At 63.8% G+C, this 67,913-nt stretch overlaps 4 protein-coding genes across 5 annotated transcripts in view; 3 read left to right on the plus strand and 1 right to left on the minus strand.

Annotated features, from left to right (window-relative positions):
* The first annotated feature begins 823 nt into the window (after positions 1 to 823).
* KIF1C (kinesin family member 1C) lies at positions 824 to 36,112 on the plus strand. The gene is made up of 22 exons (XM_074941447.1): positions 824 to 952; positions 18,135 to 18,292; positions 25,269 to 25,345; positions 25,669 to 25,848; positions 25,935 to 26,000; positions 26,392 to 26,570; positions 26,772 to 26,883; positions 27,121 to 27,198; positions 27,596 to 27,661; positions 28,121 to 28,196; positions 28,411 to 28,489; positions 28,663 to 28,811; positions 29,133 to 29,296; positions 29,690 to 29,769; positions 30,103 to 30,178; positions 30,484 to 30,563; positions 30,669 to 30,763; positions 31,453 to 31,536; positions 31,737 to 31,917; positions 32,142 to 32,214; positions 32,853 to 33,455; positions 34,279 to 36,112. The coding sequence occupies exons 2-22, from the start codon at positions 18,187 to 18,189 to the stop codon at positions 35,011 to 35,013; spliced, it is 3,339 nt and encodes a 1,112-aa protein (XP_074797548.1). The 5' UTR covers positions 824 to 952; positions 18,135 to 18,186; the 3' UTR covers positions 35,014 to 36,112.
* A 2,619-nt stretch (positions 36,113 to 38,731) lies between these two features.
* Positions 38,732 to 46,209, plus strand: PCOLCE (procollagen C-endopeptidase enhancer). Its single transcript, XM_074941154.1, is given in 12 exon segments — positions 38,732 to 38,925; positions 40,873 to 40,981; positions 41,144 to 41,402; positions 41,942 to 42,022; positions 44,043 to 44,167; positions 44,340 to 44,476; positions 44,600 to 44,859; positions 45,537 to 45,608; positions 45,713 to 45,813; positions 45,816 to 45,882; positions 46,021 to 46,066; positions 46,068 to 46,209. Coding segments are annotated over 12 exon segments (1,470 nt in total). The 5' UTR covers positions 38,732 to 38,818; the 3' UTR covers positions 46,174 to 46,209.
* A 2,657-nt stretch (positions 46,210 to 48,866) lies between these two features.
* FBXO24 (F-box protein 24) lies at positions 48,867 to 55,141 on the minus strand. Its single transcript, XM_074941080.1, is given in 13 exon segments — positions 48,867 to 49,153; positions 49,156 to 49,258; positions 50,013 to 50,141; positions 50,143 to 50,184; positions 50,922 to 51,053; positions 51,298 to 51,419; positions 52,005 to 52,163; positions 52,437 to 52,454; positions 52,457 to 52,658; positions 52,871 to 53,109; positions 53,452 to 53,638; positions 54,063 to 54,158; positions 55,055 to 55,141. Coding segments are annotated over 13 exon segments (1,803 nt in total).
* A 6,756-nt stretch (positions 55,142 to 61,897) lies between these two features.
* The window catches only part of LRCH4 (leucine rich repeats and calponin homology domain containing 4), a 27,657-nt gene continuing 21,641 nt past the window's right edge, over positions 61,898 to 67,913 (plus strand). For both annotated transcript variants that reach the window (XM_074941118.1, XM_074941117.1), the window contains exon 1: positions 61,898 to 62,078. In XM_074941118.1, the coding sequence (XP_074797219.1) occupies positions 61,898 to 62,078 (181 nt within the window). The remainder of the gene's footprint in view (positions 62,079 to 67,913) is intronic.

Here is a 67,913-nt window from a genome sequence, read left to right on the forward strand (position 1 = left end):
CAGCCCAGCTCTCCCCAGGGGGGGTCCCCCCCACAGCTCTCCCGCTACATCACTCAGCAATTGCTCAGCAAGGGTCCCTCCCTCCCCCGCCCCAGTCCCCAGGCATTGAACCCAGCCCCCCAACCTTGCACCACACCCCAGGTTCCCCCCCCAGGCATTGCAAAGCCCCCCATGCATTGTAAAGCCCCCCAGATATTGCAAAGACCCCCAGGTTCACCCCCAGGCATTGCAAAGCCCCCACGCATTGTAAAGCCCCCCAGGCATTGCAAAGCCACCCCCAGGCATTGCAAAGACCCCCAAGTTCCCCCCAGGCATTGCAAAGCCCCCCAGGCATTGCAAAGCCCCCCAAGTTCCCCCCCAGGCATTGCAAAGCCACCCCCAGGCATTGCAAAGCCCCCCAAGTTCACCCCCAGGCATTGCAAAGCCCCCACGCATTGTAAAGCCCCCCAAATTCCCCCCAGGCATTGCAAAGCCACCCCCAGGCATTGCAAAGACCCCCAAGTTCCCCCCCAGCATTGCACCCCAAAACCCCCTCCCCCGGGAGCTACCTAGGGCCCCCCTGCCTTGCCCCTTTAAGGCCCCTCCCCAGCTCCCAGGGAGGGGCCAGGCGCCTTTCCCGTCTCGCGACATTCCCGCCCCCCCCCGGCTTTCCTTTGCCGCCCAGCCCGGCGGGCGCCGCCGGCCGCTGCTGCTTTTCCCCCCCTCCTCCGTCCGCGCCCCGGTGCAAATCTGGGGGAGCCCCCCCCCCCTCCTATCTTTGCAACACCCCCCTCCCGCCCTTCCCAGGATTGCACGGGGCCCGGCCGGGATGCAACAGCCCTAGAAGCAAAAAAAAAAAAAAAAAAAAAAAAGGGGGGGGGGTCAGGTTTGCAACTCAATTTCCTGCCCCCCCCTTACACCCCAGTTTCAGCCAGGCCCTAGGGATGGTGCGGAGGGGCCACTGGAAGGACAGGTAAGTGGTTGGGGGAGGGGCAATGCCTGGAGGGGATCCCCCCCTTTGCTGGGTAATGCATGGGGGGAGTGGGGTCCCCCTTTGTTGAGCAGTGCATGGGGGGGGGGGAAGGAGACCCCTTGCTGAGGAATGCATGGGATGAGGGGGAAATGAATAGGGGAGAGGGGACCCCCCCTTGCTGAGGAATGCATGGGATGGGGGGCAATGAATAGGGGAGGGGGACCCCCTTTGTTGAGCAGTGCATGCGGGGGGAGGAGGAGACCCCTTGCTGAGGAATGCATGGGATGGGGGGGCAATGCATAGGGGAGAAGGAACCCTCCTTGCTGAGGAATGCATGGGATGGGGGGGCAATGAATAGGGGAGAGGGGACCCCCCTTACTGAGCAATGCATGGGATGGGTGTGCAATGCATAGGGGAGAGGGCCCCCCCCCCCCCGTTGAGCAATACTCTGTGAGGGGTGTCTAGGGAAAGGAGGGCACAGGAGGGCAGGTAACGGGGGTCAGAGAGGTTTGGGGGACTGGATGGATTTGGGGGGGACTGGGAGGTATTTGAATGGGAAGGGGGCAGATGGAGGCATGCTAGGGGGGAGGGCTGTGTGTTTGAAAGGCCGAGGGGAGAGAATTGGGCTGGATCATGGGTTGGTCACATGGTGTTCCGGAGTCACATCGGGAGCGAGAAAGTTGGCGGTGGGTGTGGGAAGAAGTTCAGCTTGTTAAGGGCAGTAACTTTGGGGAGTCCTCCGCCCGGATCTGCGAGGGGTGGGTGGATGCTGGGCTGTACAGGTGCCATAGATCCGGAAAGGATCCAGGTTACAAAGGTGCCTCTCCTGTGATTCTGAGTATCCCAGATTCTGGGAACCGTGTGGATGCTTTTTGGGGGGCGGGGGGGCGTGATGTTGGGCCTGTTGCCTCCCGGTGGATTTACGGAGAGGAGGTTTTTGGGAACACACAGCTGTGTGGTCACGGATTATTTTTAGAAGTGTGAAGTGAGGTGGGTTTTTTTTTCCTCTTTGCCCTCTGGATTCACAAAGACGGAAGTGCGTCCTCTGAAGACATTGCCCCGGTTGCTTATACCTACGTGGTGGGGAGATAAATTGAGTTCACACGACTTTCTGATGGTATAAAACAGTCGTTTTCAATCTTTTTTTTTTCTTCATTTGCCCCCCCCCCCCCCGTGAAATTTCAAATGGGGATGTGGCCCCCTTTGGGCATTTGTCGTATTGTCTACGGGCCCCCATGGGTCCTCGGACCCCATGTGTAGAGAAAGGTAGAACAGATCCAAACGGAAGCTAGGCGAATTCAGGTTAGAAACCGGGCACGTAATTTTAATAGGGAGGGTAATTAACCATGGGGACACGGTGGGCCGCTTGGAGTCTTTTCATCAAGATGAGATAGTCCCCCTTTCTCCAAAAAGATCTGCCTTCACTCAAGCAGAAGTGGCTAGGATGACGCGGGAAGGACTAATTGCCCCCTCCTGGCCTTAAAACTCGGTGAAACGTCACGCCAGCTGCTGGTTAAAAAATGGGGGCGACTTACGACTTCTCATCAGCTTAAATTTACAAAAGCGCTTTAGCAATTTAAAAAAAAAAACAGGGTTTTTGGTTTTGGTTGGTTGAGGTGTTTTTTTTTTTTTGAATGCCTGACTTGAGACCCCGCGGTCCAGGGACGTGATTTTTTTCAGAAAATACTTTGTGCCCGGCCTCTGAAAATTGGATTGCTTGGCAAGCGTCTGAGAAAACCGATGCACCCAGAATCCATCGTCACAGCTGGCATTTTAGGCCATCGTCGCAGGCAGCGCGGAAGAATGAGGATGCCACGGGTGGGGAATCTTATACCCGCCGGGCTTGGATTTTACAGGTCGAAGGGGCTTATTTCCGCTCTGTTGATGTCCCCTTTAAAAACCCAGAGCGTGCTACTTTGTGCGTGTTGTTCCAACCTTTGTGTCTCAGGGCAGGGTTTGCTTGAGGTGCCTAAAACGTGGTGGGTGTTATCACAGATAATTACTTATTGATGACAGTTTGATTAGCTTCTGCTGCACTTTGCATACTCGCCTTCTGGATTAACGTCATCAGCCTTCGACTGCCAACGCACGTGGCTGTGGTCCCGTTTAAGAACATGCCTCCCCCTTCTTCCAGACGCTTCTGATCACACGCCGGGCTGCGTAGCTGCCGGACACTGATCTCTTATTTACATGCCCAGCGTCGGCGTGCGTGGTGGGGATGGGTGTTGAAATGAGCACGCGCCGTAAACATGCTTTTGGCCTTCGCTGAGTTTGGGGATGCTGTTTTTATTTGTGCTGTGCACCTAGGTATGGGGTGAGGCGTGCCAGTTACGCCCGTTTTACAGATGCAGGAACTGAGGCTTGTAGAGGTTGTGTCGCTCAAGGAATCTGTGACAGCCAGGAATTTAAGCATTGACTCTTAACCCTAAGAATGGATCCTGGTCTTCTGGAAATTGTGCCTTAGTTCTGAATGCCAGCTAGTGCAGAGGTGAGAGGAGGAGAAAAAATGCATTACTTAATCGCTTTCTGTCTAGGAATTCTCTGGGTCACTTTCCAGTTTCTCAGGAAGCTCTCCGGGGTGGGCTTTGTCATTTTTGTTCCGCCCTCAGAGATGTGATATTCTCTTTGTCAGGGTGGAAAGGAAAGGATCTTTGCTTACCAGAACACGCTCTCAGGTTTGATGCTTGGTTTGTTTCTAAGTCAGTCGGTGAGTTAATATAACTTTAAAACCAGTTCTCTCTGTTTCTCTTTTCAAAGTGGTTTCATGTTGACTTTGATTTGTGGCTTTAAGCAAGGGGTTGGGCGCGGGTGGTTATCCGCGTTCTGCCGTTTCCCTGTATCTTATCACCTCTCCTTTTCGTCAGGCATTCTTGTCTGGTTTACTCTGAGCATGTCTGATCCTCCTCTCGTGACTGGCGTTGAGGCTGTAACAGCTGTTCAGATAACTCCTGCTTTGCCAGAAAACTTCTAGGATGGTACGAACAGTCTGTGGTCGTTAGAGGAAGATTTCAGATTTGCCGTGGGAAGCCTAATGATCCTCAAACTTGTGAAGTGACCACCCTTCTTTCCAGCGTGTCTGTATTTTATCAAATCAGATTAGTACAGAATAGGATTTAGAATGCAACTCCTTGATAGTTTTATTTTTATTTCACAAATCCGTAATGAGACACAGCACTTAGCATGGTTGTCTTCGGAGCGGTTTGCGACATGTCCTGTTAATGTTTCAGGTGGAAATTTTCCAAGACCCTCTGCATTCATTGATCCAAAGGTACAGGTGTGCTCATCTCATCTGACCTCCTTCTATAACACAAGGGCAGAGAACCACGCTGAATTAATTCCTGGCAGGTGTGTAGGAAAAACATCCCATTTTGATTGAAAAAGTGTCCGTGTGGGAGATTAGTCTCGCTGTTTTAAAAAAAAATTGTATCTTTTTTTTTTTCCTCAGTTCGAATCTCTCTAGCTTCGGTTTCCAGCCACTGGTCTTGTTAGGGCTTCTCCAATCTAGCAGGGAAAGGTGTAAGCCGCACACCTGTGGTTGTGCCTACCTGACTGTATCGCTCTGGCCTAGCTATCCTGGTACAAAATCTGTGTGAACAGACAGTCCAGAAAAAGGAAGTCTCGTTAACACCGAGCTACGTGTAGGGAAACCGAGGCACCACAGTGCTGACGTGATTTGCCCACGGTCAGATGGGGAGTCGGGGGGTGGGCGGAGCTGGAAATTCGAACCCAGATCTCTTGAATCCCAGTGCTTTGCGCCCTCCATGACCATCATTTGCCGTTACGAGCCTGGCGGGATGCTCGCTCACTGTGGGCGTGATCGGCAACTGGTTCGCGGGAGCAGGGCTCAGATGGCTTGCGCTTGTAAGCGTAAGAGCATTTTGCTAAGCAGGCGGCCCGAGGGATTTGTTTAGGGGTAAAAGAAGCATCAAGAAGACGTAAACAGGGATTGGATTTTGCAGAAGTCAGACAATACGCTTTCCCTGGGCTCCCTTGCAGAAGTTAAGTGCTAACTTGTGACTCTCCCAAAGAGGAGAGAGGATTTTTTTCTGGCTGCCTTTCAAAACGTGTGGGTGCCCCCACCCCCCTGCACATGCCTGCCCGCCCTGTGTACCAACCCAAAACTCCTTCTGGGGAGTGCAGTCTTCCGATCAGCTGTTGTCTTTTTGGAGACCCCTCCTTGCCTGGCGAGACAGGGCTTTTCATAACGGTTCTCAGCCCGTCTGCTTTCGGTGGCATGGATTCTGCTCCATGCCAGCGCCCAGACCTCTCTGCTTGGGTTTTGCAAAACTCTGATTTCCCCTGCTTTGCCGGGAAAGCTGGTGGATTTCTTCCCTCCTCCAAATATCTCCAAAACAGCTAGATGCTTCGTTTTCAGACGGCCCTTTCTGCCAAGACTCTGAGCAGCCATTTATAATTAACAGTGTTGACGCTTAGAGTCGTAATTAAGTTTTGGAGTTGTTCTTGAAGCTCTTGTCTCAGCCCGTTTGGCTGCGGAGAAAGGATTAAAGGCAGGAGGAGATCCCAAAACTTCCTAAACCTCTGATGGGTGACGGTCCCTGTGTGTACTCAGTTTTTGTTGTCTCTGCTGGAGTAAAAGTCGCTTTAAGCCGTGTTGTTACAGTGAGGCGGTGGGCCGGCCCATGGTCCGTGTTCTGAATCCCGTTCCCTGTCTCTAGCGTGTTACCGTTGTGCTGGGTCGCCCCAGTCCTGGACCCGCATCCCATATAGTACAAACGCAGCATAAAAAGACAGGCCCTGCACCATGGAGCTCCCAATCAAAGGGGTGTACGAGGAAGCAGCATGATGGGCCAGGGTCTCCGCGCACATGGTCAAGTTTTTTGTTGGCTTCTGGAGGAGGTGGATTTGCGGATACGTTTGTCTTTCGGGGTTGCTCCCCAGAATCATAGGACTGGAAGGGACCTCGAGAGGTCATCTAGACCCATCCCCTGCCCTCAGGGCAGGACTAGGGGGATTTAGATTAGCAGGATAACAGAGGTGCTTTTTGGTGTGTCTGCTTTCTCCGAGAAGAAGGCTGCCTCTAACCCAGACAGGCTTACATGATGTGTGTGGGGGGGTTCCTGTTCTTGTTGCAAAGCATCTGTCTTCTTGGTTTGAAGGTTGGCTCCTACTTTCCGGATGGGATTTAGTCACTTTTTTGTGACTTTTTTGGTGGGGTGGGGGGTTATTTCTCCGCCCTCCCTCGGAGCAGCGATTGCAAAACATGGTGTTTAATTGGAGTAAGACGCAGACAGGCCGGGAGCAAAGCTGAAAACCATCAAATGTTTGAAACGCACGCCCCTCGCGGCCGTGGAGACAGGCGAGGGGTGGGAATGTGTGCAGTGAGCTGAAAAGCTCCGTCTGGGGTAGATGCGGTGTCTGGAAGACACGGAGCTTTTGAAAGTAAATTCCAAGCAGAATTCGGGCTTTTGTATTTCTTCTACGAGAGGCGAGAGCTTAGACACCTGGGCCGGCCTTCCGCTGATTTCAGGTGTTGCAAGAGAGAGATTTTTTTTTAAGGCTGGAAGGGGCAGTTGTGACTGTCAGAAGGTGAGATTTTCAAAAGCTGAAGGGGACAGTTTTCACAAGAGCCCGAGTCTGACCTCTTGTGGAACACGGGCAAGGGAATTGAACCTAAGGATTCCTGCATCGAGCCCGTAACCTCTGGTCGGGCTACAGGGCGCGTTTTAGAAAACGATCTAGAAAGACCCTTTTCGAGCATACGTGTGGGAGAATCTGCCCCATCCCTTGGCAAGCCATCTCTGTGGTTAATTTGCCTCCCTGTTTAAAACAAGGTGCCATTTTTATTTACTGTGATTAAGTTCTGGCATGTAAAAACAGAGAAATAGTTTCACAGCCTTAAATTAAAAAAAATAAACACACTAAAGATTACAAAGTGCTCAGGTATGGGCCTACGGAGAGAAACGTGGGGCCCTGGTACATCGTTTGCTGGGGTCCTGCTCTCCCCCCTATCGCGCCAGTTACAGATGTTTTGGGGGACCAGGAACTTGGGGCCCTGGTGCGATTGTCCCCCTTCTTGTCCGCTCTGCTCAAACACTATGGAAACAGGAACCAGATACCTACTTTAGGTCGATCTTTGAGGGCTCGGTTTAGTGCAGAAATTCCTGGGTGACGTGCGCTGGGTGAAGTGGCTTGAAACATCTGTGGGACGTCTCCTCTTCAAACCGTGCTCGACGCCCTAAAAATCAGGCCTCTTTTACGGTGTTTCACCTTAGCTGTCCAAAATCCGCCGGTCGTTTCCCGGCAGGAGGTCTTTCCCGTCGGTTATCTAGACAGCAAAAGTCGAAAACACCCCAGCGCTGGTGGGTGGACGCTTCACACGAAAGCCATCGCTCTGCGTCTGACCTCTGAGGCCTCGTCCGCAAAGCAAACCTTTCCCTTCCCTTACCCTGACGAGCTCACAAATAAGCAAGTCAGAGGAAGGGTGGGGAGCGGTAACCCAGGGCACAGCGACCTCCCAGCGTTGCGGGACAGATTGATGGCTGACCTGGGGACAGAACCCAGGCATCCTGCCTTAGCCGCTATCCCCAGGCCGCTTCTTGAAACGCTGGATTTGGGACAGAGGAAATTCGGGTTTCAAGTCCCAGCTCTGACGCAGTCTTCCTGTGTGACCGTGTGGCGTGTCCTTGATTTGTGCCTCAGTTTCCCTCCCCCCCAACCCACTAGCTAGCCATTCTTCCTTTCTCTGGCCAGTCTGTTTAAAATGGAAAGCTCTGTGGGGCAGGGAGTGTCCGGGAGAGAGGATGTAAGCGTGTGTCTGGGTACGTACAGCTCCCGGCACAACGTGGCCCCAAACTCCGTTAGGGACCCAATCAACTGACAAGGTGGTGGGGCTGACCAACTCATCTGTTTTCGTTCCGCTCCCTGCTTCTGCCAGGGGCCTCGGCCCCGTGCTCTCCGCCCGGAGGAAACCAACTCCCCTGTTTTCAGCGGGGGAAGTCAGCATGCAGGGAAGCCGGCTTTTCCTGCAGGGCCACGCCTGGTTTCGCTCTTGTGTCATCCCTGCGTGCGCAAGGGAAAACCCGCTGTGCTCCAGGCTTTTCCATACGCATTGTGAGGCTGGAAAGGGAGGACTGGCTGCACTGAGGGGGTGTCTAGATTCATAGGGGTGGTGTTTTTTTTTTATTTAAGGCCAGAAGCAGTCATTGTAATCATCTTCCCCGATGCTTTTCGTGGGGCTCCCGGGGGCCCTGGTGGTTTTGGCAAACACAAGGCTTTGCCACTAATCCTGGGCTTGGTGCACGAATTGAAGGGGCATGCGATTCACACCAGAGGTCTCTTGGCTTCCCATCTACAAATAACTTCAGCACAAAGTGTGTGTGTGGGGGGGGGGGGGGGGGGACTGAGTCTGTCCTTGCTGGGCGCTCCCGACAGTTGCATCAGAAAGTAACTGTTTGCTCTAGGTGGAAAGGACTTTGTCTGCCTGTGCGCTCGCTGGGCAATGAACCCACAACGCCCAGACGTTTGTCGTTGCAGCCTGTTCCCAGCAGGCGATCGTAAAAGCAATGCCCACTGGCAGATCGGGCTCCCCCCTGGTAAATTAAAACATTTGCAATGGAGAAACATTTTCGGGGGAGTTTAAACAAACATTCAGGAGGAACAGCTTTTTATTTAGGATTGAAGGTGCATCCCCCTACACAGTAGGCCCGACCCAGGGTTTTCACGTGGGAGTCTGTTTATCGCAGGGCCATATGCCGCCACCCGTTTGGAGTGTCCTGGGAGTGTCTTCCTTGTAAACTGGCGAGCAGCGTCCTATGGTGGATGTCTGGGATTCTTGAGATTTTTAAGGTTGGAAGGGACCATGTAATCTGACCTCCTGTAAACTATCGGAACATAAGACCTGCCATGCTGTGTCAGACTGTGGTCTGTCTTGCCCAGGACCCTCTGTCTGACAGTGGCCCGTACCAGAGCTGCTGTGATCCTCCCTTGTCCTCCGCTCCTGGCTTCTGGGAGTCAGAGGTCTGGGGTGGCATTGCTGACCAGTTAGGTTCACGAAATATAGGTAGCCAATCGAGTTCCCTTTTGAACCCAGTTATTCTTTTGGCCCTCACAACATCCCCTGGCGAGGAGTTCCACAGGTTACTTGTGTGTTATGTGACAAAGCACTTCCCCTTGTATGTATTAAACCTGCCACCTCCTAATTCGCTCCAGGTGACCTCTTGTTTTTGCGTCATGTGAAAGAATAAAATAACATTTCTCTCTTTGCTTTTTCCACATCTTTTTTATGATTTTATAGACCTCTCTCATGTCCACCTTAACTGGGGCTGTTCATCTTGGTAAGGAGACCATCTTTTTAGTCTCTCCTTGTACGGAAGCCATTTGTCTCCCAGGGGATCCTTGGGGGACCCTGCTTTGTGTCTCTCTCCATTGTAAAAACTGACCGCTCTGTTTCCTATCTTTCAACCAGTTAGTGATCTGTGAGATATGTCTACATTGCACCAAAAAAAACCACCCCAAGCCCACAGAAGTGAATCTCAGACCTTGGGTTAGCTGATGGAAGACTTCCAAAATGATGTATCTAAGGTTGTTAATAACACGGAGAGGAAATTTTTATTTTTTATAATTTCGATGGATAATATCCATGTTTATTTATGAGCTTTTTTTTTTTTGCAGTTTTTGTCCTTTTTAAAATTTGACAGATGTGCAAAAAGATGAGTTTTTGAGCATTTTTGACTATCTGTGTTGATTTTAAATTTGCACACTCATAAGAAATTACGGGACTCGTCAGACAATTGTCCGTGACAGGAGACACTGATATTCAGAAAATTACAGCTTTATAACTGTTTGAACGCAAATCATCAGCATCCCATGTCAAACATCCTTAAATCAAACTGCCAGGCTCTGAAGTGCCTTTTTATGATTCTGCCTAGCTGGAAATTTCAGTAACAATGGATGGGAATTTTTTTTCCCTTTGGTTTTGTGTGACGGCAGTGAAATTGACATTTTCTGACAAAAATGTGATTCTTCCAAACCGAAGTACATAAATGTCACCTTTTATACATGTCGAACAGCTTCCACACTGGGCTTATCTGGAATAACGACTGATCAAAAAACCACACCCCTAACAGACTGGTACAAATCCACTTTGTAGGCCAGGCCTTGGTTGAAAAATTGCAGTTTGCACACGCTCAGGAGAGACAGCTTAGTGTTTAGCAGCTAAATGCTAGGCGGGTGTGTGTGACTTGGAAAACAAGGGGCGCTGAAGTTTTGGGTACACCGATTGCTGGGCTTAATAATTGTACTAACACGGCGCATCGTTGAATTGGTGAGTCATTAAAAAGCCCGTCGATGTCTTGCTGGTTTCCAGGAGCTTTATTGCTTAATGGAGCTCAGTTGGAAGGGAAGGAATTCAGGTCTGCGCCGTAACTCGAAAGCCGTCCGCAGGATGCTTACAATGGGGGGTGAAAGACCTTCGCAGGGTGTTGTGGGTAACTTTTGCATTGCCGTCTGGAGGTTAGAACCACAATTTGCGTTAAAATAATTAGAAGATGGCTCTAAATCTATATTTAGCAGTGCGATCCACGTGAGGCTGCTGGTGGTGTGTTTTCTCTCTTTTCCCCCCCGTGCTTCGCCGCGAACAGCTGAAAACTTATTTTTAGTTCTGCTAGATGTCCTCGTTCACCATACAGGCTAATGATTTTCTCTTCCCCTCGGTGGGCTGCTGAAAAGCCCCTGGAGTCCTCTTCGGCCGGGCAATGCAGATCTGTGTTAAAGGGACTTGGAAGCAAAGAGGAGATTTTACAATCTAATCCCTGGTGTGACTTCTGACTTCTCAACTTGGCCGGTGCTACCTCTGAGACTGTCTTCGCGTGGTGGTGGTGGTGGGCAAAGCGTTCTTAACTTACGTTAGCTAAGATCCAGGAAAGGCCAAGGCAGTGTGTGGTTTTTACGCTCGGATTTTACTTCATGTTAGCTACCACCAGTTAAGAATTTCCCCCCGCCCTCTACTGAAGACAAGACCTAAAGGAGACCTGGTCAAGGTAAGACAAAGCCCCAAATATCGGGCCTGTCCCTATAAAATCGGGACATCCGGTCACCCTAGGACATAGGCCGAAGTGGAATCTCAATTCAAAATGAGTTTGGCGTTTCTCTAGCTTGCTATTTATGGGCTGTTGATCCGAAGGCAGGAGGCTGCAGCTAGATAAATTCAGGCTGTAGATTTTTGACACGGTGGGGAATTGACCACGGAAACAGCTCACCCAAGGACAGGGTGGGTTCTCTGTCACTGGGAGTCTTTACAGCCAGATTGGCTGTATGTGCTAGCTCGGCCGTCCGATATGGGCTGGATGCAGGGATTGCTGGGTGCAGTTCTCTGGCCCGTGGTATGTGGAAGTCTGACTGGCTGGGCGTAATGGTTCCCTGTAACTCCGACTGGGCGGACTGGATACTCTGCAAGGCGCTTGTGTGTCTGGGACAGGACAGCCAGCCTGCGCAAAGCCTGAACGACACGCCCCGCCGGGAGCGAGGTGACTCATGGCTTTTGTCCACTCAGCCCTCGGCACGCCCAGCCGCGGGGCGATTGCAGGCTGTTTGCCTGTTGGCTCTCCCCAGGTGCAATTCCAGCTGGCTTCCTTCCTCGGGACTGTCTTAACGCCGTGCGGCGAGGCCAACGTCTGCTCTCTCGCTGGTGGGAGCGTCTTCTCTTACATTGGGCTCCTGCTGATGGACGTTCCTCTCCACGCCGTCCTAATTGCGGGTGGGGGTGTCAGTAGGGGGCACTCTCCTCCTGTGTTCAGGTCTCCAGTAATGCCCGGGGCAGAGTGCTCTGCCAACCCCACTGGGGCCAGGTGAATTGGGGGATGATGCCAGTCTATGACACTTCCGGCAGTCCGGTTCCTGCAGCCAGCTTGGGGCCCCCTTTGCTGGGGTCGCGGCTCAGCCGTTCGAAGTGGCCGAATCTCTCCGCAGCCCGAGCAAAGGTGCCCTGCTTGGGGAGGCTGGGGGCAGACCACGCGGGCCCGGCTCCCTTCGAGCGCTGAGCGGAAAGGCTTCAATCGTAAGCAGGTGCGGCCAGCTGGAGCCTGGCACAGCCTGTGACTCATCTCCCGGGCCCTATAAATCATCCTTGTCCTTGGGTGACCATCCGAAAGGGCTAATGCGATCTTGGGCTGTGTGAACAGGGGAATCTCCTAGGAGCTCAGCGGTTATTTCACCTCTGTGTTGGGCGCTGGTGCGACCGCGGTGCCTACAATCGAATCAGGGTGTTGATCAGTCGGAGAGGGGTCAGAGAGCAGCCCCAGCAATGATGGAAGGATTAGAAAACCTACTTCATACTGAGAGACTCCCAAGCTCGATCTGTTTATCGGTGAAAGGGGGGTGTCCGATCCCAGTCCGGAAGAACCTACGTGGGGAGCCAATATTTAACAACAGGCACTTCAGCGTAGCAGACACAGGCAGGACCCGATCCGAGGGCCGGGATTTTGAAACCAGACAAATTCAGACCACTAATAAGGCGTAAGTGTCTAACGGCGGCGGTAATTAACCACTGAAACAATTGACCGGGAGTCGAGGTTCATTCTCCATAGGGGACGCTGTACATTTACTTGGTCCTGTCGCAGGGCAGGGTGCTGGCCCGGGTGACCCCTCCAGGTCCCTTCCAGCCCGAAATTTCTGTGATTGTGCTGAGACCGCTGACACTCTCTTTTCTTTTTTGGGTCAAGCTTTTTGGGAGGTGTCCCAGTGGAGGAGCATTTGGAAGGAGGATCACAAGGTAGCTCCGTGCGTGTTCACAGGGTGCGTGGGAAGCAATAGAAAGATGCCCGTTTGGAAATGTAACGGGTGGGTGATGGGGATCTGTTCCCACCCTCGGGGTGACCGAAGCCAAAAACCCAACCTGACCCAAATAATGCACAACAACAAAGCAGGGAGTCGAGCTGAGAACTGGGGAAGTTGTTCCACGTAACAGAACAGGGCCTTTGTGAGTCCCTGCCATTGGATGTTGTTCAAAAGGAGGGTACTGACCATAGCTGCCGGGTTTGTACCAGTGGTAACCGGGACCGCCCCTGATTTTGATACATTTGCTTTAAGACTGCGTCGTTAGCTGGTTGGAGTGGGAAAATGACAGTAATTTTAGGATCCAGTGAGGGGGTACCCCGGGTAGATGGATGTTTCTCTCTTGTGCTGGGTGTTGCAGTGAGGACCCTCCAAGGATTTATCACCCCGCCCCTCCAGTTTACAGGTGGGGAAACTGAGGCAAGGAGAGCGAGAGATGAAGAAGAATACAGGAAAATCTGAAGCTGTTCTATAAATCAGTGGAGAGGGCTCGTTCTGAATCCAGTCTCCAAAAGGCCAGAAGAAGAATTGGAACAGGGTGTTCAGAAGCGAGCGATGAAAACGCTCAGGAAAGCGCAAAAAGTTTGGGGTCTTCTTGCTCCAGGAAGGGGGCGTCGTCTATAAGGTGATAAACGGGCGAGAGACTGTAGAACAGGAGTTTGTTTCCCCTGCCTCGTAGCACAAAAATCCGGGGGTAGTGGATGGAAATTGAAAAGCTGGTAAACTCCGCACAAATCAAAGGAAATACTCTCCCTGTTGTCCTGTGGAACTAACCGCCACTGGATTTTGTTGAGTCTGAACATTTGGCAAGGGAGAATGCTAACCCCATTGAAAATCCCTTGGAAAATGCTACTCACTTCTCCATGGCAGAGCTGGGAACTGAGCCCACATGGCCCAGTGCCAACCCTCACATCCAGCATCCTTGCCCCTCCAGCTGCTGTCCCCCTTTTCAGCGTCCCAGCCCTGCTGGCCAGCGTTTGGGGGAATAAAGACTTCATTACGCCCACTTCCTTCTGTCTTTGAAGAGACATGTCTGTTGCTGGCCCTTTAACCAGGACCCTTGAGGTCATGTCTGAAAAATGCAACGGGGCAGGGTGAGAGAGGGACAGCAGGGCGAGGGAGGGAAGTAAAGCAGCCGGTCGTGCTCCAATGCTGAGCTGCAGTTAAATGCAAAGGGAACTCCCTGCTCCCGACCTGCTCTGAACAGATGCAAAACTGCAGGCTTCCACGCTTTTCCGGGGGCATCCGGTGCAAACCTCCAATGCAGACCGGTTCGAAGCCCTGCTGAGATTGGCTTCAGCTTGCCTCGGTGAATGAAACCTGCTTACATGAATCTCCCAGAAGGAACTGACTGACTCAAGCGACGCCGTTTTCGTAAGCCTTAAATTCGGGATTTGCGGTGGTTTAGCCCTAGATCCACTTAAAACACGGCATTGTTCCCCTGCTGGCTGTTCACAGTTCACCACCTGGTGCAAGGATTGAGCGCAAAGCCATGCACTCGAAAGTTAGGAAAGGCCAGAATTAACACGGCTTGTGCAACCCAAATTCGGTGTTCTGGTACGTGTGCCCGATGCTCTGGCCGTTAATTCTGTGCTCACGCTCGTTCTCTCCACACTGGTGCATGCCCCGTGCGGGTTGAATCCTTGGAGACTTTAGCTGCTAAACATGAACTCTCTACCGTGCAAAGGTTTTTAGCTTGTCCCACTGGGAGTGGATTTTTACAGGGATGAAAAAGGGACGTCCTGAGACAAAGGCAGCCCTCCCTGCTAAATTCCAAGTTGCTGCCCATCCCTTTGGCATCTGGGCTCGTGACTTAATGGCTGCAGTATCCCACAAGGTGCGAGGCACTTTCTGAACGCCCCAGGACCGTCCCTACGCAGAGCAGATGATGGCGGAGTGAGAGGCCGGCAGATTAGCACAAGACTAGTTGCAGGAAAGCTACCGACCGCCCCACACGGTTTTGGTGCAGGGGGATCTCATAAGAGGACTGAAACAGTGGATCTAAGGGTCTTGGAAGTGCCGGGGGGCAGGTGTCAGGGCGTTAGGGACCTACGAGGGGGGGTGGATGGTGAAATGCTAGATCGTTGTGCCAGCCCGCCGCTTTGGCTGCGGCCTCCCTGTCTTCGCATCCCTCCGCTGGCTCTCTCTTCTTCCGTGTATCAGACATTAGCTGCTTGGCTTTGTTTTCAGGGCCATCCATGCCAGGGCAGATTTGATTTAAATCAAATTGATTTAAATCACTCGTCAGGAAGACTCGATTTAAGCATGGATTTCTCCATAAAAGTGCATTCTTGTTGGTTATTATAACCTTAATACGTATTCTTCACAACTCAGAGAGAGATGTAGGTTTCATTTTTAGAAAATACACACACTACATTTTTAAACCGTGATTTATTTTCAAAACTTTTCGGATGAGTTTTACAGCTATATCGGAAAATGAATGAAGGTTTGGTTATTTCATTTACCAAAGGTAATTGAAGCAGATATTTCTGAAGTCAGTGGAGGTGAACTATCTCCAATTCAACGGGTTAATCATTAATATATGGAGGATTTTCTTGCCAGGCTGTATTAGGAGGAGAACATCACCAGACAGACATTTAAACTGTTTTATTTAACCACAACAACAACGTTAAGTATTCTGGATTTTTTCTTCAATGGCAAACATATAATATTTTAACAAACCAAGCATCTGTCCCTCGCTTTTCACATTGATCTCCAGACGACTTCTCCTTGTCCAGATCTATTCCGCCCCCAGCAATCTTCTGTTCCTTGAACTTTTTGAAACTTTGCACTTTTAGAGAGAGGTCAGGGATTGACTCTGTATACGCAAATTTGCAGAGGGACAATAGTGTTGAGGTCTGTTATTTCTCACCTCTAGATATTTAAAAACATTTTTGCTGTTAACAAGCATGTTACCTCTGGAGACACAAATCCACAGTTGGAGAACTTCAAAACTAGGCATCTCTGATGTTATATTCTAGACTGAGCACTGAGTCCCAGTGGGTCGATAGAAAGATTAACCTAAATAATCTATACAGAAGCCCCTGGAACCCCATAAGATTGGGTCCCTAATCCATGAACTATTGGAACTCATTGACAAAACTTTTCTTAAACATTACATGGATATATTGTCTCATACTATAGAATTAGAATTTATAATCCCTCTTCCATGATGAGATATCTTTGAGCTATCATGTATCTTAATTCAAACTATCGTTAGATAGGTTTTTTCCTCAAAAATCCTTTTATAAAAAAAAAAATAGATTTAAATCAAAAAAATCTGAGGAAAACCGTGACGACCGCAAAGCTTCTGGGAGTGGCTGAGCTCCAGCCAGCCAGCGTCCCATCTGTAATACCCGGTGTAAGAACCCCACAGTAACCGTGCCCCGTCCCCCCATAGGTCTCATCCTAATCTCGAACAGTCAGTGAGCAGCTCCAGACCTGAAGCCCCAGGTCTAATCTCCCTCCTGCATGAACCGTCACAACTCGGGCAATTCCAGATAAACTGCCGATCCTCCGTTTGATTCTGGCTACGTTCTCCGCCTCGGTGGTATCCTGAGACAGTGACTTCCACAGGCGAACGGTGCGTTGTCGAGGAAAAGCATTTCCTTTGGTCACAGTCCTGAAGTTGTTACCTTTTCAATTCTGGTGGACATCCCTTTGCCTCTTGTGTTAAGAGACGGGGAGAACCTGTCTGCCTTTTCTATCCCAGTCGGTATTTTATAGCCCATTATCCAGTCTCCTCTCTAAGGTGGATGACCCCAATCTCTCCTCACAGAGTTTGTCCGGGCCCCTAATGGTTCTCTGAACCCTCGTTAATTCTGCGGGGTGCCAAATTATTCAGAGCGGGTGGCGTTTCTGAGCGCTCAGGTGCAGAGAAGGGCTCCTAGGCTGCCCAGGGGAGCAGGTGTTACCAGAGCAGAGATGGTTGGGTTTAGCCTGTCCAAATGCAGGCGAGGAAGGATGGGGGGGGGGACCCCAGGGTGGGAGAGGATCCACTGAAGCGAAAGGTTTGAGGATGGAGTTTGCGAAGGGGACAGTACGACAGATGGCCGGAGGCAGCACTGGGTGACTCCAGGCCCGGGACTCTTCTGTCGGTGTGGGGACTCCGTCGCCGTGTTGAAAAACGACGCTTGTGTTCTGAGCCGACGGGCTGATTTCTCGTGCACGCCGTGCATCGCACGTGGCGATGGCCCGTTGCTTCGCCTCATGCAAACGTTGATGTAACGTTTGTGTGTCGCCTCCGGGGGAACTGAGAGAGGCTGCAGCGGAGGGTGGGTGGAATTGGTGTCAGCAGTGGGATTAGAAGCCAGATGTTTCCAGTCCCCATGTGAAGGCAGGACACACACCTGCCTTTTCCTCTCAGTAGCTTCGCTTGGGGTAGGCTGTAGGATTTCCGTAAGGGAATCCACTCAGCCCTGGGATCTTTCGCAGACCAGGGGGTCAGCAAAATGATTTACCTTCCTCGCTACAGTGCCCCCTGATGACACGCTGGCCACCTTCAACCTTTGGGGGTGATCATGGTAACTGCAGGAGTCTTAAGAGCTGGGAGGGGAAGGGGGGCTGGTGGATTAGAGCAGGGGGGGCTGGGAGCCAGGACTCCTGGGTTCTCTCCCCAGCTCTGGGAAGGGAGGGGGATCTGGTGGATTAGAGCAGGGGGGCCTGGGAGCCAGGACCCCTGGGTTCTCTCCCCGGCTGTAGGTTGGAAAAGAGGGGTACCTCCGGCACTGGGTGCTGTGGGACTTGATGAGGGGCGTTGTGTCAGCGGGAATACGCTCTCCTTTGATTCTTTCTTCTATTTACGCTGGGCCCATATGGTGCCGGGTTTCCTGTGGCCGCAGACACAGCTCCATTGTCTAGTGCGTTGACACCCCTCCTCCCACAGTCTCCAGCCGCTGCGAGAGACAGGCCTGGCCTGGCTGCAGATTTTTTGGGGGGTGGGGTGGGGGAGCTTCCCCTTCCTAGCAGGTTGACTGCTGGCAACACAGCGGGTCCTGCGTGGAGACCATGGCAGTGAATTTAAGGCCGGGTCCTAGCTCTGTACAAACGAGCCCCGCCTAGCTCCCTGCTAGGATCCGGTTCCGGCTTCCCTGCCCCCCGCAATGATGATCCCTCTGGCTTTTATCAGCGGACCTCAAAGCGCTTAACCGAAAGAAGGTTGTGGGGAAACTGAGGCACGGGGAGGCGGAAGGTCGCTCGTGCGTGGTCACCAAGCTCACCCGCTTGCCTGAGGGACCCTCCCAGCCCCTGCGTGGGGGGAGCCGGCTGCCCCGTGACTTGGAGAGGTCCTTGTGACTTTGATGGGAACCGCTTCACGGCTGGGACCGCAGGGTGATTTTTATGGGCAGAGCCGTGGTAACGTTTTGCGTCTCTTCCTGTCTGTCTCTTGCAGGACGGGCCCGTGAGCTCCCGCGGTGAACACTGAGGGTCACGGGAGAGCCGCCATGGCCGGCGCCTCCGTCAAAGTGGCCGTGAGGGTTCGGCCTTTCAACTCCCGGGAAATCAGCCGGGACGCTAAATGCGTGATCCAGATGCAAGGAAAAACCACCTGTAAGTACCCTTGGGAGGGTGGCTCGGACTGGCAGGGGTAGAGCCGGAGGCCGACAGGGCTGGCTCTTCGGGCGCATCGCTGGATTTCATGCTTGGCAGGGCTTGGCTAAAATAGGGTCTGTCTGCCTCGGTTTCCCCAAACAGCGCGGCCACAACTTGGTGCTTGGGGATCGTTCTCCCGGGCTCCCTGCAGAGCCAGCTCGCCTGTGACGGGTGTCTAGCCAGCACACGTGAGCAACGTGACTTCTCAAACCTCGTTATAGACGGGGCAAGGGGTATTTTCAACACATTTCACCTGCGGCATGTCTGTGCTTGAGAGTGGGTTTGGATTAAGGGAGATTCTCTCTCCACCCCCCACTCTGGTCACCCAGACATCCCTTCTCCTTCCTCTGAACTAGTAGGACTGGGCCGTGCCGGGCCAGTGATCTGGGGTGCCGGGCTGGCAGGGGGGTCTGGCTCATGCTCGGGATCTAACTGATCGCTACATTCGGGGCAGGGCCGGACTTCTCCCCAGGTCAGATTGGCAAGGACCTGGGGACGGTTTTTCCCCTTCTCCCTGCGAGTATCTGTGTTCTGCTTCTCTCCTCGCTGGGCGGTGGCCCGGGAACGCGGACCTGCCCCGAATTCCCTTGAAGGGACCCGGTACGCCCTGCCCCTGGCGTCGCAAGCTGCTGTCTCTCTGGTTATCCCGGCCCTGGTTTCCCAGCTCCTCCGTTCCTGAGCCGGAGGCACGAGCGCACCTGTCTTCTGCGCCCCAGCCAGCCTCGGGCGTATGTTAGAGCAGCCCCTGGGCTGCTCCCACTTCCCCGGTGCGCTGTGGGCCTGGGGAAGCCAGGAATGAAAACCCAGAGTGCAGTGGGCTCCGGATCCCTGTCCCTTGTGCCGAGGGCGGGGATTGGAGCCGGGCTGGTGTATAAATCCTTGTACTAGGCAGCGTAGGATTGATCTCGGGGTGGCTGGGAGCGTAGGGGTAACCCCGGGGTAGATGTGACCTAGGAAGTGCGGCTGGATCTCTTCCATCTCTTAGTCCGTACGGGGCTCGCCCTCCACCCTGGCCCCTCTCTCCAGAGCGGAGCAGGGAGCAGCCCCGACGCGGCAGTGACAGGCCCCGAGGTTGGGAAAGCCTTGATTGGGCATTTGCCATCCGGCTCCGCAGTCACGGGGTCTGTGTTGGGGGGTAGGTGTTTTGGGATCTCCCCTCTCCGCCCCCCTTGGCCTTATTCATTTTTCCAGAATGTGCTGTGTATCTGTGCAGCGCCTGGCACAATGCGGGGCCCCCGATCTCGGTCAGGGAGGTCTGTGCAGCGCCTGGCACCCTGGGGGGGGCCCCCCGATCTCGATTGAATGCGGCTCCCGTGCACACGCCGGCCCCTTCGCGGTACGAATGACCCCATCGTTGTGCGGACGGGGAAAACCCACAGTTTAACCGGCTCTGGGCAGCTGCCTCTGGTTAACCCCCTGCCTGCCTGCTGCCAGCGTCTCTGTCATGCAGTGTGTGTTCGTACAGCCCCGGCCACAGTGGTAGGAGAGAGCGAAGGCGACAGCACCACCCACAAGGAACATAAATCAGCCACGAGATGGCACTGCTGCATAGTCCTATAAATTCCCCATGTGCAAGCAAGTGTTGAGTGCTTAGAGACATGCTGGACCATTGTTATGGGGGTTGTGGGGTGGGTGTTTTTTGGGGAGTTTTTGCAGTGTAAGTTATTTGGCGGGATCGGTCCAAGCAGCATGAATGTTCGCTTCCCGCTCCGATCTCTCCACCAGCTAGACTCCCCCCAGATCGGCTAGCCTGCCCCCAGAGCTTCCCCGAATTAAGTCCTGGGTGAACTAGAGTTTTGGTCTTGTCTGAGGGTCCTGTCGGAAGGAAGGGGCATCTCCCAACCACAAATAATTCCCAGTCCTTAAAAAGGCAAAATGGAAAACCAGAGGGGTACGGGTAGCAAACCGGCTGAAGAACCCAGGCCAGAGAGTTCCCCCAGCCGCCCTGGCCCTAAAAAATAATTAATGGGATTTGTTTTAATTTCCTTTTAGCTCCTGAGCCTTTAGGAGGGTGACACTTACAAGCTTTGCTCTGCCCCCATGAGAACTAGAGACTCACAATCTCTTTGCTAAAAGGGGAAGCAGAGACCGCCCTGTAATTCCCATGCCTCCGGTAGCTGGGGCTTTACTAGCCCCCTAGCACAAGGATGGGACTAAAAAGAGCTGGTACCAGGGAAGGTTACAGGGACAAACCATCCCGATGAGTCGAAAGAATAGTAAATATGGCAGGCGACCAGCTTGGCTAAACGGTGAAATCCTAGCGGATCTTAAACATAAAAAAGAAGCTTACAAGAAGTGGAAGGTTGGACATATGACCAGGGAAGAGTATAAAAATATTGCTCGGGCATGTAGGAATGAAATCAGGAGGGCCAAATCGCACCTGGAGCTGCAGCTAGCAAGAGATGTCAAGAGTAACAAGAAGGGTTTCTTCAGGTATGTTGGCAACAAGAAGAAAGCCAAGGAAAGTGTGGGCCCCTTACTGAATGAGGGAGGCAACCTAGTGACAGAGGATGTGGAAAAAGCTAATGTACTCAATGCTTTTTTTGCCTCTGTCTTCACTAACAAGGTCAGCTCCCAGACTGCTGCGCTGGGCATCAGAGCATGGGGAGTAGATGGCCAGCCCTCTGTGGAGAAAGAGGTGGTTAGGGGCTAGTTAGAAAAGCTGGACGTGCACAAGTCCATGGGGCCGGATGTGCTACATCCGAGAGTGCTGAAGGAGTTGGCGGATGTGATTGCAGAGCCATTGGCTGTTATCTTTGAAAATTCGTGGCGTACGGGGGAGGTCCTGGATGACTGGAAAAAGGCTAATGTAGTGCCCATCTTTAAAAAAGGGAAGGAGGAGGATCCTGGGAACTACAGGCCAGTCAGCCTCACCTCAGTCCCTGGAAAAATCATGGAGCAGGTCCTCAAAGAATCAATCCTGAAGCACTTAGATGAGAGGAAAGTGATCAGGAACAGTCAGCATGGATTCACCAAGAGAAGGTCATGCCTGACTAATCTAATCGCCTTCTATGATGAGATTACTGGTTCTGTGGATGAAGGGAAAGCAGTGGATGTATTGTTTCTTGACTTTAGCAAAGCTTTTGGCACGGTCTCCCACAGTATTCTTGTCAGCAAGTTAAGGAAGTATGGGCTAGATGAATGCACTATAAGGTGGGTAGAAAGTTGGCTAGATTGTCGGGCTCAACGGGTAGTGATCAATGGCTCCATGTCTAGTTGGCAGCCGGTGTCAAGTGGAGTGCCCCAGGGGTCGGTCCTGGGGCCGGTTTTGTTCAATATCTTCATAAATGATCTGGAGGATGGTGTGGATTGCACTCTCAGCAAATTTGTGGATGATACTAAACTAGGAGGAGTGGTAGATAAGCTGGAGGGCAGGGATAGGATACAGAGGGACCTAGACAAATTGGAGGATTGGGCCAAAAGAAATCTGATGAGGTTCAACAAGGACAAGTGCAGAGTCCTGCACTTAGGATGGAAGAACCCCATGCACCGCTACAGACTAGGACCGAATGGCTAGGCAGCAGTTCTGCGGAAAAGGACCTAGGGGTGACAGTGGACGAGAAGCTGGATATGAGTCAGCAGTGTGCCCTTGTTGCCAAGAAGGCCAATGGCATTTTGGGATGTATAAGTAGGGGCATAGCGAGCAGATCGAGGGACGTGATCGTTCCCCTCTATTCGACATCGGTGAGGCCTCATCTGGAGTACTGTGTCCAGTTTTGGGCCCCACACTACAAGAAGGATGTGGAAAAATTGGAAAACACCCAGTGGAGGGCAACAAAAATGATGAGGGGACTGGAGCACATGACTTACGAGGAGAGGCTGAGGGAACTGGGATTGTTTAGTCTGCGGAAGAGAAGAATGAGGGGGGATTTGATAGCTGCTTTCAGCTACCTGAGAGGTGGTTCCAAAGAAGATGGCTCTAGACTATTCTCAGTGGTAGAAGATGACAGGACAAGGAGTAATGGTCTCAAGTTGCAGTGGGGGAGGTTTAGGTTGGATATTAGGAAAAACTTTTTCACTAGGAGGGTGGTGAAACACTGGACTGCGTTACCTAGGGAGGTGGTAGAATCTCCTTCCTTGGAAGTTTTTAAGGTCAGGCTTGACAAAGCCCTGGCTGGGATGATTTAATTGGGGATTGGCCCTGCTTTGAGCAGGGGGTTGGACTAGATGACCTCCTGAGGTCCCTTCCAACCCTGATATTCTATGATTCTAAGGTGGAAAGGGCGCAGAAGGGAGCGCGTTCCTGCCGGGCTGAGCGTGGCGCGCAGGGCGTGAGCTCTTGACGGGGTTACAGGGGAAACAGGGGATCTCGGAGAGAGGCATGTCCCCAGTTGTGTGATGTGGAGGTGGGGTGTCTGTGTGTCAGAGACGCCTGCAGGTCATGCTGGCTTGGAGACATCCAGGAGTCCTGGCTCCCAGCCCCTCCCCGCTCTGAGCCACCAGACCCCACTCCCCTCCCAGAACCGGGGGGAGAACCCAGGAGTCCTGGCTCCCAGCCCCCCCCCCCCCCAGCCCACCAGCCCCCACTCCCCTCCCTGGAAGCTCAGGATCTGTTCCTTTGTCATCCGTAAGATCCTTTTGCAGAAAAAAAACCCCACTGACGAATTTGCAGGGGGCGGGGGGGTGGTTAACACGGCTGCCCCCGCATGTCCAGTGCTGCTCCCTGCTGCCAAGTCCATGCGTTGGGGGGGAATCCGGGTTTTCGAACCCAATCTTTAAAAAAGGGAAGAAGGAGGATCCTGGGAACTACAGGCCAGTCAGCCTCACCTCAGTCCCTGGAAAAATCATGGAGCAGGTCCTCAGAGAATCAATCCTGAAGCACTTACATGAGAGGAAAGTGATCAGGAACAGTCAGCATGGATTCACCAAGGGAAGGTCATGCCTGACTAATCTAATCGCCTTTTATGATGAGATTACTGGTTCTGTGGATGAAGGGAAAGCAGTGGATGTATTGTTTCTTGACTTTAGCAAAGCTTTTGACATGGTCTCCCACAGTATTCTTGTCAGCAAGTTAAGGAAGTATGGGCTGGATGAATGCACTATAAGGTGGGTAGAAAGCTGGCTAGATTGTCGGGCTCAACGGGTAGTGATCAATGGCTCCATGTCTAGTTGGCAGCCGGTGTCAAGTGGAGTGCCCCAGGGGTCGGTCCTGGGGCCGGTTTTGTTCAATATCTTCATAAATGATCTGGAGGATGGTGTGGATTGCACTCTCAGCAAATTTGCGGATGATACTAAACTGGGAGGAGTGGTAGATACGCTGGAGGGGAGGGATAGGATACAGAAGGACCTAGACAAATTGGAGGATTGGGCCAAAAGAAATCTGATGAGGTTCAATAAGGATAAGTGCAGGGTCCTGCACTTAGGATGGAAGAATCCCATGCACCGCTACAGACTAGGGACCGAATGGCTAGGCAGCAGTTCTGCGGAAAAGGACCTAGGGGTGACAGTGGACGAGAAGCTGGATATGAGTCAACAGTGTGCCCTTGTTGCCAAGAAGGCCAATGGCATTTTGGGATGTATAAGTAGGGGCATAGCGAGCAGATCGAGGGACGTGATCGTTCCCCTCTATTCGACACTGGTGAGGCCTCATCTGGAGTACTGTGTCCAGTTTTGGGCCCCACACTACAAGAAGGATGTGGATAAATTGGAGAGAGTCCAGCGAAGGGCAACAAAAATGATTAGGGGTCTAGAGCACATGACTTATGAAGAGAGGCTGAGGGAGCTGGGATTGTTTAGTCTGCAGAAGAGAAGAATGAGGGGGGATTTGATAGCTGCTTTCAACTACCTGAAAGGGGGTTCCAAAGAGGATGGCTCTAGACTGTTCTCAATGGTAGCAGATGACAGAACGAGGAGTAATGGTCTCAAGTTGCAATGGGGGAGGTTTAGATTGGATATTAGGAAAAACTTTTTCACTAAGAGGGTGGTGAAACACTGGAATGCGTTACCTAGGGAGGTGGTAGAATCTCCTTCCTTAGAGGTTTTTAAGGTCAGGCTTGACAAAGCCCTGGCTGGGATGATTTAACTGGGAATTGGTCCTGCTTCGAGCAGGGGGTTGGACTAGATGACCTTCTGGGGTCCCTTCCAACCCTGATATTCTATGATTCTATGAACGTGGGGTGGGGCTGACGGCCCCCCGAGCTGGGCAGAATGGCTCAGGAGATCAGCAAGCGCCCCCTGCCCCCTCGCAGGAATGGGCTCAGGCTCTCTGCAAACTCAGGCAGACGTCGGGCTCAGAGACACTTCACTGAAAAAGGCAGGAGCCCACAGGTGTGGCGTGACTCCGGGAGCTGGGGCCTGGAGCACCGAGGCCGGGGGGAGCAGGAGTGCAACCTCGGAGCATCCTTTCCAGGGCTGGCATCCGGCAGGACCAGCTGCTGGGAGCCTGGATGCCGGCTAAATATAGCTGGAACGTCCTCAACTTGTTATGGTCCCGGGAGCTGCCAAGACGTCACTCAGCCGGCCCGGGGAGCTGGGAGGCCTTGTAAAGGCAGCCGTGTGCCGGCCAGAGCCGGCCCCTTGTCAGAGCCGGGGCCCAGCCGGCTTAAAAGGGGGATGCCAGGGTCTGCGCCTGGTTCCCCGTTCGCTGCTCAGCCTCTGTCTGGGTTTGGCCTAGAGCTCGCTGCCCTCCCAGAGCCAGGGAGAGAACCCAGGAGTCCTGGCTCCCAGCCCTGCCTGCTGTAACCCACCAGCCCCTGCTCCTCTCCCAGCGCCAGTCCTGGCTCCCAGTCTCACCAGTCTCTCCCAGTTTGAAAGCTGGGAATATTTATTTACGTTATCATCTCTTCAGAGCAGGGGCTGCGTCTCGCCCTGAGTCTGCGACGCGCCCGGCACAGGGCAGGTTCCTGACCTCGGCGGGGCCCCGGGGTGGGGGTGGGGGCTGGCTGGACATGTGCCCCGCACCCGCTCGCTCACCCCGTGTGCCGTCTCCCCACAGGTATCACCAATCCCAAGCTGACAAAAGATGCTCCCAAAAACTTCACCTTTGATTATTCCTACTGGTCCCACACCTCGGTGAGTGCGCGGAGAACTGGGGGTGCGGAGCCGGGAGGGCTGGGAGCCAGGACGCCTGGGTTCTCTCCCCGGCTCTGGGAGGGGAGTGGGGGCTGGTGGGTTATAGCAGGGGGGGCTGGGAGCCAGGACTCCTGGGTTCTCTCCCCAGCTCTGGGAGGGGAGTGGGGGCTGGTGGGTTAGAGCGGGAGGAGCCAGGACACCTGGGTCCCCTCTCCAGCTCTGGGAGGGGAGTGGGGGCTAGGAGTTGGAGGCGGGGGATTGAGGGGCACTGGCAGAGCCACAGAGGGCCCCCACCCCGTGACCGTGTCTCCTCGCCCCCCCAGGAGGAGGACCCCAGCTTCGCCTCCCAGCGGCAGGTTTACCAGGACATCGGGGAGGAGATGCTGCTTCACGCCTTCGAGGGCTACAACGTCTGTATCTTCGCCTACGGCCAGACTGGGGCCGGCAAGTCCTACACCATGATGGGCAGGCAGGAGCCGGGGCAGCAGGGGATCATCCCCCAGGTGGGCACCGGGGGGCCGTGCTGGGGGGGCTCCGGGGGGGGCGCCGTGCCATGTTTTCATGCTCCTCTCCTTGTGTCTCGCTCCAGCTGTGTGAGGATTTGTTCGCCCGGGTCACCGAGAGCCACTCCCCCGACCTGTCCTACTCCGTGGAGGTGAGTCGCCCGCCCTGACCTCCCCTCGGGCCCCCCAGCGTGACCCAGACTCCCCCCAGCGCTCCCCCAACTCTGACTCCCGGCCCTTCCCTGTCCCCAACCTCCCCAGCACGAACCCGACCCCCCCGATCTCCCCCTCAGACCCTCAAGTGTGACCCTGACCCCCCCCCCCCAAGACCCTCCAGTGGTTCCCGACCCCTCCAGTGCTCCCCCAACTGACCCCCAGCCCCTCCCTGCCCCCCGACCTCCCCAGTGTGATCCTCTCCACCACCCTCCAGACTCTCCCAGTGCTCCCCCGGCCCCCGCCATGCCCCCTCCAACCCCGCTCCCACTCCCCGCCCCCCCAGCACTGCCCCGCCCCTGCCCTCATGGCCATCTCCCCCCGCCCCAGGTGAGCTACATGGAGATCTATTGCGAGCGGGTGCGGGACCTGCTGAACCCCAAGAGCCGGGGGAACCTGCGGGTTCGGGAGCACCCCATCATGGGTCCCTACGTGGAGGACCTGTCCAAGCTGGCCGTCACCTCCTTCGCCGACATCGACGACCTCATGGACTGCGGGAACAAGGCCAGGTGAGAGCCCCGCCCCCGGCTGCGGGGAACCCAGGAGTCCTGCCTCATCAGCCGCTTCAGGAGCTGGGGCTGGGAGCCAGGACTCCTGGGTTCTCTCCCCGGCTCTGGGAGGGCACTGGGGGCTGGTGGGTCAGAGCAGGGGGGGCTGGGAGCCAGGACTCCTGGGTTCTTACCCCCCTCCCCGTCTCTCACCCCGCCCAGGACCGTGGCTGCCACCAACATGAACGAGACCAGCAGCCGCTCGCACGCCGTGTTCACCATCGTCTTCACGCAGAGGAGACACGATGAGCTGACCGACCTCGACACCGAGAAGGCAATGCGGGGGTCAGGGCACTGGTGGGGCTGGCCAGGCCCGGTCACCCATAGCGGGCCAAGCCTGGCTGGGAGGGGGCGGGGCCAGGGCCAGGCCTGGAGCGAGTTTCCTGGTTCTCAGCCTGGCTCAGTGAGCTCAGGGCAGGCTGGGGCGGGGGTGTTGGGGGGGCGGCATACGAAGCCGCTGCCAGTCCAGCCCTCCTGACCCCCCCCCCCTCCCCTGCTTCCCCCTGCCCAGGTCAGCAAAATCAGCCTGGTGGATCTGGCCGGCAGCGAGCGAGCCGAGTCATCCGGCGCGAAGGGCATGAGGTTAAAGGTGAGGGGGGGGCCCCCAGAACTGTTAACCCCCCACCCCCGAAGCTGCTGCCCCTTGGGGGGCAGGGGAGGGGTGGGGGGCGCTGGAGCAGAGCGTCGGCCACGGGGCTTCGGGAGTGCTGCTGGATTTGCCTGTGGGAAAGGGCTAAACCCCCCACAGTTCAACAGGAGCCAGGGAGCTAAGACCCCCCCACACACAATCGGGGAACTGGCTGAGCCCCCCCCACAATTGGGGTGGTCTCCTGAGGGGGCCGGCTGGCCGAAGCCCCGTGGGCACGGCTACTCAAACGCAGCCGGAGTGGGTGGTCCTGTGCTGGCGTCTTGGTGGGGCCGGACCCGGGGGGGTGGGGGGTCTCTTTAACCCCCCTTAACGCGCCGGCGCTCCCTCCCCTCCGCAGGAAGGTGCGAACATCAACAAATCCCTCACCACGCTGGGGAAGGTGATCTCCGCCCTGGCCGAGATGGTGAGTGCTGGGGGTGGGGGGATCACACACACACACCCACAACTGACTTCGGGGTCCCTGTAGTGCCAGGCCCTGGGGGTCAAGCTAGGATCAGGGCCCCCTGAGTCCCGGCACACCAGACCCCTGGGAGCGACTCATCCCCCTCGGCCAGGACCCGGGTGCCCAGTCTCGGGGTTCTCGGTCCCCGCGGAGCCCCCAGGTTAGCACGGAGACACCCCACCTGGCCAAGCTGCCGGGGTTCCCCATCTGTCTCCGGCACCGCCAGTCCTGGGGAGGGGGCATCGGGGGTGGGTTTTGCCTCCCAGCTGTTGCACCAAGGGGAAACTGAGGCAGGGGTTGGCCTCTCCAGGATATAGTACAACTAATCCCCGCTGGGTCGTGTTGGGGGCGTCAGCCCCTTCCCCAGCAGGGCCCCCCCCCAATCATGTTCTTACCCCCCCCGTTATTCCCTCGCTCCAGCAAAACAAGAAGAAGAAATCCGATTTCATCCCTTACCGCGACTCGGTTCTCACCTGGCTGCTCAAGGAGAATCTGGGTAAGGCCCCCCCATCCCTCAGCAGTGGGGGTGCACTGTGTGGGGAGGGGGCTGCAGGCAGGGAGGGGGGCACGGGACAATCCTGGTCAGGGGGGTGGGATATGGGTGTGGCCGCTGGGGGAATGGGGGGAAAAGGAGGGTATCCCTTGGGGGGTACGAGATAATGGGGGGAGGGAGGCCCCCCCGGCTAATTAACCTTCCCTCCCCCCCGCAGGCGGTAACTCCCGCACGGCCATGATCGCCGCCCTGAGCCCAGCCGACATCAGCTACGAGGAGACGCTCAGCACCCTCCGGTGAGCCCCAAGGGGTGGGGGGCTGGTGCGTGTGTCTGAGGCGCGGGGGAGGGATGGATGGATGGAAAGGGGTGGGGATGTGGGGCGGGGGCTGGGCGCATGCCGGGGGGCAGGGCTGCTCTCTCTCGTCCAGGGTCGCTGACGACACCCCCCCCCTCCCTGGTCCCCCCCAGCTACGCGGACCGCACCAAGCAGATTCGGTGCAACGCGGTGATCAACGAGGACCCCAACGCCCGGCTCATCCGGGAGCTGAAGGAGGAGGTGGCCCGGCTCAGGGAGCTGCTCTTCGCCCAGGGCCTCTCCGACTCCCCCCTCCCCGGCGGTGAGTGCCCCCGCCCCCAGCACACATGCACAGGGGGCAGAGTTAAGGGGATTTGGTGGGAGGGGATGGACAGGGTTCCCCCACTAAACGCTGGTGGCTAGAATGGGGGAGAGGGAGTGGGTGGGGAAAGGGGGCTCTGTTTTTAAAGTGGGGTCTGCCCCCCCAACCCCCACCCCGTTGGGCAGCGCTCTGGGCATGGGGACAGGGCAGGCCAAGGCCGTGGTTACATGGGGGTGGTATAGGGGAAGTGGACGTGGGAGGGGGCACAGGAGGAGCTGGGGGCGTGACCAGCCCCTCAACCCCCCCAATGCTTCGTTCCAGGCTTGAAGCGGGAGGAGCCCGACAGCCACCCCCCTGCTCCCGCACTGCCCTACGACCCCACGGCCGAGCCCCAGTCCCTCGCCCCCCTCAACGGGGGGTCCGAGCCCTTCCCCACCCTGGAGGAGCAGGTCATCTGCACAGAGGAGGCTATGGAGAGGCTGCAGGTAGGGGATATAACTGCCCCCCAACCTTGAACAATTCCCCCACCAGCCCCCCAGATCCCACAGCCTGCCCCCCAGCGGCCAGCCCCCTTTCTCTAGCTCAGTTTGCACCAGAGCCGGGGAGTGAACCCAGGAGTCCTGGCTCCCAGCCCCCCCTGCTCTGACCCACCAGCCCCCACTCCCCTCCCAGAGCCGGGGAGAGAACCCAGGAGTCCTGGCTCCCAGCCCCCCCGGCCCTGGCATGTCAGACAGTCTCCCCACGAACACCCCAGTCTCCTGCTCTGGGCAGGGTGGGGCAGGTGAGGGGTGCAGGGACCTGGCTCATCGGGGTGAGGAGAGACGGGTCCCCCCTGTGCTGGGGGTGACCTGAGCCCAACTCTCCTTCGGCCTGCGCAGGAGACGGAGAAAATCATCGCGGAGCTGAACGAGACGTGGGAGGAGAAGCTGCGGAAAACCGAGGCCCTTCGGATGGAGAGGTGAGCACTGGGACTGACCTCGCCCAGAGGTGGGCGCATCTCGGCCCCGGGCGAGGGGTCCCCGTGTCACCCGCCGCCCTGCCCCAGAGGTGGGCGCATCTCGGCGCCAGGCGAGGGGTCCCTGTGTCACCCGCCGCCCCGCCCCAGAGGTGGGTGCATCTTGGCGCCGGGCGAGGGGTCCCTGAGTCACCCACCACCCTGCCCCAGAGATGGGTGCATCTCGGCGCCGGGCGAGGGGTCCCTGGATAACCAGCCACCCCGCCCCAGAGGGGGCCGCATCTTGGTGGAAGTTTGGGGGGCGCATGGGGCAGTGACGTGGGTCTCTCGCCGCAGGGAGGCGCTCCTGGCCGAGATGGGCGTGGCCGTGCGGGAAGACGGTGGCACGGTGGGGGTCTTCTCCCCGAAAAAGGCAAGTGGCGTGGGGCTGGGGGGCTCATCGGGAAGCAATGGGGTGACACCACAGACAGGCGGCGTCCGTCCAGCCCTGCGCAGAGCCCAGCCGAGATCGGGGTCGGTGCCGGGTGCCCCACAGAACCACCCGCTCCCCAACTTTTCCCTCTGTAATTACCCCCCATCCCTCTCTGCACCCAACGCTCGTCAGTCCCCTCCATCCCAGAATCCCCCGGGGTGGGGCTCTTCTCCGTGGCGGGGGGGGGGGGGCGGGCCGGGCCCCCCAAAGCCCTGCCCCCCTGCTGACCAGCTCCCCCTCTGCAGACCCCGCACCTGGTGAACCTGAACGAGGACCCGCTCATGTCGGAGTGCCTGCTGTATCATATCAAGGACGGCGTGACCAGGTGCGGGGCGGGCTGGGGTACCGCGGGGGGGGTGGGGTGGGGGGCAGGTTTGGGGTGTCCTGCCCTGCCCCCCTCTCACCTCCCCCCCCCCCCGTCTCCCCGCAGGGTGGGCCAGGTGGACGTCGACATCAAGCTGACGGGGCAGTTCATCAACGAGCAGCACTGCCTTTTCCGGAGCCGCACCGGCCCCACCGGGGAAGGTGGGAATGGGGGGGCCCCCCGAGTCCCCAACCAGCACCCCCAGGCTTCGTCTCTCCCCTGGGCAAACTGGTCACCTGGGTGTTTTGTTCCCGGCCCCCCCGCCAGGCTACAAAGTGGGGGCCGGGCTCTGCGCCCCGGTACCCCGTCGCCGTCACACCTGCCCAGCACCGATCCCACCCCTGAGATACGGGGGAAACTGAGGCACGCACACGGTATTCAGACAAAACCATTGAGAACGTTCCCGCTTCGGCACAGTGGGGTCCTCGGGGGCAGGACGCTCCCTGAGCTGGGCTCCCCCCTCCCCTGCCCCACAAAAGGGGGGGGGTTGGGGGCGGGCAGGGGGAGTCTCTTGCAGACCCGGACCAGGGCCGCACTGACCCTAACGCTTCTTTCCCCCTCTTTTGTGCTGGCGGGAGGCGGCCGAGACGCGGAGCCACCCAGGTACGGATTGCTGGTGCCCCCCGCACACGCACCCCGCCGCCGGTGTCCGTGGGTCGTCCCCCCTGCACTCCCGGTCCCCAACAGCCAGCCCCACGGCGCGGGGCAATCATCCCTCCCACAAGCTGTGTGCCAGGAGTTCCCCCACCCCACGCCTGGCACTCACCTCCGATCCACCCTTTCCGTGGGACTGGGACCCCCACTGCCCCCCTTCACAGGCACGTCTCACGGGGGCTCCCTCTCCCCACAGCCATTGTCACGCTGGAGCCGTGCGAGGGGGCTGAGACCTACGTCAACGGGAAGCAGGTGACGGAGCCGCTGGTCCTGAGGTCAGGTAGGGGCAACTCCTCAGACGCCTGGGTTCTCTCCCCGGCTGTGGGAGGGGAGTGGGGCTGGTGAGTGAGAGCAGGGGGGGCTGGGAGCCAGGACTCCTGGGTTCTCTCCCCAGCTCGGGGAGGGGAGTGGAGGCTGGGGGGCTGGAGGAGGCGCCAGGGCTCCTGGGTTCGATCCCTGCGTCTGCCCCCTCCCGCTCAGGTAACCGCATCGTGATGGGCAAGAACCACGTTTTCCGCTTCAACCACCCGGAGCAGGCGCGGCTGGAGCGGGAACGCAGCGCCCCCGCCGAGCCCCCGGCCGAGCCCGTCGACTGGAACTTCGCCCAGCGCGAGCTGCTGGAGGAGCAGGGCATCGACATCAAGCTGGAGATGGAGAAGAGGTGGGGGCCCGGGCCCCCCGGCTCCCAGAGCACACGGCGGGAATGCCAGAGAGACCCCCAAGGCCTTCTGGGATTGGGGGGATGGGCTGCCCCGCCCAGGGGGATTTTGGGCCTGGGGAGTGGGGCGTCCCCCTGCCCCGCCCCGGGGGGTTCTGGTGCGGGGGGCTCGTCCCCAGGTGGGGGTCGAGGGGGCTGCCCCAGTCTCATGGCGTCTCCCACCCCAGGCTCCAGGACCTGGAGAACCAGTACCGCCGGGAGAAGGAGGAGGCCGATCTGCTCCTGGAGCAGCAGAGGCTGGTAAGGGGGCGGTGGGCTGAGGGGGCTGGATTTGGGGGGCAGGGAGCTCAGGCAGGCAGGAGACAGCGGAAGGGGAGGGGCGAGCAAACGGGGGCGGTCTCAGATTTCCTGGGGGGGGCAGAGTGAGGTGGGGCGATTGGGCTGGACAGGCTGGGGATGAGGGGGGCCATTCTGACCCCCCCCCCCCCCCCGTCCTGTGTCTTTCACACACACCCCCTGGACGTGGGTATAGACAAGCCGGTCAGGGGTGTGAGGCTAGAATACGGGGCACAGAGCCAGGACAGGGGTGCCAGCCGGCGGCGCTGACCCCGTCTCTCCCCATCCCGGCAGTACGCGGACTCGGACAGCGGGGACGACTCGGACAAGCGCTCGTGCAAGGGGCACTCATGCGAGGAGGGGCGGGGAGGGGCCGGGGAGGGAGCCGCGGAGCCGGCTCGGGGGCGCCGGCCGGCGGTGCTGACCCCGTCTCTCCCCATCCCGGCAGTACGCGGACTCGGACAGCGGGGACGACTCGGACAAGCGCTCGTGCAAGGGGCACTCATGCGAGGAGGGGCGGGGAGGGGCCGGGGAGGGAGCCGCGGAGCCGGCTCGGGGGCGCCGGCCGGCGGTGCTGACCCCGTCTCTCCCCATCCCGGCAGTACGCGGACTCGGACAGCGGGGACGACTCGGACAAGCGCTCGTGCGAGGAGAGCTGGCGGCTCATCTCCTCGCTGCGGCAGAAGCTGCCGGCCACCAACGTGCAGAGCATCGTGAAGCGCTGTGGCGTGCCCAGCAGCGGCAAGCGGCGGGAGCCGCTCCGGGTCTACCAGATCCCCCAGCGCCGGCGCCTGGGCAAGGACCCCCGCTGGGTCACCCTGGCCGACCTGAAGATGCAGGCGGTGAAGGAGATCTGCTACGAGGTGGCGCTGAACGACTTCCGCCAGGCCCGGCAGGAGATCGAGGCCATGAGCATCGTGAAGATGAAGGAGCTGTGCCGGCTCTACGGGAAACGCGACCCCAACGAGAAGGAGAGCTGGCGGGCCGTGGCCCGGGACGTCTGGGACACCGTGGGCGGGGGCGAGGAGCCGGAGGGCCGCGGAGGCGGGGGCGCGAACCCGGCGGTGGACGACCTGCGGGCCCACATCGACAAGCTGACCGACATCCTGCAGGAGGTCAAGATCCAGAACAACATGAAGGACGAGGAGATCCGGGCCCTGCGCCACCGCATGGTGAAGATGGAGAGGGTCATCCCCATCTCCTCGGTGAGCGGAGAACCCAGGCGTCCGGGCTCCCCACCCCTGGCTCTGACCCACCAGCCCCCACTCCCCTCCTGGGTTTGCTCCCCGGCGCTGGGAGTCCTGGCTCCCAGACTCCCCTCCTCTTACCCACCACCCTCCCACAGCCAGGGAGTGAACCCAGGAGTCCTGGCTCCCAGCCCCCCCCTGCTCTTACCCACCAACCCCACCCTCCCAGAGCCGGGGAGAGAACCCAGGCGTCCGGGCTCCCAGCCTTCCCTGCTCTCACCCACCAGACCCCACTCCTCTCCCCTCCCAGAGCTGGGGGGCGAACCCAGGAGTCCTAGCTCCCAGCCCCCCCTGCTCTCACCCACCAGATCCCACTCCCCACCCAGCGCTGGGGAGAGAACCCAGGAGTCCTGGCTTTGTTGTGTACTGGCCACTTCCCACCAGCAGGAGGAGCCCAAGCATCATGTCTGTCCACTGCCTTGGGCTCAGCAGGGTCTAGTTTCAGACTAGTCTGGACGAGCAGGGGGCTGCGGGTCGGGCGTGAGGGGCACCGTCCAGGACCACATTGTGTCAGGCGCTGTACATGCACAATGCAGCCGTGTCGTATGCCAAGGGCCAGGCCCCCAGCCTCCTGCCCAGCAGTGGAAGGGACTCGGGGCCTGGCTCCCAGCCCCCCTTGCTCTAACCCACCCGCCCCCGCTCCCCTCCCAGAGCCGGGGAGAGAACCCAGGAGTCCTGGCTCCCCGCCCCCCCCCCCCCCACTCTAGTTCCCCAGCGCTCTCTGCTCCAGAGGTGGAACTCAGGTATCTTGCCCCCTAACACCTCCCCCGTGTGCTGGCAGGAGGACGGGGCGGACGAGGACCTGGAGAACGACTGGAGCTCCCCGCTGTTCGAGGCGGGGCTGGTGGACGAGGCGGGGTCCCGGGACCGGCCGGGGAGCCCGGAGTCCCTGTGTGCCCGGGAGGAGCCGGAGCGGAGCTACGCGCGGGTGTGCCGGCTGATGGAGCAGGACCCGGCTTTCCGGCGCGGCCGCCTCCGCTGGCTGAAGCAGGAGCAGGCCCGGCTCCAGAACCAGCAGCAGCTCGGCAAGGGCCTCCGGCGCCAGCCCCACGCCCCCGGCAAGTTCGTGCCCCCCCAGGACTGCAAGCTGCGTTTCCCCTTTAAGAGCAACCCCCAGCACCGCTACTCCTGGGGCCCCAACACCGCCTTCATGGTGGCCGGTGGCGAGGAGCCGGAGCCGGAGGGCGACAGCCTGGGGCAGGAACCAGCCCCGGGGTCGCCCCGGCCCCGGCGCCCCTACAGCCCCGGCGGCCCCCAGCACAAACACTGCAGCCGGCAGCCGGGCCAGCGTCCCCACCGGCGCAGCTCCCTGGACGGGGGGAGCCGGGCCAAGCCCTCCCGCCCCGGCGCCCCGGAGCACTACCAGTCCCACAAGCACAACTATTACCCGCAGCAGCACCAGCCTTACCCGCAGCACCGCCCCTACCTGGCCCCCCGCCAGCCCTACGCCGCCCCGCCCCGCATGCGCCGGCAGCGCTCGGCCCCCGAGCTGCAGGAGCAGGAGACCCCGGTGTAACCGCCGCCGCCCCCCCCCCCCCGGGGAGGGCCGGGAGGCCGCCTCTGGCGTGGAGGGTCCTGGGGAAAGTCAGAGACGGCAGCCAAGCTGCGGAGGATCATGGGAACGTGAGACGAGCCGCAGCGGAGTGTGGGGAAGCCAGGGGGCGACGGTGGCGCTGCACATGCTCGCTGTTAGGGCGAGCCACGGGGGCTCGTGGGAAAAGCAGGGAGTGGAGGATCATGGGAAATTGGGGCGGGCCGCCGAGGGTCATGGGAAAGTTGCAGGGGGGAGTAACTGCGGCGCTGCAGAGGACCACGGGACGTTACGGTGAGCCATGTTGGATCCTGGGACGATTGCGGAGTAGAGGATCATGGGAAATCAGGGTGAACTGCAGAGGATCATGGGACATTAGGGTGAGCCATGTTGGATCATGGGGAAAATCAGGGAGTGGAGGATCATGGGAGATTGGGGCAAGCCATGGAGGATCATGGGAAGTCAGGGTGAACTGCGGAGGATCATGGGACATTAGGGCGAGCCATGTTGGATCATGGGGAAAATCAGGGAGTGGAGGATCATGGGAGATTGCGGCAAGCCAGGGGGGCTCATGGGAAAATTGCAGAGTGGAGGATCATGGGGAAATCAGGGTGAACCGTAGAGGATCATGGGGAAAAGCAGGGAGTGGAGGATTGTGAGAAATCAGGGTGGGTTGCAGAGGATCATGGGAAATGGAGCCAGGGGTCAAGTTGCAGAGGATTGTGGGAAGTGGGGATGGGGCGGGTGAGCTGCAGAGGACTGTGGGAGATCAGCTCCCATTCTGGGCATGGGTGGGAAACTCCCCAGGGAGCCAGCCGGCTTGCCCCATGCCCCCAGGGGTCTCTGGGTGCTGGTGCTGGGAAGAGTGGGGGGACCCCTGGTCCCGAAGGCCCCTGCCCCTGGGGGTGCATCGCCCACCTTGGGCCCTGCTCACCCAAGGACAATCAGGTTAATTGTAAACCCCCCCTTCCTGGTTGCACCCTGGGGGGGGGGCTTGTCTTGGCCGCCCCACCCCATACAGCTGCTACTGGAGGGGGCTGCAGGGCATGGGGTCTCCCACAAGCCAGAACAATGGGGGGAGGGGGTAAATGAAGCCACTGGAGTAGGGGCCAGATGTGGGACTGGGGCTGCAGGGGGTATCAGGACTCCTGGGTTCTCTCCCTGGCTCTGGGAGGGGAGTGGGGGCTGGTGGGCCCCAGGACTTGCATTTCCCTGGCTGTGGTTGGGGGGCTGGTGTCTAGATGGGTCCTGAGCCTTTAAGTGGGTGGGTGTGGGGGGGGTTCACAGCTGTCCCCCAGTCCTGCCCCCCTGGCCTCAGCAAAGGTCTGGCTGATTTCCAAAGACTCCAGTGCCCCCCAGCTTTGAGGTCCCCCCTCCCCGCAAGGGGGGGGCAAGGGTAGAGAGGGACAAGCCCTGCCCCCCTCAGGTGCTGAAGCCCACACACCAAGACATTCACTGCCTTCAGGACCCCCCCCCAGTGGTGTCCCCCCCACAACTCAGCCCCCACAACCCAGCAGCGTGACCCCCCCCCATTCAGGAACCAACTCCTGTTCCCCTAGAGCCCAGAACCCCCCCACCAGGGGTCCCTCAGCTCCCCCCCAGGAGGAGTTGTGGCCTGTGTGTGTTGTGTTTCGTGCATGCTGCTGACACCCTCACCCCCCCCTCCGTTCTCTGTGGTTGGATTTATTCTTTGGGGGGGGGCAGGCCCAGGAATTATATTGTGCTGTCCCTCCCCCCTGTATTAAACGTGTAAACTGCCTCTGTGTCGTGAACCCGTGTCCTTCGGGGGGGGGACAGAGCTGGGCTAGCAGGGGCTGGGGGTTGGGAGTGAGGGGCACCGGCAGAGCTGGGGGGGGCCCAGGACTGGGCTAGCAGCAGCGAGGGCCTCTGCCTCAGTTTCCCTGCCTCTGTCCTCACTTTGCCCCCCTACCCCCGTGGGCAGAGCTCCCGCTGGCCCGGCTGGGCAGGCAGGTTGCCCAGGGTCACGGCTTCATGCCCAGCAGCGCTTGGCTCTGCCATGAAAGCCCCTCACCGCCGGCTGTTTGTTCTCCAGCCGCGCTCCCCGTGGGGCCGGGGGGTGGGGGGCAGGAAAGGGGGCGTTCACGCCTTGTGACTCAGCCCCGTGGGCCGCCGGCTTCGTGGCTGCGGCGGCCAGAACTGGGCCTGGCTGGGGCGGGCCCTGGGGAACTGCCCGCCACAGGAATCCTGGCACTGGACCGCGGCCTTGACCCCGAGCCGGGGGTGGGGCCCAGGCTGGGGGGCAGGAGCAGAAGAGGGGCCAGCGGGAAGCTGCAGCCAGCTCTGGGGGGCAGGGTGGCAGCTATTTATACAAGACTCCCCCCCCGCAGTACCAGGGGAGAGCACCCCCTGTTGAGCCCCCCACTCCCTGAAGCACACGACCCCTTAGGCTGCCCGGGGCAGTGGGGCCAGCCCCCCTCGTCCACCACTCACATTGGGGCTATGACCCCCTAGTGCCACATTGGGGGTGGGGAGGGAAAGGGGGGGTCAGAGCAAGGACCTCAGCCCCCCCTAAAGCTAACAGCCTCTGCATCATGGCCCCCTGCCACCACCATGCCCAGCCCCCCATAACCTTCCTGCCCCATAGCTCCCTCCCCAGCCCATTGCCCCCCCACTACACCCCAGCCCCCCAGGTTTGTAGCTCAGGGCAGTCGCTGAGCGTTAGGGTCCTGGGGTCCCTGTAGCTGGGGGAGGGGACAGACAAGGGGACCCCAGAACTGTACCACTTTGGGGGGGCCCTCCCCCCACCCCAGGGGAGATTTCCCCAGCTTCCCCCACCCCGTAAATCACCCTCCAGGACCCCCAATGGACCCCCAGGAACCCACCCCAGCTCCCCCCACACACCCCTCCACCCCTAATGGACCCCCAGGAACGCCCCCAGTCCCCCCCAGACACCCCTCCACCCCCCAGGACCCCCAATGGACCCCCAGGAACCCACCCCAGCTCCCCCCAGACACCCCTCCACCCCCCAGGACCCCCAATGGACCCCCAGGAACCCCCCAGACACCCCCCATCCCCCAGGGCCCCTCCCCCCTCATCTGGTAGACCCTCCCACGCCGCATCCCCATTGGCCCGACCCTGCCTCCCACCCCCATTGGCTCCCAGGGCCGCCCGCCCCTCCCCCTCCCCGAGCGCGCGGGGCCGTTTCCACCTCCCCGGTCGCTGATTGGCCGTCGCCCCCCCGCGCCACGTCAGCACCGCCCGAGAGGGAATGGGCCCCGCCCCCAGGGAATCCCCCAGCCAGCCCCTCCCCCCACAGACCCCTCCCCCAGGGAATCCCCCAGCCAGCCCCTCCCCCACAGACCCCTTCCCACAAGCCCCTCCCCCAGGGAATCCGCCAGACAGACCCCTGCCCCACAGACCCCTCCCCCAGGGAATCCCCCAGCCAGCCCCTCCCCCCACAGACCCCTTCCCACAAGCCCCTCCCCCAGGGAATCCCCCAGCCAGCCCCTCCCCCCACAGACCCCTTCCCACAAGCCCCTCCCCCAGGGAATCTGCCAAACAGACCCCTGCCCCACAGACCCCTCCCCCAGGGAATCCCCCAGCCAGCCCCTCCCCCCAAGGACCCCTCCCCTAGGGAATCCCCCAGCCAGCCCCTCCCCCCACAGGCCCCTCCCCCCAGGGAATCCTCTGTCCCTCCCCCCGCCCGCGCCCCCGCCCCTCCCCCCCCAGCTCCTTCCCATTAAGGCTGCGCTGAGCCCGACCCGCCGCTTCCCGGCCCGTCCGCGCAGGGACCAGACCGGACCGGACCCGAACCGGACCCAGCCCCAGCATGAGCCCGGCCCGGAGCCCGCTGCTGCTGCTGCCGCTGCTGTGGGGCTGCGCCATGGGGCAGAGCGACCCGAACCCCGCCCCCGCCCCTGCCCCTAACGCCACGAGGTACCGCAGCCCCCCATCCCCGCCCCGCAACTCCCCCTGCCCCCAATCCCTGCCCCATGACTCCCTCAGCTCCCCCGACCCCCCATCCCTGCCCCCAGCCCCGATCCCTGCCCCAGAACTCCCCCTGCCTCCCCAACCCCCTATCCCTGCCCCACGACTCGCCCAGCCCCAGATCCCTACCCCATGACTCCTCCAGCTCCCCCTGATCCCCTGCCCCACAACTCCCCCTGCCCACAGCTGCCCCCCAGCCCCGATCCCTGCCCCACAACTCCCCCTGCCTCCCCAGCCCTGCCCCCTGACTCCTCCAGATCTCTCCTGCCCCCATCCCTGCCCCATGACTGCCCCAGCTCCCCCGATCCCCCTGTGCCACAACTCCCCCTGCCCCCCAGCTCCCTCCACCCCCCCATCCCTGCCCCAAGCCCTGCCCCACAACTTCCCCTGCTTCCCCAGCCCTGCCCCACAACTGCCCCTGCCCCACGACTCCCCCAGCTCCCCTCTGCCCCCGATCCCTGCCCCCCAGCTCCCCCAGCCCCTGATCCCTGCCCCAGCTGGGCGCTGCGGGTCGGGAGTGGGGGGCACCGTCAGGGCCGGGGGGAGCCGGGGGGGCCGGGACAGGCCCGGTTCCAGCACATCTGGAAGGTTTTAGCGATGGGAGCCGAAGCTGCCAGATGTCGGGGATGAGCCAAAATCTCTGGATTCTCTGAATTCTCCTGGGGGGGGAGCAGCTGGGGGGGAGCAGCTTGGTGGGGGGGGAGGGCCAGGCTGGGACCCCAGGGACAGGTGGGGGGAGGTGAAAACCGGATTCTTATGGTCACCAAATCTGGGGGTCAGAGGCCAGATAGAGCCGGCTCCGGGGACCTGACACCCCAATATTTGGGGCTTTGTCTTCTAGACACCCACTCCTGCCCCCCGGAAAATGAGCGTCCCGGGCTTCCCACACCTGGCAGCCCCGTGCCCCGTGGCGGGCCGGGCGTCCGCAGCGCCACGCCCGTGGGCGAGGCGGGGGCCCCTGCCCGGGCTGAGCGTCAGGGGGACGGCGGGGGGCAGGCCGGGGGGCGCTGGTCCCCACTGGGGGCTGGGGCAGGCCATGCCGGGGCACACGGACCAGGCCGGGACCTGGGGCCGCTCGCTTGGGTGATCACCAGCGTGTCTGGAGGCCCCACGAGGCAGGATGGGCCCCCCTCCCCGCGCCCGGGGCCTGGCCGCGCTCCCAGCCCCCGGCGTCCGGGCCAGGACAAACAGATGCTGGATCCTGGATGCTGACACCAGCTGCCTCCCCCGCGCCCCGCCAGGGCCCAGGGCCAGAGGGGAGCCCAGGGCCAGGCTGGCAGGGGGCTGCGGGTCGGGAGTGAGGGGCACCGGCAGGGCTGTGGGTCGGGAGTGAGGGGCACCAGTAGGGCTAGGGGGAGCCCAGGGCTAGCAGGGGCTGCGGGTTGGGAGTGAGGGGTACTGGCAGAGCTGGGGGGGCAGGGCTGGGCTGGCAGGGGGCTGTGGGTCGGGAGTGAGGGGCACCGGCAGGGCTGGGGGGAGCCCAGGGCTAGCAGGGGGCTGTGGGTCGGGAGTGAGGGGCACCGGCAGGGCTAGGGGGAGCCCAGGGCTACCAGGGGGGCTGCAGGTCGGGAGTGAGGAGCACCGACAGTGCTGGGGGGAGCCCAGGGCTAGCAGGGGGCTGTGGGTCGGGAGTGAGGGGCACCGGCAGGGCTGTGGGGGGCTGTGGGTCGGGAGGGAGGGGCACCGGCAGGGCTGGGGGGAGCCCAGGGCTAGCTGGGGGCTGTGGGTCGGGAGTGAGGGGCACCGGCAGGGCTGGGGGGAGCCCAGGGCTAGCAGGGGGCTGTGGGTCGGGAGTGAGGGGCACTGGCAGGGCTAGCGGGAGCCCAGGACTAGCAGGGGGCTGCGGGCCGGGAGGAAGGGGCCCCGAGTGACTGTGACTCTGGGGGTCTCTCCCAGGCCCGTGTTCCTGTGCGGCGGGGAGCACGTGGGCGACTCGGGGTACATCGCCAGCGAGGGGTTCCCCAACCACTACCCGCCCAGCAAGACCTGCACGTGGACTATCACGGTACGGAGGGCGATGGCGGGGCCGGGGCGGGATGTGGGGAGATCGGGGTGCGGGTGAGGTGGGGGCATGGGGCAGCGCTGGCGGGGGGGTGTCTGAGCCCTCACCCGGCCACAGACCCCCCCCCAGCCGGCCCCCCGCTCACCCGCGGCCTCTCCCCCCCAGGTGCCCGAGGGCCAGGTGGTGATGCTCTCCTTCCGGGTCTTCGACCTGGAGCCGGACCCCGGCTGCCGCTACGACTCGCTGGAGGTCTTCAACGGGCCCTCGGCCGGCGCCCAGAGCCTGGGCCGCTTCTGCGGCACCTTCCGGCCGGGGGCCCTGCTCTCCACCGGCCGCCACATGCTGCTCCGCATGGTGACGGACGAGGGCACCGGGGGCCGCGGGTTCCTGGTCTGGTTCAGCGCCGGCCTGCCCCACGTCAACGGTGAGAGCCCCTCGGCGGCCCGCCCGCCCCGCTGGGGGCTCCCGCATGCTCCCCCCGGGGGGAGGCTGGCTGCAGGGGGACCCCCCCCGTGGGTGCATGGCCGCTGGGGCTCCCAGGGGAGGCTGGGGAATCGTTACCCACAATGCACCTGCACCGACGCCAGGGCAGAGAGGATGCTGGGAAATCGTTACCCACAATGCACCTGCACCGACGCCAGGGCAGAGAGGATGTTGGGAAATCGTTACCCAAAATGCACCTGCACTGATGCCGGGGCAGAGAGGATGCTGGGAAATCGTTACCCACAATGCACCTGCACCGACGCCAAGGCAGAGAGGAGTTGGGTAATCGTTACCCACAATGCACCTGCACCGACGCCAAGGCAGAGAGGATGCTGGGAAATCGTTTCCCACGCCTGCTCCTCCCCGGCCGTCGTAACCCCCCCGGTGCCTGCGCCCCGTGTCTCCGGCTTGCAGGCCCCCGCCCCTGCCTGCCCCCCAGCAGCTCCCCCCACCCATCCCAACCTGCGGGACCTTTTGCAGGCCGGCCGCGCGGAAGGCAGAAGTGGGGCGCCAACCATATAGACTCCCGGTTGGCCTGGGAGCCCTGGCATTACTGGGACGGTGAGTATCCGGCCGCCTGCCCTCTCCCCCCGCCGGCAATGGCGCCCCCTGCAGGTGGCGGGGGGCTGGGGCGGGCGCAGAGACCGGCCCCCCAGCCCTGGGGGAAGCCGTGGCCCATCCGCCCCAGCTCTGCCCCCCGGGGGCGCCATTGTGGTCGGATCGCAGCCTGGGGCAAAGGGGCTGGAGGCGCAGAGAGGATGCTGGGTAATCGTTACCCACAATGCCCTGCACTGACGCCAGGAGCAGAGAGGATGCTGGGTAATCGTTACCCACAATGCCCTGCACTGGCACCAGGAGCAGAGAGGATGCTGGGTAATCATTACTCACAATGCCCTGCACTGGCACCAGGAGCAGAGAGGATGCTGGGAGCGTGTTACCCACAATGCCCTGCACTGACGCCAGAGGCAGAGAGGATGCTGGGAGCGTGTTACCCACAATGCCCTGCACTGACGCCAGGGCAGAGAGGATGCTGGGAGCGCGTTACCCACAATGCCCTGCACTGACGCCAGGAGCAGAGAGGATGCTGGGAGCGTGTTACCCACAATGCCCTGCACCGACGGGGGTGTGACGATGAGGGGGAGCTCCCCCTCCATCCTGTGCACCTCCAAACCAGCCGCCTTCTCCCCCCAGCCCGGGATCTGACCCCCGCATCGCCGTCCCATTGCTGTGTCCGGTGGGGGCTGCGGGGGGGGGCTTGGCTGCTGGACAGGGTGAGACTCCCCCCACCCCCGGCCGCCTGCTTCTGCCCCGCCTGTCGGTCCCCCCCGCCGCTCCCCCCACGGCCTGTAATTACCAACCGCGGCATCCGTGGAAATTGCTGGTTTTTACCAGGCCGTCTCCCCCCTCCCCACTCCTGGCGCCACTGCCCCCCCCCCCCAATCCTATCCCACTGCTGCCCATCTCCCCCCCCTTCCCCCCCCACCAAGGGCCAATGCCCCCAAAGCCGTGGGCTGAGCAAACACGGGCCCAGGCAGGGCGACGCCGGCTGCTTCGGGGCCTGTGGGACGTCGGCCCTGTGGCCCCGCGCCGCCCCAGAGCTGGCCGCACCCGACGAGGGGCTCGGAGCATGGGCGGGGGGGCTCCGAGGGGGGGCGGAGCTGGCTCCTGTGCCTCATGCAGAAGCGAGTGGGGGGGCTCACGCCCAGAAGGGCCAGGGGGGCACCAGTGCAGGGGTTTGCACGTGGGCAGGTGCCTGTTTGCCGGCCCCGAGTGGGTGGGCGCTTTGCACGCTTGCCGGGGGTGTGCACGCTCAGGCGGGGGTTTGCACATGGGCGGGCGGTTCGCACACTCCCCGGTCAGGTTCCCAGGACTGCGCGGGGCCCCTCGCACGGACAGGCAGAGGTGTTCGCACGGCTGGTGGGGGGCTGCACGTTCGCACGGCAACCCCCGGGCCCCGTTGGACAGGCAGGGAGGAGTTTGCACGCCTGCCATTGCACACACATGCGGCGAGGGCTGCACGGGCAGGCAGCGCGTTGTCCGTTTCCTCACAGCCTGGTGGATTTGCACAGACCTGCTCTTGGGCACCGCACCGGTGCACAGCCTTCCACATGCACGGTGCCCTGCGTCTTTGCACACTCAGGTCCACGTGTGCATGCTCTCACTCTTATGCTCATGTGCAAACTGCTCTGTGCACACTCACCTGTATCCTTGCCCATCCGACTCACGCAGCCTTCACGTGCGTGCACACCTGTTTTTGCACACTGACACGCCCGTTTCCCTGTGCACACCCCTGTCTCGCCCCCAGCCCAGGCAGGCTCCTTCGTCTGCATGCTTCCCTGTACGGCATGACTGCATTCTCCCAAGCTCACCCTTGTTGCACAATTCCTGTGCACCCTGATGCCCTGCACGGCCAGTGAGCACACGCTCTTGCACACTTGCTGTGCACACTCACCCCTCTCTTCTCTCCGCTCTGAGCCGGGCGCGCTCCCATTTGCCCCCGGGGGTGCCCACGGGGAGAAGGTGGCGGGACGGGCGCCCGCTGGGTCTCCCCCTCGCTGACCTGCCCCCCCGTGTCTTGCAGAGCATCAGTTCTGCGGGGGGAAGCTGGAGAAGCCCCAGGGCAGCCTCAAGACCCCGAACTGGCCCGAGAGCAACTACCCGGCCGGGATCAGCTGTTCCTGGCACATCATCGCGCCCCCAGGCCAGGTATGGGGGAGTGGGGCGGGTGGGGCTGGGAGGTGGGGGTCACTGTGGTGGGTGGGGCAGGGGATGCAGAGGGTCCATGTGGCAGGAAGGGGCTGAGGGGCGGGCGGAGGGGAAATGTGGGCGGGGCTCAGGCACCAGAGGGGCGGGGCTGACTCCATGCCACGCCCCCCAGGTGGTGGAACTGACCTTCGGGAAGTTCGACGTGGAGGACGACACCTACTGTCGTTATGACTACGTGGCCGTTTTCCACGGGGGGGCCACCGACGACTCCCGGCGCGTCGGCAAGTTCTGCGGGGACCGCGCCCCCGGGTGAGCCCCCGCCCCGGCGCCCCCCCACAGGGGCCCATTCCCCACCCCCTCCCGAGCCAGCCGGGCCCCACCCTGGGGCCGGCGCCCGGCGCAGGAGGGATTTCTGACCCGTCTCCCCCGCAGCCCCATCTACTCGGAGGGGAACGAGCTCCTGGTCCAGTTCGTCTCGGATCTCAGCGTCACGGCCGACGGCTTCGCCGCCTCCTACACCGTCAAGAGTCCCGCCGAGGCGGCCGACAAGGCCCCGAAACCCGCCCCCGGGATCTTCCCCGGCTCCAAACCGGGCCAGGCCGGCACCAAGCCCGCCCCGAAACCGAAACCCGAGCCCAAACCCACCACCCGGGCCCCGCCCGAGGCCGAGCCGCCCAGCGCCCAGACGCCGGGTAAGATGGGCCCGTGCGAACCCGGGCCATGCACAGCCCAGCCGGTGCCCCTCACTCCCGACCCGCAGCCCCCTGCCAGCCCAGCCCCGCCCCCCAGCTCCACCGGGGCCCCTCACTCCCGACCCGCAGCCCCTGCCAGCCCAGCCCCGCCCCCCCAGCTCCACCGGGGCCCCTCACTCCCGACCCGCAGCCCCCCTGCCAGCCCAGCCCCGCCCCCCCAGCTCCACGGGGCCCCTCACTCCCGACCCGCAGCCCCTGCTAGCCCTGGGCTCCCCCCAGCCCAGCCGGCGCCCCTCACTCCCAACCACAGCCCTCTCCTAGCCCAGCCCTGCCCCCCCCAGCCCCGCCGGCGCCCCTCACTCCCAACCCACAGCCCCCTGCCAGCCCAGCCCTGCCCCCCCCCATCTCTGCCAGTGCCCCTCACTGCCGACCCACAGCCCCCTGCCAACCCAGCCCCCCCATCTCTGCCGGTGCCCCTCACTCCCAACCCGCAGCCCCTGCTAGCCCAGCCGGTGCCCCTCACTCCCGACCCGCAGCCCCCCCCCATGGTAATTCTAGGCTGTGTTGGGGCAGGTTTGGGCAGGGGGGTCCCTGGGCTGTGTGATTTGTGGGAGGGGGTGTGGGTCGGGGGAAGCTGCCCCCCCAGGCTGAGCACTAACCCCCTCATCTCCCTCCAGCCAAGCTTCAGTGCCCCCAGAAATGCCGCCGGTCGGGAAGTCTCCAGGGCCACTTCTGTGCCAATGACTTCGGTAAGGGACCCGGGAGTCCGGGGAGGGAGGAGGGGGGGGCTCCCCTGACTCTGGGCCAAGCACCCCAAAAAACTCACACCTGGCCCCCGTGCCCTGTCTCACAGTTATCACCGGCACCGTGAAAACCGCCGTGCGAGGGGCCGGCAACCGGGTCACAGCCACCATCTCGCTCCTCAACACGTACAAGGCCGGAGCCCTGAGCCTGCCCAGGCCGAGAAAGGGGCCACCCTGCGCCTGGAGGTCCCCTGCCGCCAGTGCCCCGCCCTCAAGAAAGGTGAGCGAGCCCCGCCCCAGAGGTGGCCGCATCTCGGCGCCGGGCGAGGGGTCCCCGAGTCCCCGGCCGCCCCACCCCAGAGGTGGGCGCGTCTCCCACCTCTCCTGATTCTCTCGGTCTCTCCCCCTCCCCCCTCAGGTTCCAGCTACATCTTCATGGGCCGGTGGACGGCGAGGGGCTCGGTAAATGCTCCCCGAAAGCTTCGTGGTCCCGTATCGCCCGCAGCAGCACCAGGTCCTCACCACGCTCAGCAAGCGGCCGTGTGGGGGGGGGCCCAAGAGGAACGCTTGAGCCCGGAGGGGCTGGGGTTTGGGGTGTCGGGTCTGACCTGAGGGGGACGTGTCTCTCCCCCCCCCCGCCACCCGGTCCAGCTCCTGAGGCCGGCTCCGTGTATCCAAATAAAGGAGCAAACCGGCCGTTCCGCCTGCAGTGTGGTACCCTGGGGTCACGCCCCCCCTTCGCACGGCAGAATCTCCGTGCGAATCGCACAAGCACGGGTCACTATGGAGCAGCTCCCACGGGCCAGGGCAGAGATCCAGCCCTGGCACCGCCCCCCCACCTCCCTGCTCTAACCCACCAGCCTCCACTGCCCTCCCAGGGCCTGGAGAGAACCCAGGTGTCCTGGCTCTCAGCCCCCCTGCTCTAACCCACCACCCCTCACTCCCCTCCTGGAGCCTGGAGAGAACCCAGCTGTCCTGGCTCTCAGCCCCCCTGCTCTAACCCACCACCCCTCACTCCCCTCCTGGAGCCTGGAAAGAACTCAGGTGTCCTGGCTCCCAGCCCCTCTGTGGCTCCCGCTTGGTTCGGGGGGGGGGGGGGGGGAGCTGGTTCCATGCGCCCCCTGGTGGCCGTCCCAGGGTTTGGCCCGGACTCGGCTCCAGGGGGCCTGGCCCCCTCTGTCCAGCTCTCAGTAGGTTGGCGGCTGGGGGGCAGGCGGGGATAATGCACTTGTGGGGGACGGGGCTGGATGGTGGAGGAGCAAGTGGGGGGGGGTGAAAATGGGCCTGGCCGAGGATGGATTCGCTCCGGATTCGTTCTAATTTCCGTTTCATGCGGGGTTGGCTCGGATCCGGAGTCACTTCAGAGCAGAACTCCCTTTCCACTCCCCCTGCGTTCCGGTCTGCTCGGGGTTTGCTCCAGAGTCACTCTGGATTCACTCCGCTCACTGGGAAAGCAGGGGCATGGTCGAGTCAGGGCTCAGGGCCAGGACAGCTTTGGGGGGGGGGCACATCCTCTGTGTGACACAGACACCTCCCCTGCCTGAGGACCCCGGGGTGGGGAACCCCGGGCTCTTGTCTCCCAGCCCCCCATGTGTACAGCCCCCACAACCCATGTCCCTCCCCCCACACCAGCCCCGCTGAGCTTCCCGGCCGGCACTTCACCCCCCTCCCTGGGCCCCAGCCCTGACCCAGAGGGACCCTGGGGGGAGGCTGGGCCCCGGCTGGCGCTGGGCCAGTGAGCACGGGCCGTGGGACAGGTGTCTGTGCTGCCCGGTGCTGGAACAACCCCCCCGCGCCCCCAGAGCCATAAATAACCCAAGGGCTGGGCTGGCCGGGGCTGCGGGTCGGGAGTGAGGGGCACCGGCAGGGCTGGGGGCCCAGGGCTGGGCTAGCAGGGGCAGCAGGTGAGGGGGCACTGGCAGGGCCGGGGGGCTGCGGGTCGGGAGTGGGGGCAGAGGCCGCAGGGACAGGGATGTGACCCTGGCTGACCCCCAGGGGCGGGTGCCATGGGGGGCCCAGCAGATGTGTGTGGGGGGGTCATGGCTGCACCCAGGTGTTCCATGCCCCCTCCCCCGCCCAGCCAGGCCCAGTGTCTGCCCCCCACGCTGGCCCAGTAGCCAAAGGGGGACCTGCAGGAGCCCAGGGGGAAGTGAGCCGGGGGGGGTCACGTTTCCTCCCCATCTGACCCTTCTGCTCACAGGGGATCAGTCACCCCCCCCAGGTCTGTCCCCACCGTGGTACAGGGGGCCCTGATCTGTATGGGGGGGCCCGTACCTATGGGGCGCCCCAGGGTGGGGGGAAGCGTCCCCTTTAAGGCTGGGCCGGTGGGGGTGTGTGTGTGGAATGTCTGCATCAGCTGGCAGGGGATGGGGGCGGGGGCTTGGGAGGCTCGAGCTCCGCGGAGGGGCGGGGTTAGAACGTTGAAGACCCACCGCGGGGGGTTGGGGTCCTGATCAGCTGGTGGGAGGGGAGGGAGCCTGGAGGCCCCCCCTCCGGCTTCTAACCCAGGGAGGGAGGGGGGCAGCACATGGAGGAGGGAGGCCCCCTGCAGGATCCTGCCCCCCATATCCCCTGCCTCTCAGCCCCCCCATCCTGCAGGATCCTGCCCCCCATATTCCCTGCCTCTCAGCCCCCCCCATCCCGCAGGATCCTGCCCCCCATATCCCCTGCCTCTGAGCCCCCCGTAGGACCTGCCCCCCATATCCCCTGCCTCTCAGCGCCCCCCCATCCCACAGGAACCTGCCCCCCATATCCCCTGCCTCTCAGCCCCCCCCATCCCGCAGGAACCTGCCCCCGTATCCCCTGCCTCTCAGCCCCCCTGCCCCACCAGATCCCAGGCCAAGGCGGGGGACAGACGGACGCCACCCCCCCCCCACGCCAGCCTGGATCCAGGGCGAAGGCCTGGCAGGCCGGGGGCGGGGGGGCCTCCCGCTGGATCCCTTCTCCTGCCCACCGGGGAGCTGCTGCCTGGGGGCAGGGCCAAGATCCCCGGGCCTGCTTCACCGTCTGGGTCCCCCCGCTGCACCTTCCCGAGCTGGGCATGACCCGGGGCGAGAGGGGGCAGCTGGGGGGCCGCCCCCCGGCCCCACCTTCCTCCTCACCCTCGGGGTGATGCTGATTCTGCTGGAGGCCCTGGTGGGCATGGACTGGGGGGGGCAGTGGATACCCCGGATCGGACCCCGGGGGTCCTGCCCCCCCCCCCAGACCACGCCGTCGGCTTCTCCTCTGACGCTTTATTATTCCCAATTCTAGCGTGTGCGTCTGTCAATCATGGTCCATGATCGGGGGGAACTTGGGGGCCCCGTTGGCGGGGGCGGGGCGCGGGCGGGATCCGGGGCTAGCTGCAGGCGGGGGGCTGCGGGGCCGGGCCGAGCGCCGGATGAGCTCCAGGGCCTCCCACAGGAAGTCCTTCTGGCAGGGGGGCAGGGGCAGGGCCCCCACGGCCTCCTTGACCTTGGCCAGCCGCCCAGCCAGCGTGGGGCAGCCCTGGAGCTGGCTCAGGTACTGCTCGCAGGCCTGGGCCCCCGGGCTCTCCAGCGGGGGGGCGCCCGGCTGGGGGGCAGCTCGCGGTACACCGGCCCCCCCTCGATGTCGTGGCTGGACAGCAGGTAGAGACACTCGCGGGTGGAGCACAGGCTGCTGGCGCAGAGCGGGACCTGCCGGGGAGCCGGAGAGAGGGGGGAATGCGGCTGGCTCTGGGGCGGAGCGGCTGGTGACATGGGGACCCCTCGCCTGGCGCTGAGATGCGGCCACCTCTGGGGTGGGGCGGCTGTTGGTGCCAGGCTCTGCTCCCCCCACCCCCGATGCAGCTGACTCTGGGGTGGGGCGGCTGTTGGTGCCAGGCTCTGCCCCCCCCCCAGATGCGGCTGACTCTGGGGCGGGGCAGCTGTTGGTGCCAGGCTCTGCCCCCCCCCATGCAGCTGACTCTGGGTGGGGCGGCTGTTGGTGCCAGGCTCTGCCCCTCCATGCAGCTGACTCTGGGGGGGTGTGGCTGTTAGTGCCAGGCTCTGCTCCCCCCACCCCCGATGCGGCTGACTCTGGGGCGGGGCGGCTGTTAGTGCCAGGCTCTGCTCCCCCCCGATGCAGCTGACTCTGGGGCAGGGCGGCTGTTGGTGCCAGGCTCTGCTACCCCCCCGATGCGGCTGACTCTGGGGCGGGGTGGCTGTTGGTGCCAGGCCCTGCTCCCCCCCCCGATGCAGCTGACTCTGGGGCAGGGCGGCTGTTGGTGCCAGGCCCTGCTCCCCCCCCCCGATGCAGCTGACTCTGGGGTGGGGCGGCTGTTGGTGCCAGGCCCTGCTCCCCCCCAGATGCGGCTGACTCTGGGGCGGGGCGGCTGTTGGTGCCAGGCCCTGCTCCCCCCCAAGATGCGGCTGACTCCGGGGTGGGGCGGCTCCCCCCGGCCCCTCTCACCTTGACCTGCAGCTTGACGAAGGTGGCGCTGCCCTTGTGCCAGCCGGGCAGCCGCCCCCCGGCCCCGCAGCCGCAGCCCAGCACGGCCTGGCCCAGCTCCCGGCTCTGCAGCAGGGCCAGCGAGTGGTTTCAGGCCGCACCAGATGTCCAGGGGGCACTTGAGCTCATGAACCTGCCCGGGGGGTGGGGAGAAGATGCCAAGTCATGGGAGGGCCCCGAGCTGGGGGAGGGGAGTTGTCGGAGGTTTGGGGGTGTCTGGGGAGGACGTTGGGGGGGTGTTGGAGGTGCCTGGGAATGGGGGCTGCCTGAGAGCCCCTAGATGCAGTGGGGGGCTGGGGGGGCCTGGAGGGCGGCTACGGTGGGCCAGGGATGCTGGGGGGGCCCAGAGGGGCTGTGGGGTTTATGGGGTGCTGGGGGAGGTCCAGAGGGACTGTGGGGGTTATGGGGTGCTGGGGGAGGTTCAGAGGGGCTATGGGGGCCGGGAGGGCTTTGGGGGGCCCAGAGGAGCTATGGGGGGGAGAGTGGTGGCCCAGAGGGGCTATGTGGGACTGTAGGGGGCCTGGAGCAGCTATAGGGGCCAAGGGGCCCAGAGGGGCTATGGGGTGCTGTGGGGCTGTGGGGGGCCTGTGGGAGCTCAGGGGGGCTGTGGGGGTGCTGGGGGCCCAGGTGGGCTACGGAGGGCTGGGGGGCTCTGGGGGCCTATGGGGGGCCTGGGGAGAGTTCGGGGGGGGGTGTGGAGCACCAGGGGGCTCGGGGGGGCTGTGGGGTGCTGGGGGTCTTTGGGTGGCTGGGGGGGCCCGGGGGAGCTCAGGGGGGGCTGTGGGGTGCCAGGGAGTTCGGGGGGCTATATTGGTCTGGGGTGCTCCGGGGGGGCTGTGGGGTGCTGGGGGTCCCCGGGGGGGCTCTCACCAGCGTGGGCTCCCCGCGGTCAATCTTGTCCCCGGTGCCCAGCTGCCCGAAGCGGTTGCTCCCCTGCATGAAGAGCCGCCCGAACTCGTCCAGCAGCCCCAGGTGGTTGTAGCCGAGGGCGCAGGACAGGACCTGGGGGGCAGGGCAGGGTCAGAGGGGGCGCCTGGGGCAAGGGGACAATCCTGGGGGGGGTGTCACACCCCTGTTGACGCTGCCCCCCCTCAAACAAGGCTCCGGGACCCATCCCCCACCCCCGGGACCTTCCCCCCAGCGCCACCCCCGCTCACCTGCAAATCAGGGCCCTGGGCCCCCCAATCCCCACAGCACCCCCAGCCCTGCCCCAGCGCCCCCCAGCCCCCCAATCCCCACCGCTGACCTTGGCGGGCAGGGCGAGGGCCAGCGGCATCTGCAGATCCAGGGGGTCGAAGGCGTGAAGGGTCCCGAAGAGGTCGCGATAGACGCCCGGCGTGTGGACCTCGAAATACACGGCCCCCTTGTCTGAGAGAGGGGGTCGCAGCGGGTGGGGGGGTCAGACCGGAGAGATGCCCCCCAGGCAGGATCAAAGCAGGGGGCTGCGGGTCAGGCTGAGGGACACTCAGGGGGCTGCGAGATGGGGGTTGCTGCCCAGGGGGCTATGGGTTGGGCTGTGGGGCGCGGGGACCCCCGTACCGGTGAGGAAGGTGGCACTGCTCTGGTTGGAGGTCATGGCCCGCACGGCGAGGCGGGGCTGCGGGTGGGGATGAGGGGTCCGCGGGGGGCTATGGGTTGGGCTGTGGGGCACGCTGTGGGGCACGGGGACCCCCGTACCGGTGAGGAAGGCGGCACTGCTCTGGTTGGAGGTCATGGCCCGCACGGCGAGGCTGGGCTGCGGATGGGGATGAGGGGTCCGTGGGGGGGCTGTGGGTCGGGCTGAGGGGCGCACTGTGGGGCGCGGGGACCCCGTACCGGTGAGGAAGGTGGCGCTGCTCTGGTTGGAGGTCATGGCCCGCACGGTGAGGCGGGGCTGCGGGTGGGGATGAGGGGTCCGTGTGGGGGCTGTGGGTCGGGCTGTGGGGCGCGCTGTGGGGCGCGGGGACCCCGTACCGGTGAGGAAGGCGGCGCTGCTCTGGTTGGAGGTCATGGCCCGCACGGCGAGGTGGGGCAGGCACCGGGACACCTTGCGCAGGGCGAGCTGCACCGTGTAGGACCGGGGCTGGTCCAGCTGCGTCTCGTTCACCAGAAGGCTGTAAATCTTCCCCTCCTCTGCCGAGAGACGGGCCCCGAACCGGCGGGGGGCAGGGGTCAAGGCGGGCGCCGTGGGGATCCGGGCCCCACAGCTCCCCCCTCTCCTGCCCCGCGCTAGCCCTTGGCTACGGGGTGCCCCCTTGGGACGAGTGGGGTTTCCATTCCCACCGCCGCCATATTGGTGCAGCACGCAGGGAAACTGAGGCACGCCCAGGCTTGGCCTAGGACAGTAAGACTCACGTGCCACAGAAGCAGAGGAATAAACCCCGCCCCCCCTCGCCCGCCGGGCACCTGTCAGGAGCAGCAGGGCCGCTCCGTCTCCTGCCCCACCAGCACCAGCTGCCGGAAGCGCATGGCGGCGTGGAACGTCATCTTGAAGACCCGCTGCCCGCTGGACTGGAGATACACCTCCACGCAGTCGCACGCCCGCCCGGCGCCCGGCGCCGCCTCCCGCGCCGCCAGCACGTACACGTACTTCCGGTACCCCGCGTCGCTCCGCGGGTCCGTGGTGAACTGCGGGGGGGGAAGGGACGGTGCTGCTGTGGGGCAGGGAATGGGGTGCGGGGCCTGTCCCCGCTAGGGGGCGCCGGCCCCAGGGTGGGGACTGGCTGGCTCAGCGGGCCGGGGAATGGGGTGTGGGGCCCTCCGGCCCCAGGGCGGGGACCGCCTGGCTCAGGGGGCGGGGCATGGAGAACCATCCCACCGCTGCCACCAGCAGGGCTCACGTCCTTGGCGCTCCGGCACAGCACCACGTAGCGGCAGGCCCGTTTCCACTGGAGGTGGCCCGGGGCCGAGGAGACCAGGGCGTTGCGGAGGAAGAAGAGGGTCCCGCCGTGGTCCAGGACGAAGACGTGCTCCTTGGTGGGCAGGAACTTGCGGTAGCCGTGGGCCAGCAGCGGGGCCACCGACTTGCTCAGGTAGCGCCGGCGCCCCCCGAAGGTCTGGAAGTACAGGCCCTTGGTGTCTGGGGGGGCGGGCACACAATCCGGGGGGTGGGGTCAGAGGGGGGGGTGCAGACACTGCATAAGCCCCGCCCCTCCCTTCTGCAAGCCCCGCCCCTTGTGTGAAGCACCACCCCCTCGTGCGAGCCCCAACCCTTTGTGCGAGCCCCGCCCTCCCTCGTGAGAGTCTCGCTCCTTCCTCGTGCGAGCCCCCCTCCCTCATCTAAGTCCCACCTTCCCTCGTGCGAGCCCTGCCCCGTCCCCATGTTAGCCCCACTCCTCCCTCATGGAAAGCAGCCCCCCTCCCCTGTGCAAGCCCCGCCCCTCCCTCGTGCGAGCCCCGCCCCCCGGCGCCCGGTACTGACAGTTGAGGATGGCGGCTCTCTTCCAGGGGCGGGCGCCAGCCGTGCCCTCCTGGCGCAGCCGCGGGCAGAGCCGGCGGCAGACCCGGCGCCAGACGCCCTCGCTGTCGCACGCCTGGCGCAGGTACCGGCACGTCTGGCCCAGGGCCACCGCGTCCCGCACCGGCAGGAAGGAGACGATGTGATCCAGCTGGGGGGCGAGAGGAGGGGGCAGGACCTCCAGCGTGACCCCTGGGTGTGGGGCCCTCTGGGTTCTATGGACCCAGCCCCCTGGGTGTGGGGCCCTCTGGGTTCTATGGACCCAGCCCCCCGGTTGTGGGGCCCTCTGGGCTTAACGGACCCAGCCCCCCGGGTGTGGGGCCCCCTGGGCTCGACGGACCCAGCCCCCCGGGTGTGGGGCCCCCTGGGCTCGACGGACCCAGCCCCCCGGGTGTGGGGCCCCCTGGGCTCTACGGACCCAGCCCTCCGGGTGTGGGGCCCCCTGGGCTCTACGGACCCAGCCCTCCGGGTGTGGGGCCCTGTGGGCTCTACAGATCCAGCCCCCTGGGTGTGGGGCCCTCTGGGCTCGACAGCCCCACAGCTCGAGCCCCTCAGCCCACCCTGTGCTGACTCACCAGCTCCGGGGGGAGGCGCTGGATGGGGGCTGAGCCCCCCGGGTCCGTCCTGCCCTCAGCGGCCCACACCCCCTGGCTGCAGCGCGGGCGCTTGGCCTGTGGGGGGAAGGGCAGGGAGGGGGTGGGTGCGGGATGGGCCCTGTGCCCCCCACAGGTGCTGAGCATTTGCCCCATGGCCACCCACCTGCCCCATATGCCTCCAGCCACCTGCCCCACGGCATCACGCTGGGCCGCCTGCCTGCCCCCACAGGATCCCCTCCCTGTGTCCCCTCCTGCCCCACAGCACCCCCTGTGCCCCCTGCTTCCCCACAGCATCCCCCCTGCCCCACGCCTGCCCCACAGTTCCACACCACCCCCAGCTCTCTCCCTATGACCCCCGAAGGGCGACTCACTGCCCCCCATGGTGCTTCTTAGGGGGCTGGGCTGGGGCAGCAGGCGAAGAAGGGGCCCAGGGGTGGCTGGCACAGCTGGTGGGGCAGGCTCTGGGCCCTCCCGCAGTGGGGCAGCAGGGGGCACCTCCCCTGCCCCACGGCGTGCCCCCTGCTGGGCCCCCCGCCCCCCCACCCCATGGCACCCTCCTGCTGAGCCCCCTGCCCCACAGTGCCCCTTGCTGAGTCCCCTGCCCCACAGTGCCCCCTGGTGAGCCCCCCACCCCACCCCCTGCCCCAGGGAGCCCCCCGCTGAGCTCCCTGCCCCACAGTGCCCCCTGCTGAGTCCTCTGCCCCACAGCGCCCCCTGCTGAGCCCTCTGAGCCCCCACCCAGTCCCCTGCCCCACAGCACCCCCCTGCTGAGCCCTCTGCCCCGCAGAGCCCCCTGCTGAGCCCTGACCCACGGCGCCCCCTGCCGAGCCCTCTGCCCCACCCCCTGCCCCGCAGAGCGCCCTCCTGAGCCCTGCCCCATGGCGCCCCCTGCCGAGCCCTCTGCCCTACCCCCTGCCACGCAGAGCTCCCTGCTGAGCCCTGCCCCACGGTGCCCCCCCAGGGCCGCTCACCCCCACGGCTTCGTCGCCCCCCGAGAGCCGGGAGCCGCGTTGGAGCCGCCGGCACTGCAGCCGCCTGGCGGAGCGTCGGTCGCCCATCCCTGCCCGCGCCCCCGGTGCCCGGCTCCGGCCACTGGGCAAACGCTGCAGCGACCCACAGCGCTGCCCCCAGCCTGGCCAGGGGGGCCCCGGCCCGGCCCGCCTGTCTCCCCGGGACATGGCTCTGTGAGCTGGCGCCCGCCCCACGGCTTCACAGAGCCTGGCGCCGGGGTGACGGGCTCTGACCTCATGGCCGGGCACTGTGACCTCGGGCCGGGCCCGCTCCCTGGGCACCACCCCACAGCGCCCCACTGGGACCTTGGGCCGGCCCCGCTCCTTGGACACCGCCCCACAGTGCCCCACGGGGACCTCGGGCCGGGCCCCGCTCCCTGGGCACCGCCCCACAGCGCCCCACGGGGACCTCGGGTCGGGTCCCGCTCCCTGGGCACCGCCCCACAGCGCCCCACGGGGACCTCGGGTCGGGCCCCGCTCCCTGGGCACCGCCCCAGAGCGCCCCACTGGGACCTTGGGCTGGGACCCGCTCCCTGGTCACCGACCCACAGCGCCCCACGGGGACCTTGGGCCAGCCCCGCTGCCTGGGCACCACCCCACAGCGCCCCACTGGGACCTTGGGCCAGCCCCGCTCCTTGGACACCGCCCCACAGCGCCCCACGGGGACCTCGGGCCGGTCCCGCTGCCTGGGCACCGCCCCACAGCGCCCCACGGGGACCTCGGGCCTGGCCCCGCTTCCTGGGCACCGCCCCACAGCGCCCCACGGGGACCTCGGGCCTGGCCCCGCTCCCTGGGCACAGCCCCACAGCGCCCCACGGGGACCTCGGGCCGGCCCCGCTGCCTGGGCACCGCCCCACAGCGCCCCACGGGGACCTCGGGCCGGTCCCGCTGCCTGGGCACCGCCCCACGGGGACCTCGGGCCGGCCCCGCTGCCTGGGCACCGCCCCACAGTGACCCACGGGGACCTCGGGCCGGTCCTGCTGCCTGGGCACCGCCCCACGGGGACCTCGGGCCGGCCCCGCTCCCTGGGCACCGCCCCACAGCGCCCCATGGGGACCTCGGGCCGGCCCTGCTGCCTGGGCACCGCCCCACAGCGCCCCATGGGGAGCTTGGGCCAGGACCCGCTCCCTGGGCACCGCCCCACAGCGCCCCACGGGGACCTCGGGCCAGCTCCGCTCCCTGGGCACCGCCCCACAGCGCCCCATGGGGACCTCGGGCCGGCCCTGCTGCCTGGGCACCGCCCCACAGCGCCCCATGGGGAGCTTGGGCCAGGACCCGCTCCCTGGGCACCGCCCCACAGCGCCCCACGGGGACCTCGGGCCAGCTCCGCTCCTTGGGCACCGCCCCACAGCGCCCCACGGGGACCTCGGGCCTGGCCCCGCTCCCTGGGCACCGCCCCACAGCGCCCCACGGGGACCTCGGGCCGGGCCCGCTCCCTGGGCACCGCCCCACAGCGCCCCACGGGGACCTCGGGCCGGGACCCGCTCCCTGGGCACTGCCCCACAGCGCCCCACGGGGACCTCGGGCCGGGCCCCGCTCCCTGGGCACCGCCCCACAGCGCCCCACGGGGACCTCGGGCCGGCCCCGCTTCCTGGGCACCGCCCCACAGCGCCCCACGGGGACCTCGGGCCGGGCCTGCTCCCTGGGCACCACCCCACAGCGCCCCACGGGGACCTCGGGCCGGCCCCGCTTCCTGGGCACCGCCCCACAGCGCCCCACGGGGACCTCGGGCCGGGACCCGCTCCCTGGGCACCGCCCCACAGCGCCCCACGGGGACCTCGGGCCGGCCCCGCTCCCTGGGCACCGCCCCACAGCGCCCCACGGGGACCTCGGGCCGGCCCCGCTCCCTGGGCACCGCCCCACAGCGCCCCACGGGGTCCTCGGGCCGGCCCCGCTCCCTGGGCACCGCCCCACAGCGCCCCACGGGGACCTCGGGCCTGGCCCCGCTCCCTGGGCACCGCCCCACAGCGCCCCACGGGGACCTCGGGCCGGCCCCGCTTCCTGGGCACCGCCCCACAGCGCCCCACGGGGACCTCGGGCCGGACCTGCTCCCTGGGCACCACCCCACAGCGCCCCACTGGGACCTTGGGCCGGCCCCGCTCCTTGGACACCGCCCCACAGTGCCCCACGGGGACCTCGGGCCGGGCCCCGCTCCCTGGGCACCGCCCCACAGCGCCCCACGGGGACCTCGGGTCGGGCCCCGCTCCCTGGGCACCGCCCCACAGCGCCCCACGGGGACCTCGGGTCGGGCCCCGCTCCCTGGGCACCGCCCCAGAGCGCCCCACTGGGACCTTGGGCTGGGACCCGCTCCCTGGGCACCGACCCACAGCGCCCCACGGGGACCTTGGGCCAGCCCCGCTGCCTGGGCACCACCCCACAGCGCCCCACTGGGACCTTGGGCCAGCCCCGCTCCTTGGACACCGCCCCACAGCGCCCCACGGGGACCTCGGGCGGGTCCCGCTGCCTGGGCACCGCCCCACAGCGCCCCACGGGGACCTCGGGCCTGGCCCCGCTTCCTGGGCACCGCCCCACAGCGCCCCACGGGGACCTCGGGCCTGGCCCCGCTCCCTGGGCACCGCCCCACAGCGCCCCACGGGGACCTCGGGCCGGCCCCGCTGCCTGGGCACCGCCCCACAGCGCCCCACGGGGACCTCGGGCCGGTCCCGCTGCCTGGGCACCGCCCCACGGGGACCTCGGGCCGGCCCCGCTGCCTGGGCACCGCCCCACAGTGACCCACGGGGACCTCGGGCCGGTCCTGCTGCCTGGGCACCGCCCCACGGGGACCTCGGGCCGGCCCCGCTCCCTGGGCACCGCCCCACAGCGCCCCATGGGGACCTCGGGCCGGCCCTGCTGCCTGGGCACCGCCCCACAGCGCCCCATGGGGAGCTTGGGCCAGGACCCGCTCCCTGGGCACCGCCCCACAGCGCCCCACGGGGACCTCGGGCCAGCTCCGCTCCCTGGGCACCGCCCCACAGCGCCCCATGGGGACCTCGGGCCGGCCCTGCTGCCTGGGCACCGCCCCACAGCGCCCCATGGGGAGCTTGGGCCAGGACCCGCTCCCTGGGCACCGCCCCACAGCGCCCCACGGGGACCTCGGGCCAGCTCCGCTCCTTGGGCACCGCCCCACAGCGCCCCACGGGGACCTCGGGCCTGGCCCCGCTCCCTGGGCACCGCCCCACAGCGCCCCACGGGGACCTCGGGCCGGGCCCGCTCCCTGGGCACCGCCCCACAGCGCCCCACGGGGACCTCGGGCCGGGACCCGCTCCCTGGGCACTGCCCCACAGCGCCCCACGGGGACCTCGGGCCGGCCCCGTTTCCTGGGCACCGCCCCACAGCGCCCCACGGGGACCTCGGGCCGGCCCTGCTGCCTGGGCACCGCCCCACAGCGCCCCACGGGGACCTCGGGCCGGCCCCGCTTTATTGGGCACCGCCCCACAGCGCCCCACGGGGACCTCGGGCCGGGCCCCGCTCCCTGGGCACCGCCCCACAGCGCCCCACGGGGACCTCGGGCCGGCCCCGCTTCCTGGGCACCGCCCCACAGCGCCCCACGGGGACCTCGGGCCGGGCCTGCTCCCTGGGCACCACCCCACAGCGCCCCACGGGGACCTCGGGCCAGCCCCGCTCCTTGGGCACCGCCCCACAGCGCCCCACGGGGTCCTCGGGCCGGCCCCGCTCCCTGGGCACCGCCCCACAGCGCCCCACGGGGACCTCGGGCCGGGCCCCGCTCCCTGGGCACCGCCCCACAGTGCCCCACGGGGACCTCGGGCCGGCCCCGCTGCCTGGGCACCGCCCCACAGCGCCCCACGGGGACCTCGGGCCGGTCCCGCTGCCTGGGCACCGCCCCACGGGGACCTCGGGCCGGCCCCGCTGCCTGGGCACCGCCCCACAGTGACCCACGGGGACCTCGGGCCGGTCCCGCTGCCTGGGCACCGCCCCACGGGGACCTCGGGCCGGCCCCGCTTCCTGGGCACCGCCCCACAGCGCCCCATGGGGACCTCGGGCCGGGACCCGCTCCCTGGGCACTGCCCCACAGCGCCCCACGGGGACCTCGGGCCGGGCCCCGCTCCCTGGGCACCGCCCCACAGCGCCCCACGGGGACCTCGGGCCGGCCCCGCTTCCTGGGCACCGCCCCACAGCGCCCCACGGGGACCTCGGGCCGGGCCTGCTCCCTGGGCACCACCCCACAGCGCCCCACGGGGACCTCGGGCCGGGCCCCGCTCCCTGGGCACCGCCCCACAGCGCCCCACGGGGACCTCGGGCCGGCCCCGCTTCCTGGGCACCGCCCCACAGCGCCCCACGGGGACCTCGGGCCGGGCCTGCTCCCTGGGCACCACCCCACAGCGCCCCACGGGGACCTCGGGCCGGCCCCGCTTCCTGGGCACCGCCCCACAGCGCCCCACGGGGACCTCGGGCCGGGACCCGCTCCCTGGGCACCGCCCCACAGCGCCCCACGGGGACCTCGGGCCGGCCCCGCTCCCTGGGCACCGCCCCACAGCGCCCCACGGGGACCTCGGGCCGGGACCCGCTCCCTGGGCACCGCCCCACAGCGCCCCACGGGGACCTCGGGCCTGGCCCCGCTCCCTGGGCACCGCCCCACAGCGCCCCACGGGGACCTCGGGCCGGCCCCGCTTCCTGGGCACCGCCCCACAGCGCCCCACGGGGACCTCGGGCCGGGCCTGCTCCCTGGGCACCACCCCACAGCGCCCCACGGGGACCTCGGGCCAGCCCCGCTCCTTGGGCACCGACCCACAGCGCCCCACGGGGTCCTCGGGCCGGCCCCGCTCCCTGGGCACCGCCCCACAGCGCCCCACGGGGACCTCGGGCCGGGCCCCGCTCCCTGGGCACCGCCCCACAGCGCCCCACGGGGACCTCGGGCCGGCCCCGCTGCCTGGGCACCGCCCCACAGCGCCCCACGGGGACCTCGGGCCGGTCCCGCTGCCTGGGCACCGCCCCACAGTGACCCACGGGGACCTCGGGCCGGTCCCGCTGCCTGGGCACCGCCCCACGGGGACCTCGGGCCGGCCCCGCTTCCTGGGCACCGCCCCACAGCGCCCCACGGGGTCCTCGGGCCAGCCCCGCTCCCTGGGCACCGCCCCACAGCGCCCCACGGGACCTCGGGCCGGCCCCGCTCCCTGGGCACCGCCCCACAGCGCCCCACGGGGACCTCGGGCCGGTCCCGCTGCCTGGGCACCGCCCCACGGGGACCTCGGGCCGGCCCCGCTGCCTGGGCACCGCCCCACAGTGACCCACGGGGACCTCGGGCCGGTCCCGCTGCCTGGGCACCGCCCCACGGGGACCTCGGGCCGGCCCCGCTTCCTGGGCACCGCCCCACAGCGCCCCACGGGGTCCTCGGGCCAGCCCTGCTCCCTGGGCACCGCCCCACAGCGCCCCACGGGGACCTCGGGCCGGCCCCGCTCCCTGGGCACCGCCCCACAGCGCCCCACGGGGACCTCGGGCCGGGACCCGCTCCCTGGGCACCGCCCCACAGCGCCCCACGGGGTCCTCGGGCCAGCCCCGCTCCCTGGGCACCGCCCCACAGCGCCCCACGGGGACCTCGGGCCGGTCCCGCTCCCTGGGCACCGCCCCACAGCGCCCCACGGGGACCTCGGGCCGGGCCCCGCTCCCCACAGCAAAGACCCTGCTGCACCCCACCCTGCTGCCCACCCCACAGCGCCCCCTTGTGCCGTCCTGGGGTGCTCTGTGGGTCAGTCTTGGGGATTGAGGTGGGATTTGGAGCAATTCCCCCCAGGGCCTCGCACGAGAGGGGGGGCTTCCCCCCCCCCAGGGCCTCGCACGAGAGGGGGATGGGCCTGAGGTAGTCATGGGTCTCTTAATCTTAGGTCCCGCCCTTTTTTCACATCTCCTTCTTTTGCTATTGGTTAGTTGGGCTGTCATTCTCCCCTCAGTGCCCGCCCACCAGGAGTGATTCTCTCTCAGATTGCCCATCTGCGCTGTCTGTCGCTCAGTTTGTCTCCCGCCTCCTCTGAGGTGATTCGCGCTCTGATTTGCCAGCTGGGCTGTCAGTCTCGCTTCAAGGCATTTACCGCCCCTCGGACGGGAGTATCCCTCTGATTGGCCAGTCAAGTTGTCACCCGTGTGATTGGCTGAGCCGCTGAAACAGCTCCGTCCCCCATTCCAGGCACTTCACGCATTCAACTGTTGCCGCCTTGTGACGCAGACGGCCGCGGAGCCGTGTTCTGATAGCTAGATATGCTGTCAATCATAAGAAGGCCCTGCCTTTCCTAATGTGATTGGCTGAATCAGGTGAGGCCTTCCCCACTGCTTCTGAGCTGATTGGTTGGGGAGAGCTAGCCTTGTGATTGGGTAATTATGGAACTCAAGCCCCGCCACCTGGGGTATGATTGACTGCGGCAAGTAGGCTAGCTCCGCCTTCTACAATGCCATTGGCTGAGGCGGGGCAAGCCGACCTGTCCATTCCCCGACGTGATTGGCTGAGCTTTTGATACGGCCCGCCTCCTGTTAGCTGGTTGGCTAAACTACTCTAGGTTTCAGAGTAGCAGCCGTGTGCGATGCCCTAGAGGCGCTGTGATTGGGTGAGGCTAAGGCAGAGCGGATTGGCTGCCGTGTAGAATTAGGCCTCGCCCTCCTCAAGCCTGATTGGCCGAGCGGAGCTCCCCGCCAGGCGCCACTGGCTGGCTCCTTGCGAGCCCCGCCCCTGCCCGTTGATTGGCCCCGGCGGCGCTCCCGGCCCCGCCCCCTTGGCTGGGGCTGGCTCCCCCTCGCGGCCTCGGCCGGCCAGTCTCGCAGCGGCGGCCGCGGCGAGCGGAGTCCCCGGGTCCCGGGATGGCGGCGGGCGAGGTGGAGCCGGAGCTGGCCCCGCCCCCCGCGCCCGGCGGGCCCGCCACCGAGCGGGCCCTGGAGGAGGCGGCGGCGTCGGGCAGCCTGAGCCTGGCGGGGCGGCGGCTGCGGCTCTTCCCGGGCGGCGCGGCGCGGCGCTGGGACCTGAGCGACACAACCCAGGCCGGTGAGACCCCGCCCCCTTTCGCCGGCCCCGCCCCCTGCATCGGACCCCCCCCCCGCTCGCGCGGGCCCCGCCCTCCGCCAACGGAACCCCTCGCGCCGGGCCACGCCCCCTCAACGGCCCCCCTCGCGCTGGCTCCTCCCCGCGCCAACGGCCCCCCTCGCTCTGGCCCCGCCCCCGCCAACGGCCCCCCTCGCGCCCGGCCCCGCCCCCCACAGAACCCCTCGCGCTGGCTCCTCCCCGCGCCAACGGCCCCCCTCGCGCCCGGCCCCTCCCCTTTTTCCTGTGCCTGCTCCCCTTCCCCCTCATAGCCCCCTGTTCTCTGTGGAGGCTCCCCATGCCCCGCCCCCATCTCGCCAGGCCCCGCCCCCTTGTCATCACATCGCCCTGCCAGGCCCCGCCCCCTTTACTTTGTCCCTGGGCGCCCCGCCCCTTCCCCACTGGAACCCCCTCCCCCCCCGGTCTCTGCCCCCCAGCTGCTCCCAGGCCCCCACACTCTCCCCATGGGCGAGTCCTGCCCCCCAGGGGTGTAGCCACGCTCCGCACCCCGGGGTGCTCGCCCGCGTCCCGTCGCTCTTCGCACCCCCTTCCTGCTGGCTCTGGCGTCGGCGGCTTCCCTGCGGGCTGGGGGCCCGGGGGCCGGAGCTGCCCAGACCAAGCCCTTCTGATGGGCCGGGGGGGCCAGACACACGGCCCTTTGTGCCCCAGGGCACCGCGCCGTTCGGCAGCCTCCGGGGTGCCCGTCCAGGCCTGGCGCCGGCCTGTGGGGCTGTGCCCGGGTCACTCCCGCAGCAGGTGCCTGGCGCTCTTTGTCCCGGTCGCCGTCCCTTCGCCCTGGCGAGGCCCCGGCTTGGCTTGGCGAGAGTCAGGCCGGTATCTGGCTCCACCAGCGTCTCTCCTGCAAACAAGGAAACTTGCGAACGGTGCGCCGTTGGGGCACCTGGAAGTGAAACGGCTCCGAAACGGGTGACTTCGTGGACCATTGACTGGATTGGAGATGGGTGTTACGGTCGCCCCGAGATCGGGGCCCTATGGTGCAGATAGGAGGCAACGTACAGACAAGGCAAAGGGATTTTACAGATGGGAAACTGAGGCAGAGCTGACCTGACTTTCCCAAGATCACGCAGGAACTGAACCCCGCTCTCCTGAATTCCCAGGGCAGCCCCTGTCTCCCCAGGCGTCCTTTCTCTTCCTGGGGGCGCTCGCATGCAGCTAAGGCAGACACACAGCCCCTGGGGTGCTTTGTCAGGGCAGGGACGGGGACATGCGGACAGGATGGCGAGACACGGGGCGGCCCTGTGGGAAGCCTGGTACTAGAGATCCTTCGGTCTCTCCCTTTCTCGCCCTCACGTCCTTGTGGCTCTTCTCTGCACCCTCTGGTTTCTCACCCGATGACTGGTTTGTGGGGAACCCCCCTTGCAGTCTCGCCACGCGAGTCCCTTGGCCCCAGATTTCGCACCACCTTTGTGATTTGCCCTCCTCTTTGTTTACGATACTCGTGCCGGGCCACTTCCTGTACAGCTGCTTTGCACCAATCTCGCCCTGTTCGAGCTGACTTGCCAAGGGCTGTGCAGCTGCCGAGCCCTGATCCCCGGGGCTTGGGGCTGAGCAGGGGCAAGCTGCTGCGGTCTAGCTGCTGGGGGTGGTCCCTGGGGGGGTGGCAGGAGCACTCAGAGGACAGACGTTCTGGGGTGTCTGGGTGTGAGTGGCAAGGCTGAGTCATGGGGACTTAACTTCCTTCTTCTGCTGGTGGCTTAAAGGGTTTCCAACCCATTTTTTTCGTTACATTCTGTTGTTACAAGTAACATGTCAGTTCATGGAATATTGGCCTGGTTCAGTGGAGTGGGGGCCAGGACGCCTGGGTTCTCTCCCCGGCTCTGGGAGGGGAGCGAGGGCTGCTGGCTCAGAGCAGGGGCATTGTGAGCCAGGACTCCTGGGTTCCATTCCTAGCTTTGCCATTGATCTGTTGGGTGATCTCAGGCCAGTCACTTCCACTGGCTGTGCCGCGGCATGTTCTGGCAAACAGAGAAGAAGTTGCTCTCTTCCCTTTTCCGAGGAGCTTTGCGGTGGGCAGATGATGACTTGTGTCAAAACTGCGTGGGGGGAGCGGGGTGGGGCTTTTTGCTGTCCCTTTCGTTCAGCGCCTCCCGTAGTGCCATGCCTGGTGGCACTCTTCCCTTCCCCCAGGCGGCTTCCTGTTCCTCGCGGGGGCTCTTGCCCGCACTGTCGGAAATGAGCAATATTTGGACTTGGGAGAATGCAATGGCAAACCCCGAAGCGTAGGCGGGGGGCCTGGGGCAGGGGTAGAATCATAGAATCATAGAATATCAGGGTTGGAAGGGACCCCAGAAGGTCATCTAGTCCAACCCCCTGCTTGAAGCAGGACCAATTCCCAGTTAAATCATCCCAGCCAGGGCTTTGTCAAGCCTGACCTTAAAAACCACTAAGGAAGGAGATTCTACCGGTAGGTACTTGCTGAAGCTCCTCATTCACTTGGAGAAGATGGAGCGGGCTCCAGGCTAGGTTGGCACAGGCCATGTCTCCCCTCCATGGGCCCCACTCCGCCGCAGGACGGTAGGTGGGTTGGCGTAGGCCGTGTCTCCCCTCCAGAGGCCCCGCTCCGCCGCGGGACGGTAGGTAGGTTGGCGTAGGCTGTGTCTCCCCTCCATGGGCCCCGCTCCGCCGCGGGACGGTAGGTGGGTTGGCGTAGGCCGTGTCTCCCCTCCATGGGCCCCGCTCCGCCGCGGGACGGTAGGTGGGTTGGCGTAGGCCGTGTCTCCCCTCCATGGGCCCCGCTCCGCCGCGGGACGGTAGGTAGGTTGGCGTAGGCCGTGTCTCCCCTCCATGGGTCCCGCTCCGCCGCGGGACGGTAGGTGGGTTGGCGTAGGCCGTGTCTCCCCTCCATGGGCCCCGCTCCGCCGCGGGACGGTAGGTAGGTTGGCGTAGGCCGTGTCTCCCCTCCAGAGGCCCTGCTCCGCTGCGGGACGGTAGGTGGGTTGGCCACAAAGACACCCTTGGCATGGGAGCCCTGAGGGAATTCAGCTCTGACTGTGTCTTGTTCAGCACGCTGGCTCGCGTCCCCCTCGTAAAACGGCGTGTGTTCCACTTGGACGCTGCCGGTTTGTCCCTCTTGTAACTCTGTCTCTCTCCGGGCCCAAGGCCTGTTGCCAAAACAAGCCTAAAGCCGCAGAGCTTTCTGTGCTGCAAATCCACCAGCTGTCACGGGCTGTAAGACGAGGTCGGGGATTTCACACTGCAGGTTTTTTATCCCAAGCTCTTCACGAGCTGTACTAGAAAACCCAGCACTGCTTCAGCTCTCCCGAGAAGGACGGCTCCTAGAAAAGCACCGGCAGCGTGAAGGGGAACCGGGTCGTTTCAGGAGCCTGCGATTCAAAGTTTATTTTAATCGCAGGCTGTGTTTAAAGGTTTATTTCCTCTGCCCGCTGAACCTCCGGGAGGGATGTTTTCATTCCTGTATTTAGACTCTCCCCCCCCGAAACGTTCCCAAGCCTGCAGCAGCGAGCTCAGCCCGGTTTTGCCTTTGTTCAGAGCAGCTGAGGACTTAGCTTGGGGTGTGTCCGCGCTGCAGGTGCCAGGGTGTTGGAGGCCGTGGGAGGAATGGCGTCAGGTCGCCGTTCCTCTGGCGGGGAAATGGGCAGGCCCTGAAAGGAGAGGCCAGGCCCTGGTGAGCTTTCAGTCACGTCAGAGTTCACAAGTGACAGCACTATAACCTAGGCCCTACTGTGTAAATTGCTTCCTTCTGCCTCTGCTGTCCAAGCTGGGAAGGGGCTAGAACGAACAGCCCCGGTCATCCCGTTCCCTCTTGGGGGGGCCACTCGGGAGTAGAACTATGTGACTGGTGGGTGGAGTCAGGCTCATTTGACAGAGGGGGGAAGCTGAGGCGCAGACTGTGGGGCAGTGACAGCGCCCCGGCCGAACCTGGTTTGCGAGCGGCAGGAGGGGGGCTTGCTCACACAGCCCTGCGAGAGGTCTATACAGTCACGACTGGAGTGGAGAAGGGGACGAGAGAAGTGTTATTTACCCCTCACGCAACACACACACACCAGGGGTCACGCACCGAAGGAATAGGCAGCTGGTTCCATACAGATAAGAGGAAATGTGCAGTGCACAGTTAACCTGTGGAACTCCTTGCCATGGGAAGGTGTGGGGTCACCTGCCCTCCCGTCTTGCCCTGACCCTGGAGTTAGCTCGGCTGCAGCCCTGAGGCACGAGGGGCTGTGTGTCTGCCTTAGGTACATCTCTCCCTCCCAACGCTCTAATGTATTGATCCTCCTGGGAGGCAGGGAGGGCCTATGATCCCCATTGCACAGATGGGGAAACCGAGGCACGGAAGAGCAGCCTGCCTCACACAAAGCTAGCCAGGGTGTCTGCTGGAGCAAGGGGATTCCTACATCCGGGTCTCCTCTGTCTCAGGCCCGCTATATCGTCCTTCCTTCAGCTAAGCCCTCACTTAGCGACTTACACCAGGGGGAAACTGAGGCACAAAGGGGCGTGACTTCCCTAAGGCTATGACGTTCTCCCTGACATCCCCTTGCTCTCCCCCGAATCGCAGGGCCAGCTCCCAGCCGGGTGTGTTGGCATAACATGGTTGTTGCGCCAGCTGAAAAGCTGCCAGCCACTTCCCACCGGCCCCCTGCCCTGTCTGCGATAATTGAAGCCATTGAGACCTTGGCTGCGTTTCGGGGGGGCCCTGCCAGGCCAGCCTCAGTCCCAGCTGTGACCCAGATCGCCTCTGTCGCTCAGCAGCGTGTGAGTCAATTGTCTGCTGACTCCGGCTTTTCCTTCAGCTCAGCTATGAGCAAACCCAGCTCCGGATCCTGTGCCCAGAGCGCTGGGTGAGGGGCTGCACTGCAACCTCCCTCAGCCGGCTGGGCCTTGTGTGCCTGGGCCAGGGGGCCTCTAGGAACACGATAAGGCCTCGGGCCCCAGCGTGCTCCATCCTCTGTCTCTGCTGCGGCTGGAGAGCTAGACCCCGAGCCCCCGCCATGGGGCACGAAACAGCATCTCCCCCGTGCTACTGCTCAGTCCTTAGGACTGGATCTGGTTCCATCTGGACACGGGGCTGGTGCCTGTTTCTGTGGGAGCCAAGAGCCCCACCCCCAGCAAAGCATCACTCCCTCAGACAGGGGAGGTATCCGTTTACAGATGAGGGAAACTGAGTCATGGATTGTCTGCATGGCCTTGGGCAAGTCACTTTGTCTGTACTTGTGTGGCAGGAGCACCTGTCGAGTCCTGGGACCCCCGGTGCTAGGTGCTGGGCGTTATTTATTAGGTGTATTGTGGTAGTGTCTGGGAGCCCTGGTCCCCTCTGGTGCTAGGCGCTGCACAAACTCTGAACGCTTCCTCTGTCTCCCCTCTCCAAGTGCCTGAAGCGCAAGGGTAGCCACACTCCATCTCCGTTACCGGTCCGTGTCTCTGAACCCTGCCATACCCATGCCGTTGGGGGGCTGAAATGCACCGCAGCCAGCAATGGAAGGGGGAGTCCTGGCTGGGCTGACTGCGTTCGGCTCTGACCCGCCGGGCAGGACGTGGCAGGGATTTCAAAGGCCGCTCCAGCCCTGGGTGATTAATTGCGCTCGCTGCAGTCTGATCTGTCAGTGCGTAGATTCACGGTGCCATCTGGCGCTCCCGTACCCGCACAGGGAGGAAACCCCAGGTATACAGGGCTCTTTGATCCAGTGGAGAACAGCAGGACGAGGCCCAGTGGCTGGGCGTTGAAGCCAGACACGTTCCAATGGGCAATGAGGCACTGATTTTTCCCAGAGAGGGCAGTTAACCAGAGGAGCAAACTCCCAAAGGAAGTGGCAAATTCTCCAT

The sequence above is a fragment of the Natator depressus genome, chromosome 28, assembly GCF_965152275.1.
Source record: "Natator depressus isolate rNatDep1 chromosome 28, rNatDep2.hap1, whole genome shotgun sequence".
NCBI lineage: Eukaryota > Metazoa > Chordata > Testudines > Cheloniidae > Natator > Natator depressus.

Coding starts and splice junctions, on each gene's coding strand:
- KIF1C (XM_074941447.1), top strand. CDS start 18,187: ATGGCCGGCGCCTCCGTCAAAGTGGCCGTGAGGGTTCGGCCTTTCAAC. Junction 25,346..25,668: donor CCTACTGGTCCCACACCTCG/GTGAGTGCGCGG, acceptor TCGCCCCCCCAG/GAGGAGGACCCCAGCTTCGC. Junction 28,812..29,132: donor CGACTCCCCCCTCCCCGGCG/GTGAGTGCCCCC, acceptor GCTTCGTTCCAG/GCTTGAAGCGGGAGGAGCCC.